This window comes from Microplitis demolitor, chromosome 3, assembly GCF_026212275.2.
Source record: "Microplitis demolitor isolate Queensland-Clemson2020A chromosome 3, iyMicDemo2.1a, whole genome shotgun sequence".
NCBI lineage: Eukaryota > Metazoa > Arthropoda > Insecta > Hymenoptera > Braconidae > Microplitis > Microplitis demolitor.
Window position 1 is genome coordinate 14,524,164 of NC_068547.1, and position 72,089 is coordinate 14,596,252.

Here is a 72,089-nt window from a genome sequence, read left to right on the forward strand (position 1 = left end):
TCTTACAACTAGTTCAGATAATGTACGAAAAAACAGTTTTTAGAACCAATTATGAACGTTTTCTGACTGTTTATAGAACTTTTTGAAAAGTTTGTGTTTTTATCATATTTTAAACAAATTCGAAAACTATTCCAAAAAAATAGTGATTGGGACATATTATAAATAGGAAAAGAGAGAAAGGGGGCAAAATAGGCCCCTCAAAATTTTTAATATGAAAAGTGTTTGGGGCGGGGGGCGCAAAATGGGCCACTGAGGCAAAATGGTTCCCCCAAAATTTTTAACATAAAAAGTGTTGGGCGGGGGTAGGGGGGCAAAATCAGCCATTGAGGCAAAATGGTCCCCCCCAAATTTTTTAACATAAAAAGTGTTGGCGGGGGAAGGGGGGTGAAGTGTTCTGCCTAGACTTTGAAAACCTTTGAATATTTTCTAGCCAAACGGGTTCCTAGAATTTTTTTAACAGAAATTATTAAAGCGTTATACAAAGGGCTAACTCGGTCACAAGTTCAACAGCATTACTAACTATAATTTTTTTCAAAAACAATAAGCATGTGCAGTTTATTCGAAACATTCTATGTTTTAGCGCGAAAATTCAATTTTTTCGAATTAATCGAATAGCAAAAAATTTAACCGAAAACTTTGGATTTAGTTATTTTAAGGTCCAAATCTTCACTGGCAACTTATGTTTATACTAGATACATAGTAGAAAGTTTTAAATCCTAAAACAAACAAGAAACATACATTGAGTTTTGTTGGGGGCCTGTTATACCCAATTTTTCAGGTTTTTTTAATTTTGATAGACACAGCAAATTAACACCAAGAACTTAGCAGAAGAAAAAACAAGTGGAACAAGCTAAAAAACTCACATTGTTAAAATTTTTAAAGACGACCCATTTTGCCCCACGTTTAAAAATTTTTTATTTTCAACGGATAGAACAAGTTGAGGTCAAAGACTTGAAAAGGGAGTACAGAAAAGTAAAATAAGTAAAAAAAACTGAGGATTTGAAAATTTTTTCTTCAGGGACCCATTTCGCCCTCCCTTCCCCTATTAAGGGGTGAGGGGGGGCGGGCTAAATTATAAATAAAACGCCTTTTTTATGATTTTTTTTAGTCGTATGGATTGAGCTAATTTATTAAAGCCTTTTTGACATTATTAAGTATATATTCAACAACATTAGAAATTTTTTTTTGTAAAAGTATCCGCAAAAAAGCCCGTGACGGAGCTTTTCCCGAAACGTCTTTAAAAAAAAATGATTTGCGGTGAGCAGTGTATCTCAGCTGGAAATTATCTGAAATAAAAAACCATTGGAATTTAGTCAAAGTATTATTAAAACCTTGCCCTAACGTTCCCTGATAATTTTGTTTTTCATTTTTTAATGGTCATTTAAGGTAAAAACGGCTATTTTTTACGAAAATTTGCGCCGTTTCGGAGGTGAAAAACCACCTTAATGAAAAAATAATTCTAAAACTCAACGTTGGGGGCAGGTATATTATACGTAGAAAGTGTGTACCAAGTTTGAAATAAATCGGCAATGTTGTCGCGGACAGTGCTCACTGCTATTTAAAAACAACATTGCCGATTTATTTCAAACTTGGTACACACTTTCTACGTATAATATACCTGCCCCCAACGTTGAGTTTTAGAATTTTTTTTACATTAAGGTGGTTTTTCACTTCCAAAACTGCACAAATTTCCGTAAAAACTAGCAGTTTTTACTTTAAATGACCATTAAAAAATGAAAAAATTAAAAAAAAAGAATAATCGGGGAACGTTGTGGGAGGTTTTAATAATGCTTTGACTAAATTCCAATGGTTTTTTATCTCAGATAATTTCCAGCTGAGATACACTACCCAAATTTGCCAGAAACATTCAATAAGAGTCAGAAAATGTTCATAATTGGTTCAAAGAACTTTTTTTCTGAACATTTTTTGAATTAGTAGGAAGATAATTCAGAACCCAGAATTTTTCAGGAAGTTCTAATAAGAGTTAGAAAATGTTTATGATTGGTTCCAAAAACTTTTTTTCCGAACATTTTCTGAACAAGTAGTAAGATACTACAAAACCCCAAACTTTCCAAAAAGTTCTAATAAGAGTCAGAATACGTTTGTAATTGGTTCAAAAAACTTTTTTTCTGAACATTTTCTAAACTAGCAGTAAGATAATTCAAAACCCAGAATTTGCTAGGGAGGTCTAATACGAGTAAAAAAATGTTCATGATTAGTTCCAATCATTAATTTCTTGAACTATTTTTTAAAAAGACAGAATATCTCGAACAGATTTCATTTTGATAAGATATCGGTAAAAATTAGAAAACGTTCATAGTAACTCTCCAATCTTTAATTTTTAAACAACTAAAAAAATACAAAAACAAAAATTTTTCAAACTCAGATCTAAAAAATTCCGGTATGATTCAATATATTGACATTCTTATCTTTATAATCCTTAAGTAAGTATATTTTTTTTTTTATGTTTGTTAAACCCATAAAATTGAGAATCTAAATTATTTTCGCTTAAAAAATATAAAAATCCTGGAAGAAAAATACGACGTTATTCAAAATTTGTCACACCTCGAATTTTTTTAATGTTAAAAAAATGTTCTTTGTGAAGTTCCCAAATGCCTTAGTTTCTGAACGATCAGTATCATGAAAGTTTTTAGAACAAATGTTATGTAGACGGGTAATGTTTAATTCGGAAGACCCTAAACTCCCCTCGCCTAGTCAGATACAGTTGAACTCAGTCAACATCGTCGATAATAATACTAATAACACTAATAATACTAATGTTGATAATAATACTAATAACACTAATAATACTAATGTTGATAATAATATTAGTGACACTGATACTAATAATATTGTCGATAATAATACTGTTAACTTTAATAATAATAACGCCAGTAACAGTCAAACAAGCTATCAATAAATAGCCTCCGTTGGCCATCAACAATATACTATAGGACCTCCTGTGCGCCAATCAGGACCTTCAACCTATCGCGCTCCTAATTTTCAACCCTCAAATCAACTCTTCCTACCTACTATTACTCTGCCCACCTTCAGCAGCTCCTTTGACTCGTGGCTCGGATTCTATGATCTCTTCAACTCTCTTATACCCGAGGACGAGTCCATCTCTCCAATCCGTAAACTTTTCTACTTAAAAGGCTGTCGAACGGGTGCGGCAGCTGACGTAGTCGCGTCTATTGAATCTTCCAGTCAAAATTACCACGTAGCTTGGAAATTGCTACAAGGGCGGTATGATGACCGTAAGTTCATACGCGAAAGCTATATACAATCCTTGATCGAATTTTCTACACGTTCATTCGTGGATCATGTGCAAAAGCACTTGTGTGCTTTCCAAACTCTGGGAGAGCCTATTGAGGCATGGGACTCATTCTCAGTTGTTGTGCATCGCAATGAACTGAATAATTTTCTTCGCGAGTGATGGGAGGAATATAGTAGTAGCGCTGGTAAGCCTACTACTGAGCAATTATTAGCATTTTTGGCGAAAAAGGCCCTATTCTAGAGCAAGCGCTCTCAATTGCAGAGTCGAAACCTGAAAATGACAAACAAAATTATAATACTCGATCAAATTCACAAGCCAAACAATCTTTTGCAGTATCCGTATTACAACACCGTTGTCTTCACTGCTCTAGTAATGACCATTACGTTAGTTCTTGTAATACATTCAAAGAGCTAAGCCCATTTACCCATTACGACACGGCAAAAAAGAGTCGATGGTACACAAATTGCCTACGCGATAACCAACACGTGGCTCAATGCACGTTTGGTAAATGTCAAAAGTGTAGCCAAAAGCATCATACATTGCTACACTTTGACAAGTCCAACGGTTTCTAAACAGAAAGAAGGTCTACTGAGACCCCTTTTTCAGTATCTAGCTCTCAAGTTAGCTTGCATGCTACCGTTTCTTATGAAGCATTATTGGCAACTGCCATTGTTGATATCAAAAACTCACAGGATAAGGTAAAATTCTGTCGGGTCTTTCTAGATTCTAGTTTTCAGGCTAACTTCATTACTGAGTCCACAGCTCAATTCTTGAAGTGGGACCAAATAACCGTCAACGTGGCCATCAGCGGAATCGATGATTTAAGTACAAATCTAAAGCATGCAGCTAGAGCCACACTCAAGTCGCATGTAAATAAATTTCAGAAAAATATTGAGTTTCTTATAATACCTCGAATCAGCAAATCAATGCCTTCTGCTCCTATCGATCCAACTAATCTTGAAATTCCTAAAAACCTGGTACTAGCAGATCAAGAATTTTACAAGCCATCCGAGGTAGATGCACTCATCGGCGTCAATCTCTTTTATAAGCTTCTCAGCGTTGGTCAAATTAAGCTCAAAAGTCATCCTGACGCTATTCTTCAAAAAATCCGAACTAGGTTGGGTGGTTGCTGGCAAATTATCCCAGTTATTTAAAAAACCTCATCTATCTTGCCACCTGGTTCTAAATAATCAGGCTTCAGAGCTCAATCTCACTAGATTTTGGCAGATGGAAGAGCTCCCAGTGACGAAACACTTATCACAAGAAGAAACGCTGTGCGAGGAGAATTACCAACGTCATACTGAACGGGACTCGACAGGGCGATATATCGTTCGCCTACCGTTTAACAATAAAAAGGATCGGTTCGGTGACTCATATTCCACAGCGTTGAGGCTTTTAATCTCTGAAAAAACGTCTTATTAAAGACAGCTCGATTTGCAATGATTACGTTGCTTTTCTCCGGGAGAACCTGGACTTGAAACACATGTCTCTTGTAGACAACTCAAACGAGAACTCCGTCGGTTTCTATCTCCCTCACTATGCTGTTATAAAACAAGCCAGCGTTACGACTAAAACTCGTGTCATGTTCGACGGTTCTTCTAAAACGTCCACTAGAATCTCACTTAATGAGACTTTGATGGTCGGTGCTAAACTGCAAGAGGATCTCTTCACTATCCTCCTTCGCCATCGGTCTCATTTATTTGTTCTCACTACCGATATTGAGAAAATGTATCGGTAAATTTTGGTGCATCCGGAAGATGCACAATTTCAGAAGATATTGTTTCGCGATAACCCCGCAAGGCCCATATTAACATATACATTAAACACTGTTACATATGGCACTGCCACTGCTTCTTATCTGGCCGTTCGAACGCTACAGAAACTCGTTAATAACGAAGGTCAGTCCTACCCTCTTGTGGCTATAGCCTTAAAACGTGATTTTTACGTTGATGATGTCCTTGCCGGTGCAGACACGCATGATAAAGCCCTGGCTTTACAAGATAAGCTCGAAAAATTGACTCGTAAAGGCGGCTTTTATCTGAGGAAATAGGCATCAAACGATCCCACTCTCATCAGTAATTGCGACCAGCATCCAAATGCACCCAATATGTCGTTAGATCCAGATGCCGGTATTAAAACCCTAGGTATACATTGGAATACCAGGGAAGATAGCATATTTTATAGTGTAAATACAACCAAAACCAAAGCAATTACTAAGCGATCTATTTTATCGAAAATAGCTCAATTGTTCGATCCTCTTGGATTACTTGGACTTGTAATTTTATATTCCAAGCTCATCATACAATTGCTAAGGAAAGCTGGTATTGATTGGGACGAATCTGTTTCTCTTGATGTGCACACCTTGTGTGTCACTTATCTAGAGCAACTTTCATTAATTGAATCGGTGCGGTTCAACAGGTGTATTACTATATCTGGCGCCAATAATATTCAGCTACATGGTTACTGCCATGGCAGCGAAAAGACCTACGGGGCTTGCTTGTATCTCCGTTCAATTTCTTCTGACGGAAATGTGCACACGCAGCTAATCTGCTCTAAGTCTCGTGTAGCACCAGTTAGCTCTATCTCGTTGCCACGTTTAGAGCTTTGCGGAGCTCTTCTGCTTGGCAGGTTTTACCAAACAGTTCAGCAAGTTCTTCTGATAAACATCAACGATTGTTTTCTTTGGTCTGACTCTACTATTACACTTCACTGGATAAATACCAGTCCACACCTTATAAAAATACTTGTCTCAAATCGAGTCGAAGAAATTCAGTGACTGACTGAACCTTGTCATTGGCGGCACGTGGTGTCACTTGACAATCCTGCAGACCTTGTATCTCGTGGTCAACTTCCTGTCGACTTCATACAAAGTAACTTGTGGCAACAGAGTCCAGCTTGGTTACGGCGCAATCAAGGAGAATGGCTCCAGATGATATTATCAGCCACGAACTTGCCAGATCTCTTGCCATTATCGTCTGCATGCTTCAAATCTGAAGTTCGGGGTCACGATTTGACCGAGAAATATAGTTCTCTCAGTAAAATCACACGCTTTTTCGCATATTTGTTACGCTTCATAAATAATTTGAGGCGCAAAGAGCACTGAATCAGTTACAGCAGTCCGAGTTGGATTCTGCTTTACTTATGATTTTCAAAATCGTACAAAGGTTTACTCTCACTGCAGACATTGATCACCTAAAGACTCATCATATGGTCCGGGAGAACAGCCAATTAATACCACTGAATCCATTCCTTGATGAAGAAAGTCTCCTTCGTGTAGGAGGTAGACTATCTCATGCTGAACTACCTCCGGGGCAGCGCCATCCTATTTCGCTACCTGCACATCATATTTCTCGTGTGATCATCCGAGAAGAGCATGAACGACTACATCATGCTAGTGCTCAAACGACGTTAAACTCTGTACGCCAAAAATATAGGCCCTTAGACAGCCGCAACACCACGCGAAAGATAATACACCTGTAACAAGCGATATATACGTATCGCGAATTAACCATTTATTCTTTTTGCAAGGTTTACCAACCTACACCCCAACCCTTCTTGTTGAGATTCTTTCACCTTTCGCAGGTACCTATGTAAGTGCGTGCACGACGAGTAAGAATAGACAAAGATCGGCAGACATGATAATATACCTGTCTCTCTCTCTCTCTCTCTCTCTCCATCAAAAGGGACAAAGTCTATATTCAAACCCAACAACGTCACTTAGCTGTATACTCATCTTGCATCCAAACTTACCTGAGTACATCTATTTACAATACAGTTATAAAAGAGAGTGTATATGTGTGTGTGTACGGGCGTAGTACCGAAAAACAAGTTTAGCTGCGACTCAGCGGGACACCTGCACGTGTGCACCGGACTTCTAATTAAAATTCAAATATATACAAAGATTCTATGACCATCTCATTTCCATATTCCGAGTCACCTATAACATTTCGAAAGTCATACCCGGATCTATGTACTTCCAATAGAGCATTTACTTATCCGTTGTTGTTTACACAAAAATGATATGATTCAATTTCCATAAATGGACTTTTCTAATTTTTAGAAAACTATACCCGGAACTGCGTACTTAGTCATTTGTTTGTCGAAGACGATGAGCTGGACCTAACGATTGCATCAGAAAACACATGACTTTCCCATCAAAACTAGAGTATATAAACTGCCGAAAATCTAACGACGGCAGTTAATCGCTAATCTGAACTAACCTCTGTCGGATCTCGAGTCACTCGCTCCGACGTTCTATAAGTTAAAATCTCCGATTAGTTCTATCGGCCCAAGTCCGATTAGTACCGCGAATCAGAGATAAAATCTTAATCGTTGTCCACGTGACGGTCCACCGCCTAGGCAATCGGGCTCCTTGGCCAAATACCTAGATTTTAATCTTGCAAAAATCGCGGTCGATTCGACTCATCAGGATCATCGGTCTCGTGACGGTCTATAGCCTAGGAAACCAGACTCCTAGATCGAAATCCTAAATAAAAATTAAATACTCATACTCGTACTCGACAGATAGGGGAGTGTATCCGCTTGGCACCCCAGTAGCTCCGAGTCCGAAAAGTGCATCAAATTCCGCTAAGTAAAATCCCTAAGCCACGGGCAGGGTCCCAGCGAATCAAACAAAAACAATTCCGCGATCATAAATTCAAAGTGGTGAATTGTGAGAGAGTGTGATCAGCGAGATTGTAAACCACCTCAAGCTGAGTGGTAAGTTAATCATAATTGTTAATTTTAGTACACATATGTAAATAACATTATAATTTTATAAGAATATACAGATTCTTTTTCTTTTTTTAAAATCATCTTTCTCTTATTTATACCTCTTACTCTAACATTCCTAAGTTAACGGGTACAGAAAGAGACAGACGTAAAAGAACAGGGACTTCTCGAGGGCCCATATTCACCTACCTGCTTCCCTCTCGCTTTAAAATCCCTGACCTACCCTAAAGCCACGCAGGTCAACGATCGGGATTGTCTATCGTACTTCCGCTCGGTACGAAATAGACTTATTTAGTAATCAAAACTTGCCAAATATTAAACATTCTCACACTAGCCACGTGACGGTCCTATTAGGCTCCTTGGTTGAGTAATAGAATAAATATTGTGGGTAATTTTACTAAATAATTAATTAATAATAACCCTTCGCCCGTCGCCTTCACTCTCTCCGATCGTGACACACCAATGCACCACCTGCTTTCGAGTCAAGTATTATGCACAGTTGGTAATACTTTATTAACTTTTGAACAGTTAGAAACCTATATAACTGAAATAGAGGCAATTTTAAACTCTCGTCCAATCTCACCTTTATCCTCTGATCCAAATAACCTTCTACCTTTGACTCCTGGCCACTTCCTCATTGGTGGATCACTGACAAGCTTCCCACAAGTAGATTTCACAGATACCAACTCCAATCGCCTATCAGCTTGGCAACATGCTCAGCAATTAAAGCAGCATTTTTGGAAGCCATGGTGTAAGGAATACCTTCATCAATTGATTTCAACAGTTTCTGACAACAAGAATCCTGGCAATATTCAACTTGGGTCATTGGTTCTTATCTTTGAGGACAAACGCTACGTAAAGCGATTGTGTCCATTACCTGTCGACTAGCTGTGACTTCACTTACATTTCTTTGAACCTTGATGGGTTCAAGACAGGCGGCATGTTCCGTTGCAACCGTAGATTTAATTATTTAATTTTATTTTCATAATTATTTTTATTCAACAATTTTATTATTTTAAAATAGTTTCTTCAAATTACTTTCAAGACGAAATATCATATTTTTAAAACCTTTTTTTTCTTTTTTTTTTATATATATATTTTACTGAAAGACATCTGTTTATGCTTAAGTTATAAATTTTATTTTTATTTCGTTTTTTCTAACATTTACTGTTTAAATGCAGTACTCAAAGTAGCTTCATTGTCTAGGGATTAAGTTCAAATTTTTTAAATTCGTAAAATTTCTCAATCTCCTTATTTACGACCACTCTATTTCATATTTTGAACATTTTTTAACCCTTCAGAACTATCGTGTAGAGAGATTCTCTCACACTTTTTTTAAAACTTTTTTTTCTTTCTAAATTCAAATGGCATGACTTCTTGAAATTTTTTTTACCTTTCTAAAATTTGAAGCTCTAAATGATACTAAAAAAACAAAATTTTTTAAACTTGAAAAATAAAGAAAAAAAATCGGTCTGTCGGTTAACCCTGCGGGCCAGCCCCAAAACTTCTCACCTATTTCGAGCTCCTTGAGCTCAGAAAATTGTTGTAGATACATTTTCTCTTCGAGCTCGAAAACACTTTTGTATGCCTTTGTTTTCGAAAGAAAACGTTTTTTACGATTTTTATTCAAACGATATCTCTCGAACAAATAAACCGATTAAGACGTTCAAGGCGACAATCGACATGTTTTATTGAGTTCTATAACTGATCAGATTTTTGAATTGATTCATCAAGTCGTTTTTGAAATACTTTCATAATACTAAAAAAAAAAAAATTTGGAATTAATCGGGTCAGTCATTTCGAAAATATTTGGAAAAAACCATTTTTTACCATTTCTTTCTCCCGCGATAACTCTCGAACGAATTATCCGATTTTGATGTTTGAGGTGGCAATCGAGGCGTTTTATTGAGTACTAGAGCTGATTAGATTTTGAAGTCGATCGTATGAGTCGTTTCTGAGAAATCAATAAAAAACTAAAAAAAAAATTTTTTTTTTCGTAATTCGCAAATATTTTCGAGTCTATTTGATCAAATGATCTGAAATTTTTTAGGAAAGTTGACGGCCAACAAGCTCTTTCGATTGCCATCTCAACCATCCAAATCGATTTATTAGTTAAAAAGTTTCAAAGAGTTTACATACACACACACACACACACACACACACACACACACACACACACACACACACACACACACACACACACACACACACACACACATATATATATATATACACGCACACATACATACACACACTCGGACATCATTCTGAAAATAGTCAGAATAGCTTCCTAGGACCTCAAAACGTCGACATCTGATGAAAACTCGATTTTCGAAAATCGGGGTGAAAACAATAACTTCCCAAAATTTTTGAAAATCGTCGATTTTCTTAGCGGGAAGTGAAAAAATTATTTGTTCATTAACTGTGAGAGTTTCTCTCATCGCGTAAGTTTAGTCAGGCACAAGAAAAATTGCTTTTCGTATGACTTCATTTTATTTCGGCTGTCTCTGTGGTTAGATATACAAATATTGATATACAAATAAACAGTATTATAAAAGTTTTTCACAAGTGTACCTGTATACCAGTATTTTGATTAAAATAAAAAATGTAATACTTTTCAAATAATTAGTTTTAATATTATCCTAGTTTATAAGTTCTATTATTCATTAAGTAAATAATCACAGTAAGTAAATCATAAATAATAGTGGTTCTGTGACGTTAATTTAATTGATGGAAAAAATATATCTTGTTAACTATTAAAAAGCAAAGTGATTTTTAATTAAAATAAGTTAATTTAAGTCATGTGAAAGGTTTTATTACGCGAAATGATTGTAGACTAATCATCATAGATAATTTCAAAATATGTACTTTTAATTTGTCAAGTTTAACTTCAATAAATTATTTGTTTAAATGAATTATTTCATATTTATTGCACCATCGTCCGAAATTGAATATTCTTTAGTTTAATTAATATTACTATTTAATTCTTAGTATTTAAATAAATAATATTTGATATTGTACTTTACTTGATATATAACCTAAAATTAGTTAATTATTTTCAAAATTTCGAGCTTGGCGCTTGCGCAATAGGCGTGAGTTTCTCTCTCATCGCGATAGCAATGACTGTGGTACAGGAGACGTATGTTCTGAAGGGTTAATCCCTGCAATAAAATTAGTCTGACACATGGTCCCACGTCCTTGTCCTTGACCGGTCTCATCATGCCCCTTCCTCTCATTAAGTTCCCACGCTGGGTCAGCCCTTTTTCCACTTTTTTGGATCCAACCCATGCCCGTAGCCTCCAATCACAACTCCCGCTTTCCCGCTTTCTCATTTGTCTTACTCCCACTCACATGGGCCTTAAGCATTTTTGTAAATTGTTAACTCTGAGAAATTATTTTTAAGTTTTTACAATTATCAGCTTGTAACAGGCATCTTCACCGAACAGCAAATTGGCACTCGGCTAAAATAAATCAACTTGCAATCAGCAAATTTTTATACTTAAACATTTTGTTAATTTTTATTTTAAATAGTTACAACTCATTCCCGGCAAATTAGTCGCGGAATCATTCATTCATCGTTTTCCTATTTTTTATTTACTATCACTTTTCATTTGCAATATAATTATGGAGTAACTCTAATAAACCATATATTAACGTACCTCTACATAAATTGGAGTGTTTAAATGATTTTCTTCTATAGAATTTGTGAATTTAAAGCAATTAAACTAAAAGCTAAACGTCATTACATTTTAAATTCATTCGTTTAATAATCTGAAGCCATGTGTGAGCAACCTGAAAGGACTTCATGTCATGTGAGTCTAACCTCTCGATGTAGTGTTTACTCTACAAACTTCATTATTGTTAAATTGTTCAGCAAAAATACTATTGAATATAATTTAAAAAAAAAAAAATTAAAAAAAAAAAAGATTACTATAAGTTTGAGAAATCCAATGTTTCTTTTGAGAGAACCACTTGAAACAATCAGTCGTAATAAATTACCAACTAACAAACAAGTACTAAAATTGTTATTTTATTAAACAAGAGTAGCAAAACAAATACTTTCAGCAAGCTGCCGATTTGTTATAGAATAAGCTATTAAATTCTGGAATAGAGCTGGAATTCAAGTACAAATTGTTTCAAGATGTGTGAAAAAAGTAGAAAAACTTTATAACAAGTATAGAAGTTACGGGCCCGGAGTTTTCTCGAGGTAAAAATTATAATTAATTAAGGCCTCTAATTTAAATATAAGAGGGCCGGATTAAGTATAATTAATTTACTTAACATCTTTCTGCTGGTTGCGTTAAATAGATTGGTAATTCAAGGCCCGTCGGCTAGTTTAATCACGCGTCTCGTGTTCTCGAAGTTTCCGTAAATTCTTTGCCGGGTACTCGCCATTATGTCTGAACTCTAAATTTATTTTATTCGAAGCCTCTCAGTTGGAATAAAATAATGTTCCGCGTAAATTGTCTAATGAATAAATTTGATTAAATCCAGTATCAATTACAAAAGTATCACAGGCCTGTCGGCCGCTCAAGATAAATAGTCCGTGTTGTAAAATCGTAATTTCAGGCCTTGTGACGCCAAATCACCGGCCGAATGTTCTAGTCAATCTTAACGTAATTCTAGTCGTAAATTTAGTCATAAAATATTTTTAAAATAATTCTAATTAAAATAATAAAATCGGAAAATCAGAATTTTAAGACGCTAGGAAATTTACGGTAAAATTATGTCGAATAAAATTTAAGAACGGAATATTTTGTCAGTAAATTGAGTTGAGTATTAAAGTACGTAGTAAGGATATTTATCAGGAAAATATGAGTAAATTAACTATATAATTTTTGGAAGCAAATGTTAAGGAAAATTTATCAGTGAAAAATTAATTAATTAATAATTAAATCAACACCAAAATTAATTAATCAATGAATATAAGGTGAATTTAATAAATCAGTGGAAATAAGGGGGAATTAAATATTGGTGAAATTTTTTTACTGGAAATTTTATTAGTGAAATTTTTATATTGGAAATATAGAGTCTATTAATTGAGTATAAGAGAGTGATGTCATGAAATTAAATAAAGTAAAGTAGAGTCAATTAGAGTAAAGGAAAACTGTGTCTGTGATTTAGGTCTGGTGGATAGGTTAAGTTTATTTTAAATAATTATACATCCAGCGGATGATTTTTAAATTAAAATTAAGGTTTACCGTCCAGGGGACGAGTTATTAATTTAGCTAAGGTTAATGTCTAGGGGACAATATTAAGGTTTACCGTCCAGGGGACGAGATATATTTTATTGTGGGTGTGTGGGTGTGGAAAAACGTCCAGGGAACGAAAATTTAGTTTGTCATAAGTTACCGTCCGGGAGACGACAAAATATTAGTTTGTCATAAGTAACCGTCCGGGAGACGAGATAATCATTAGTTTGTCATAAGGAAATTTAGTTTGTCATAAGTATCTTAGTATGTCATAAGAAATAATTATTGTCAGAAGGTTGATAAAATAAAGTGTCACGATTGGAGAGAGTGAAGGCGACGGGCGAAGGGTTATTATTGATTAATTATTTAGTAAAACTACCCACAATATTTATTCTATTACTCAACCAAGGAGCCTAATAGGACCGTCACGTGGCTAGTGTGAGAATGTTTAATATTTGGCAAGTTTTGATTACTAAATAAGTCTATTTCGTACCTAGCGGAAGTACGATAGACAATCCCGATCGTTGACCTGCGTGGCTTTAGGGTAGATCAGGGATTTTAAAACGAGAGGAAAGCGTGTAGGTGAATACGGGCCCTCGAGAAGTCCCTGTTCTTTTACGTCTGTCTCTTTCTGTACCCGTTGACTTAGGAATGTTAAAGTAAGATGTATAAATAAGAGAAAGATGATTTTTAAAAAAAAGAGAAAAGAATCTGTATATTCTTATAAAATTATAATGTTGTTCACATGTGTGTACTAAAATTAAAAATTATGATTAACTTACCACTCAGCTTGAGGTGGTTGACAATCTCGCTGATCACACTCTCTCACAATTCACCACTTTGAATTTATGATCGCGGAATTGTTTTTGTTTGATTCGCTGGGACCCTGCCCGTGGCTTAGGGATTTTACTTAGCGGAATTTGATGCACTTTTCGGACTCGGAGCTACTGGGGTGCCAAGCGGATACACTCCCCTATCTGTCGAGTACGAGTATGAGTATTTAATTTTTATTTAGGATTTCGATCTAGGAGTCTGGTTTCCTAGGCTATAGACCGTCACGAGACCGATGATCCTGATGAGTCGAATCGACCGCAATTTTTGCAAGATTAAAATCTAGGTATTTGGCCAAGGAGCCCGATTGCCTAGGCGGTGGACCGTCACTTGGACAACGATTAAGATTTTATCTCTGATTCGCGGTACTAGTCGGACTTGGGCCGATAGAACTAATCGGAGATTTTAAACTTATAGAACTTCGGAGCGAGTGACTCGAGATCCGACAGAGGTTAGTTCAGATTAGCGATTGACTGCTTTCGTTAGGTTTTCGGCAGTTTATATACTCTAGTTTTGATGGGAAAGTCATGTGTTTTCTGATGCAATCGTTAGGTCCAGCTCATCGTCTTCGACAAACAAATGACTAAGTACGCAGTTCCGGGTATAGTTTTCTAAAAATTTAGAAAAGTCCATATATGGAAATTGGATGATATCGTTTTTGTAAACAACAAAGAATGTGTAAGTGCTCTAATACAAAACGAATGATCATGTACATAGGTCCGAGTTTAGTCATATCATTAGAAAATACGCGGTGATTTCGAAATATGGAAATTGGATGGTCGTAAAATTTTTATGACCGTTGAGTTAATTAGAGGTCCGGTGCACACGTGCAGGTGTCTCGCTAAGTCACAGCTATACATATTTTTCGGTACTACGACCGTACACGCATACACATTCTCTTATGAATGTATTGTAAATAGATGTACGCAGGTAATGTGGATGCAAGATGAGTATACAGCTAGATGACGTAGTTGGGTTTGAGAAAGGGGCTCTGCCCTTTTTGATGGGGAGAGAGTGAGACAGGTATATTGTCTTATCTATCGATCTTTGTCTATTCTTACTCATCGTGCATGCACTTACATAGGTACCTGCAAAAGGTGAGAGGATCTTAATACGAAGATTTTGGGTGTGGCTAGTATATCCTTTCATAAAAGAAAATTAAAAAAAAGAATAATGTTATTTCAGAAGTTAAATCGCAATTCGTATGTATCAATCGGTACAAAAGCAAGGTGCTTAAATTAATTAAAATTTGGAGTAACATTATTTCAGCCTATTCTACGATTCCTTTCCTCTCTCACAAAATATTACAAACGACCCTGAGTAATAAATAAATTTAATTTAATTAAAATAAAATCATACAACATCCGGTTCTGGAAGGCCGAGTCTATCTTCCAGTGGCGCCCTATTATTCGACTATAATACTAGGTGTGACCAGACTTGGCAAGAATAATCTCTCAGTCATAATCCAATGGATACCGATCGAAATTTCGAAGAAAAGCTGCAGAACGAATAAAAAAATAATTGGGCGAGATTCAAATTTGTCCAGGAGTAGTACATTGGGATGGAAAATTGATACCTAATGGTTTTTTGTGCAAAAAGGTTGATCGAGTACCAATCATAGTTAGAAGTAATGCCATTGAAAAAATATTAAGTGTACCAGCATTACCAAATGGTAAAGTAATTACACAGGCACAAGAAATTTTTGATGCGGTTCAAGCATGATAATTAACTGATAATATCAAAGCAGTTTGCCGCGATACAACTAACTCAAATCTGGGTTCTTGAAATGGAGCAGCGATCAATTTGGATCAAATATTACAAACGGAGCTTTTGTACTTACCTTGCAGACATCACATTTACGAACTAGTTTTGAATTGTGTTTTTATTACGAAAATACCAGGTACTGATGGACCAAAGAAAAGGTTGGAGAAACAAATGCCCAAGTTCAAGAGTTTTTGAACTCAATCTTACCACGTAATGACTACAAGGGGCTCTTAAAATTATGTCAAATTTTCCTTGGTACCATGGATGATGAAAAAATTAAATTTTACAAACCAGGAGCCTTTCATCATGCTCGCTGGATGTCTAAGGCGATTTACACAATTAAAATTTACATATTTCGAGATATTTATAAACTAGATACAGAACTGAAAAAAAAATCTATTAGATATTTGTTTATTTATGTGCCTTTCTGGCTTACGGTGCCTCGTGCAGCACTATCTCCGAATTTAGATTTATAATTTTTAAAAGTTGTTTATCAATACAAAACAATTGATAGAAACATTTCAAAAGCTGTTCTGCATCAATTTAAAAATCACTTATGGTATTTAAATTCTGAAAAAGCTGCTCTTGCATTTTTTAACCCAAACGTATCAGTGAACATTATTAATAAAATAATTACATCATTAAAAAATTGTGATGAAAAAAGTACAATAACTATTTTGATGCTGTTATCCATAACAAATAATATATCTTATTTTGGATCCAACTTTCCTATTTAATTATTTTATTACCTATCTGTATGCATTTAGTTTGATATAAATAAAAATCATGGTGGAAATTAAAAAAAATGATAAATTTGACTGTGAATACAACTTTACCGTTGAATAACTTTTAAACGGTGAAGTTTATCGAAAAAAGAATTTAAATCTTTTTTGTAGAGCGTTGAATTTTCTACAAGAAAAAGCTGTTCAAATATTTTTAGCTACATTTGTTTCGCTGAAAAAAAATTAACCGCAAAAAGTGCTAAATACCGTGTTATTTAAATCGATAATATATTACGATTTAGGCACGGGTTAATGTGAATATTAAGGCCTGGTCTGGGTCTGATATTTTTTTTTAGGTTATAACCGAAAAATTTGGGGGGGTGTTTGAAAATAAAACCCAGTTTGGGAAATAACGGATACCCTACTATATATACAGTATACTGTTAGTTAAGTCAACTATTTAAATTATTTCAGTCAACTATTCAATATTAAATAAGTCAAATCAGCTGCTAGTACTTTTGTTTGTTCAATAACAGTAAGACAGTTGGACCTTATTTAAATACAAATATATAGTCAGGATAACTACATACTTATAGTATTCATAACTATATTCTCCTTTGATTTCTTTTTTACATTTAATTGTTAGTCAGCAGAAATATTCTAAAAATGTTAAATTAACTAGAAATCGATTGTTTAGGGAACTAAGATGAAATAGTACGGTTGATAATTTAGTCAGCAGTGAAAGGAACTAAATAAATGCAGTCATATGAGACGACAACTATACTCTTATTTGAGTCAACTATTAAAATTATTTCTACCAGCTATCATACAGTCACTAAGCTAACATAGTTTCTGTATCTATTTTATGTTAATTGAGGCAATAATAAAGGTAATATTGAGTTCACTACTAAGCCTTGATTTAAAACGATTAATGTTTTGTAGTAATCATAATAAGGCAAAAATAGTTCCTTCAGGGAGAGGGGGGGGAAGTGGCGAAAAATCAATTTTTTTTATTTTCTTATAGCTACACATTTTAAGAATGTAGCCTCCAAATTTGAAGTTGATCAGAGCGGAACTCTCGAAGTTATTAAATAGGTGGTCTTCTTTTAGACTGTAGCTTCGATAGCTGCGAGCGGTCGGAAACAGAGTGCAGGTGTACAGTTTATTCACTTGGTGATCGTTGTAACCTATATTGTTCTGTTTTGAAAAATTTTTGTGCAATTTGAAAAAAAAAAAATTTTTTTTTTTTTTCATTTTTAACTTCTAAAACTTTAAACGCATTTTCCTCGAAACTAATTTTTCAAAATCCGTGAGCAACGCTTTTTAAAAACATTACCGATTTATTCCAAACTTGGCACACACTTTCTTCTCATAAAAAAGCTCCCCCAAACGGTAAGTTTTAGAATTTTTTTTCATATCAATGGGGTTCCCCACCTCCAAAATAGCGCAAATTTTTGTAAAAAATAACAGTTTTTATTTGAAGTGACCACAAAAAATTAAAAACTGAAAAAAGAAATAATCAGGGGGGGGGGGAGGTTTTTAATAATGCTTTGACTAAATTTCAATGGTTTTGTATTTCAGATAATTTCCAGCTGATATAAATATTTTTTTATGCTAAGATAACTTTTTTTTTCATGGTGGTTGACACTAGTACATAGTTCCAGTAATAATTAAAATTGTTTAGGAAGACTATATTCTTATACCTGTCACTGAATAGTTCAGGTAACTATGCGCTTTTCTCTCAGTGTATTTTTCTAACGGAAACTTCTATTCTTATTATTTATACAGAATGTCAAAGCTGAGTAAAAAAAGCCATTATTTTCCTGTTTATACTTTATGTTTCAGGATAATTTTTTAAATTTCGATAAAGGTTTCGTTACATGATTGAGTACTGTTTTATGGTTTGAATTCTAATGTTCTATCTTTGACGGTTTCCGACCTCAAAATTCGACCAAAATGTCAACAAAAAATTTATTTATACTTTAATTTTATCTTAGAACTTAAAAACAAAAGAAAAATGAGAAATTTACTTCCATTTCGGATACCGAATGACTTTTTTTTTAATTACATCAGTATTTTATTTCCTTTAATCATTATTTTTCTTTCTATTTCTTTTCTTTCTATTATTATTATAAGTATTATCATTTTTATTATTAATATTATTATTATATTATTTTAAATGTTATTATTACTGTTATTATTATTTTCAAAATTTTTTATTTACTCCGAAATTAATGAATAAACTGCTGGATGGGCACTGTAGATCACGTGGTCTTGCGAAAGCCAATCACGTCATAGTGGTCTTGAGCAAGAGGCACAGCCGATATACGCTCTCTCTTGCACCTCAAGCGTTAAATAGCGCTATTCACACGCACTTCCGGATACTTTCACGATGATCTGGCAGATCGAGTTCCATCAAAATGATCTGACTTTTCGGGATTATATATCTTTAATTACCGACATTACCCTTCCAAAATTTCAGAGTGCCTCAAAAACATTTTTTGATTTGTTTTACAAACCATTTTTCACTAGTCTGGCTAACATTAAGTGCTGACTAATTGGTCTCGGTTTTAAATGTGTAAATTCTTTCCATATCTGACTTAAATATGTATAAAAATCAAAATGCCTTAAAAACATTTTTTGAATAAGGAAATTTCCTTTTTTTAAAAATTCAAGGGTTGCCGGGGGGCCGCTACCCTTTAGCCAGACCTTGACTATCTTTTTTAAGGGTCTTTCGGGGGTATTTACAAAATTTTGCTGTGCCTCAAGAACCTACCCGAAATTGCTCATCAGCTCTCGGAGTATTTGTAAAATTTTTTAAAACTAATTCATAGTTGGATATAAAAATTTAATATGGGAATAATGCATTAGACGCACAGTTGAACTGTAATTTTTAAACTAGTTCCGTAGCACAATGGTATTGTGGTTGGTCTCCCGCGCGTCTAGTATGTTAGATGTTAGATTCGAATCCTCCGTAGGGTAGTGGCGACAATCCAATTCTCAGAGAGAAGAGCGAGCATGTAGATATGATATAAATATGCTAATGGAGTATAAAAGTAATGACTCTTTTACTTTACTTGAATTGTCCCGAGTGGATCTATCGCCGCTATCCGTGTGTCTTAAAACATCAATGGCGTCATCAAAAAGCTCGGATATAAGTGAACACTAGGTGACAAATGAGGGCAAATGTGTATTATGGCTTGTCTCAAATCCTTAGTGCTTATAAGTGGAGAAAACCCGTATGGGTATGGGGAGAACTTGCATCCTACCACTAATTCTATGCAAGCATGTTGACCAAAGCTGGGAATTTGGTACGACGGGGGGCCTTTCCAAGCCCACTGTGACCAGAGTCTCTCTATTTCCTGAGACGGGAGCAGTGTTAGCCCAAAAGAGGGAGGACTCGTGGTGGCTGTGGTTAGATACCACGCGCAAAGAGGATTTTTGATTATACCTCCGGTTAACCCCACTTCTGGTCAATTTTCGACTAAGAGTATCGTCTGGGTGGAAAGTGAGGGCACCCGCAACGCGAGTGTTTCCAAAAGGGTGAGGTATCGGCCTCCCGTCAAACGGAGGTGGACTTAACTGTCCCGTTACATTAATTAATTTACTTGAATTGAAAAAAAAATAACTGAATACAATAAAATAAAAAATAATTTTTTGAATTTATCCATTTTTTCAATAATTAAAGGTGCTAAACTCATATAGTAGCTAAAACTATAAATTCTTAACAGTGGTTACTATTTTTATATTGCAATGGTATTTATATCAAATTAGGCTTGCTCACTATCACAGTATGGTTGTCAACAATTTTTTTTTCGCCGGCTAAATCAGAAACTGTTAAATTAACTACTAAATGGTTACCGTAATAATACTTTTCTGTTACTGTTAACTTATATCATATCTGTTAACGAAACTACATTTAATTGTGGAGGTCTAATTCAACAATTTTTTTTTTATAGTTCTGATTTATAGGGGCTTAAAATTAACTTAGATAAATAAATAATAGTTCAAAATAACATACTTCCTTCTATTGATTTTATTTTTCGTTATCTATCATCTAAATCTTTCAAGCTTAAATTTTCATTATTTTTTAGAAGAATCGAGAGAATGTGTGAACAAATTTTTTTCTTGAAGCTTTTGCTTTTTACTTTCCAGATTTTCAACGTTGTTGCTTTTTTGTCGTTGATTCATTGTTCGTTTTATTTCTTTTGTCAATGATTCTTACTTCTTAGATGTCATCATCTATTTGGGAAAAACTATCATCCATAAATATAAAGAAATTTTATAATTTTTTTATAAAGTCCGATACCATACGCAACAACGGAATTATATTAAAATTAAACATACCAATTTTTCTCATAGCTACTTGACGGTTACCTTGAGTATCTTTGTCATTGTCATCAGAATCTTCAGAAGGATAGTGCAAAAGATCTGTATGGAGTTCATTTTTTTGAAAAATTGATCCAATATTGCTATTGACTTTGTCACAATCGAAGTGAGTGAAGGCGACGGGCGAAAGGGTAATTTTAAATTTATTATTTAATATCAGAATGTTAATTTTCCCCGTTCTATAACTCAGCCAAGGAGTTTGATTGAACCTCACGTGGTTAGTGTGAGAATATAGGGATTTGAGCACCGATTATTAATTAATAGATTAATGTATGAAATTATTTTTATTCTGTCATCCAACCAAGGATCTGCAATCACGTGGCTGATATAAGAATGTTATAATTTCGTGTTGCTTTACAACTTATTTGTCTGTTTGTACCGAACGGATGTACTATAGACGGTCCCGTTCAATGACCTGCGTGGCGTCAGGGTAGGTCAAGGATTTTTCTAAGCGAGAGGGATATTGGGTCGATGAATATGAGCCTTCGAGAAGACCGTGTTCTTTTTCTGTCTTACTTTAAAGTTACTATGACTTAAATTACCAGCACTCGAATGCCAGAGAAAAGGACAGTAAATGAAGAGACAAATGCATACAAAAACATGTGTAGTATATTGACAGATTAAATTTTACAAAATATTATAATAATGAACTTACCCCAATAGGTTAATATACCTGCACATACACTCACTTCAGATTCATCAATTTGAATCTGTGTACACAGGAGTTTACAATGTTTTTATAGTTTTTATCGAGATTTACAGATTTAATCTTTTCACGAGAATGCTATGCACGCTGAACTGATAGGCCGGCTTTGCCTTCAAGTGAATTTATAATAATTTTTAGGATTTTTATTAACAGGATTAACTATTCCCGAACAAGGACTCCGGTTGCCTAGGCGGTGGACGTCTCGTGAAAGAGTTTGGTTAATTCTTTTGCGAACTCAAATGATTTTACTCTATAGTAGGGGAGCCCACGAGGCTAAATGGGGATTTACTCGAGCGTCGTAGAGACCTATTGGGATGCAAAGCTTAGATGATAAGAAGAAAAAAATGTTATATGATATATACCTTTACATCGGTGGGGGAAGTGGCTATAGATTTTTAAATATGTAAAAAAAAACTGTTGCATGGACATCCTCGAGCGCATCAGATATTGATAGCATCAATGCCCTACGTATTTTTAATAATGTACGTATGTTTATCTGATCGTTTGCATGATGCGGGTGGTTGTATTTGAGGGTTGAAAATGAAAAAAAAAAAAATTTAATCGAGCGCGTCAGATTTTCTAAGGGAGTGTTAAGTACAATTAATTAATGTAACGGGACGGTTAGGTCCACCTCCGTTTGACGGGAGGCCGATACCACGCCCAATAGGGCATACTCGCGCTGCGCAAATCGCCTATCTTCCACCGTAATATTATAAAAGCGAAATGTGAGCATAAGCTCACATTAGCTTACCCATTAGGCATGCAGTGCATGTGGGTGCCTCACCAGCAACCACCACGAGACCGTCCTCACTTGGACCCAAACACTCCTCCCATCTCAGGAAATAGAGAGACTCTGGTCGAAGTGGGGCTTGGATTTGGGTCCCCCATGGTACCAATTCCATGTATTGGTGGACATGCTGCAGAATAAGTGCTGAGCCACAGCCTGCACTCAGTGACCCCAAAAAGGGTTTCTTTCACTTATACTCACTCGGGTTTCTGACAGCAGTCAAATAAACTTGCCCTCGATTATTATTGCCGAGTGATTATCACTATATGCTAGTGATAGTATTTTGTACGAGCTAGTGTCCCTTAAAATTTTTAGATAGTCTGAAGAGTTGGCCTTACTTGCGAGTGTTAAGTACACCAAAAAAAAGCTCTCATTCACTAATTTGACGATTTTGATGGGACGCAAACTCGCGGCCATTTTCATAATGGGCAAAAAAAATCGCCATTTTGAAATACTCAAGCGTGTCAGATTAAGATATATATGGTTCATCTTTATGTTCTAAACGTACTGTCTCATAATCTGACGATTATCTAGAGGGATTCGCCTGATCTGACAAAAAAAAATTAGAAAAACGGTTCACTTTAAAGGCCATCCCTGCAACTTCCCGCTAATTCCATTCCTGGGCGCTTGAAATTACACTTATGACATTTTTGAGCTCAAAATATAATTTATGTGATATTTTGAGCTCGCTAAGTTCACAGAAATAATATTTCTATGCATTTGAGCTCTCCCAGCTCTAAAGTCTGATAGAAGTTTCATAGAACACTATTTTTGGAATTTTCAAACCGCAATAACTTTTGAATGGATCAACCAATTTTCACGCGGTTGGCACTATTCGACGCAATTTTATCATCCTCATAAGTAATTTTGCAATTTTAATTGATCGAACCACAAATTTCGGAGTAATCCCGAAAAAACAATTTTTCGGGTTTCTTTCGTTCACGATATCTCTCGAACGAATCAACTGATTTTGACTAGCTTGGTGGTGATCGACGTGGTTTTTCAAGCTCAAAGGCGGATTAGTTTTTGAATTTAATCGATAAAGCCAGTTAAAAGTTATTCCAAAAAAACCACTTTCAAAAAATTTTTTTTTCTTATTTTTTTAAATCATTGAACTTAATTAATTAAAAAGCTCAGGAAATAGCATGCAAATAAATAAGTGTATGCTTTTTTAGTAGATTACATGTATTTATAAAAAATTTTTATTTTTTATAGATACAAGTTAAATTTTTTTTTTATTTTTTTGTAATCATTTTTTCAATAAAAAAAAATTCTAAAAATTTTTTTATGTCAGCTAACTTAATTCTCATATTAATTAAAATATTTAATAATTATCGATTGTAAACTATTGATACTTTGCAGCTCCAAAATTAGTTGATTTAGAAAAATCTTAAATAATATTGAATTAAATTCATATGATAATTAATAATTTTGTATGTGCCAATATTTTATTATGTGCGAAAGAAGTACAACTTCTAACGCGTGTACATGAGTACACACACCATTTTTTTTGTATAAAAGTTTAACTAAATAATTTTTTTTAATGAAAAAAATTTTCTATAAATACTTATGAGAATGAAGTTAACAGACACTTGACAATTGTTAGATTTTTCTTTAAAAATAAACTAGACATAGAAAATTATTTATAAAAATCTCATTTATAATTTTTCAGAGCTTCTAAAAATGAAGTTTTTAAATAAAATTATCTTCCTAAAACGTTGGAAACACGTTGTAAACAGTATGCCACGAACGAGTCTTTATGATCAGCTGTGATGGCGTCATGGCAACAGAAACCAGAGTGGGGACGAAGTGAGAGAGTAATAGATAGAGAAAGAGTGAGAGAGGAATAGAAATCCGGAGAAGGAAATGTAGGCATCACGCAGCTGCACGCATTTAACTTTGTCGACGAATTTTTGTTATTTCGGCTTGCGGAAATCATCAGATTATGTATTTTTCATTATTCTTGAATTATTTCCTTCAAAATAAAAAAAAATTTAGCTATGCTCGAGAATGTCGAGATGACGTTTTTTTTTTACAACTTAGTTGCCCTGCCCTTTTTTTACGTCACTCTCAAATTATCAGATTAGTGGAATATACACTTTTTAGGATGTAATTAACTCACCCTACTTTAATCTGACGCGCTCGAGAATTTCTGATGGTCAATTTTTTTTTACTAATCTGATCCTGTATCCTTCACGGGCGGCCTTATATATGGGCCTCATGTTTTGTGGAGGTACTTAACCGGGTACAAGGTATCCCCCTGTATATTAATCTGCCGCGCTTTAGTAAATCCCGAAATCCCCGCTTGGGCTCCCCTACTACTGGGTATCCAACCTAGGAGTCCAGATGCCTAGGCGTAGGACCTCACGAGGAAAGATTTTAAGAATAAAATTTAAGTCGCGTAATTTATATTTTAAGTAAAAGAATTGAGTTGTGATTATCGATCTAGGACCCCCGATTGCCTAGGCGTGGAGCGTCACGAGAACGAATGTTGGATTCTTACTCGCGGATAGATCCGACAAGGGTTTTAGTTGCGGTGGTAATGACTGACTTTGATTATTTTTCCGGGGTGTTTATATGAAAAGATTTGAAAGAAAAGTGGGGCCGAAAATGCGTCTTGCATGATACAGAGGATGGGTTAAAGACAAAGAGGACAATAATACAGAAGGGTTTGATTTCTTTTAGACGGCTGAGAATGACATTTTTATTACGGGAGTTCTTGGGATTTTGTAGTAAACAGGATGTAAGTAGAAAAATCAGTCCGTGGTGGACTGCTTAAAAATAAAGTAATAAATATATGATGACATTTATGGTCGATATATTACATACTCTAGGAAAATATAATTTTAAAAATAATACAAAATTGAGATGAAAAATCTTCAGTGATAGGAGAAGAAACGGAGAAGTTTTGTGGGGGACCATGTAATTTTTGGAAGACTGCATTTCTATGATGACATTTATTACTAATATTTTAGGTGATTCCGAGAAATGTAATTAAAATTTAAAATAGAAGAGCTTTCTGTGATGGAAAAGGGAAAAGTAAGAATCTGCGGGAGACCGTGAGATTCTGTAAAAACAATGTTTCTCCAGAATATATAGTGACATTTACTACCGATATTTTAGATACTTCTGAAAAATGCAATTAAAAATTAAAAATAAAATAAAATTAGTGAAAGATTTCTACGTTAGAAAAGAAATAGTAAGGATCCGCGGGAGACGTGGGGCTCATTGGTAACAGATAGTTTAAATAGAAAAGTCGTAAAAATTTGAGTCGAACTAGAACAAGGAAATGTTTTGACAAATTCATTGGGACTTTAACGATGACTTTTATGATGACGAGGGACTCGCGGCCGCGGAAGACTCAGAGAAATCTTTTCGTGGGACATCTGGAAGACATTGAGTCGGTGAATTCTTGCTTGTTCTTATCTACGTTTCTCCCTCTTGTAACTTGACCGTTCATACTAGCATACTTTTCTGTGGGAATGCAGAGCAAGCCCAAAATGCGTCATAGATATCCATACATGGTCAACGTACACATATAATTAACACACACATATGTACAAACTCATGCACATCTTTGGTGAGTGTGCTCCAAATTCTCCAGGTTAATTCTTATGAAATATATAAAAAGAAAAAAATAAGGGAAAAATTACTGAACTTAAGGTTCAGTTGAGTGGTGACTCAGGTGTACCAATTGTTACAACTTCAAGGAAAACTTTTCTGCTGTTGATTCGTATATCTTCACATTTACTGTCCTCATCGCTTGTCAAACCTTATGATCTGTTAGTGTTCGTTTTAGTCGATAGAGTAGAAAGTTTTATTAGATCAGTTCTATTTATTTTGAAGTGTTTGAAAGTTAACGGTAATGATATTTGTAAATCAGTATTGAATTTAGGTCTACTGTTTTGTAGCACGACTGTTTTGCCGTGTGAATATTGACAAAAATTGCAATAATATAATGACAAGAAAAGTACAAAGTTTTGCAGTAAAACTTGAGTTGATGTTACTTAATGCATCGAGACCGAGCTGTCTCGTACAGAAATCGATGTATATCTGACTTAAAATACTAACTTCAAAGTCTAGGTACAAATTTCACAAGAGCAAAGAGTGGGAAAAAAGGGTGTACATTTTAGCGGTAGTAACGAAAAACTTCGGAAGTGATTGGTAATTCGGAAGGAAGAGAAGGGATAAGGGGTATTACGGAAAATGGGCATGAGCGTGGGTATAGCGTAAGCAGGACTAAAAAGAAAGGGAATGACGTCACTAGACGTAGAAAATTTGGGAATAAGAGTGCCAGGCTCAAAGGTCGCCAAGTATAGTAGGTATTTAGAGAACAATAAAGCAATAAAATTAAGAGGGTGAGCTTAAAAATGCGAGAACAATATTTTCAAATAACTAAAATACTATTTATAAAAAAAAAAGTCTACGAGAGGCTTAGGATAAAATACTTTGTAACTCACAATCAAATATGTAAAAAAAAATGAATATATAAAATAAACCTAAGGCTTGTGAAAGATTTCTCTGCCTTGAACATCTGCTAGCAACGTGTTAAAAAACAAATAATTCTTAAGAATAAAATTAAGCATTTAGAAATATAACTAAAATATTTAAGTGTAAAATTCCCAAGGGGTCATTTAACGATGGGCAATAAATTTAAGAATTCAAATCTAGCACTAAAAATCGTATGTTTAAATTAAAGTAAATTTAAAAATAAATTAAAAATAAAAGTTTATTAATTAGCGCTTGAATATCTACTAAATTGTAATAAAGGTGGCATCGGGCCAGTGTTTTTTTTACTACTACTATACTTAAATGGATTCACTGAAAAAATAGACCGGAATAAATAGATTCGGAAAAAATAGACCTGGAAATAATAGACCCGGAAAATTTAGACGCACATAAAAATAGACCCGGAAAAAATAGTCTTTCGAAAAAATAGACCTGGAAAAAAAAAATTTACAATATGTAAATACTATAAAGTTTACATCTGATTGGCTAATAAAGACAAGAGTCAGAACTAAAAGTGTATACATAAAACAGGGTAAAAGTATGTGAAATACTAAAGTAGCAAAATAAACCGAATAATTTATTTTTCATTTATTTTAATATCTAGAGATAATATAATTTAAATACAAATTTAAAATAGTTTACTTTATTTAATATTATTTTACTTAATTTTTTTTTTTTTAAATAAATCTGTATATTAAAGCTAGTTTAACTATCAACGTATCAGCGTAAAGTACATGACTTGTAACGTCATCTGTATTAATTTTACGAACTAATCTACAAATAATCATAGATCGAAAAATATATCCACAATTCCATATATACATAAAATTGATCCACCATCAAGATTTTCTTCTAACCTAAAATATTATATTTTCACTATTCAATACTTTATTGATAATTAATAAATTAAAAATGTCCAAGTCGTTAGATAACGAAAAACTAGTTATTGTTAAAACAAACAAAGGTAACACAAAAATTGGCTACAAAGGTTTTATGCATGTTAAAAAAAAAAATTGCAAAGAACATATTTCATGGAGATGCTGCAAATTTGGAAAACCAAATTGGGTGAGTTATTATATTTAACTTAAATTGATTTTCATCAATTTTATATAATAAAAAGTTATCAAACATGTTGTAAACTCAAAAACAACTGTTTTCAGTGTCCAACAACACTCACAACTACATTGACAATTAAACACCCAAAACTTAACGCTATTGAACACAACCACGTAGCTGATTCAAATAATGTTGATGCTAGTAAAGCATATTCAAGAATGAAAAAAAAGCCTCGGCTTCAACAACCAAACCATCACAAATATTCAGTAGTTTATCCGCTAAATTATCAAGTCCAGTACAACAACAACTATCTCAAGAAGAATCTGTTAAAAGAACCCTCCGAAATCATCGAAATAAAAATAATGTTATACCTAATAACGACATAAAAAATCTAACATTGACAGGTACACGACATAAATATTACTATTTATAAATTAACCAACTAATTACTGTACTGTACATAACTTCTACGATTACAACACGAATTTTATTATAGGACCTTGGATAACAACACAAGAACCGGGCAAGAATGCCAATAGACGTTTTTTATTACATGATAACAATGATAATACTGACAGGATTATAATATTTGCAACTGACCAAGGTTTACAGCACTTGAGCAATTCTGACGAATGGTATATGGACGGAAACTTCAAACTAGCACCACCTCAATTCATGCAATTATATGTAATTCGTGTAATAGTTAATGACATTGCAATCACTCCAGCCTTCATAATTCTACAGAAAAAAACTAGAGCAACCTACGAAGAAATGTTTACTATATTAAAAGATGAATGCACTTCACGTGATATTGAATTAGCACCAAGTAGTATTCATCTAGATTTTGAACAAGCAGTAATTACGGCTATTCGTAATTTTTTCTTCATGACATTACAATTCTTGGATGCTTATATCACTTATGCCAATCAACCCATCGTAAAATTCAAAACTTAGGTCTAGAAACAGAATATATAAATAATGAAGACTTTAATAAATTTTGTGGTCAAATCGATAGTTTGGCATATCTTCCGATTAATGATGTTAAAGATGGTCTAGATCATTTAAAAACCATAGCTCCTGAAAACGCTCGTAAACTTCTACAATTTTTCGAAGAAACATATGTTAGTGGTAGATTAGTTTCCCGTAAAAAATCAAAAAAAGAAAACTTATACTAAACCATTGTTTCCACCTGATACTTGGAATGCTCATGAATCAGTAATAAATGGCGGTAGTGATACAAATAACTTAGTTAAGGGATGGAATAACAGGTTTTCAAATATTGTAGGACTAAATCACCCAAGTTTGTTTACATTAATTACAAAGATGCGTGAAGAAAATGCGACAGACAAAGTGAAATTATCTCAGCGTAAAACAGGCATTATACCTACTAAAAAAAAAATGTACCTTAGCTGAGAAAAGACGTAAACAAATATATATTTTATGTAAAGATTATTCAGAGAATAAGTTAAGCATAGCTGAATTTTTAAAATCTATGTCTCTAGTTATTCGAAGTAGATCGATTTAGGAATTAAGATTTCAGATTTACAATTTATAAAATATTGAATTTACATGTACAAGGTTAATAACATTTTTTTTTGCCCAACTAAGGAATCTATCTGATAATTTATAATATAGTTTTTTTTTTATTCGTTGACGACACAAGTATTACTTAATTTAATAATAATAAAATCATTTAATTTAATAAAAAAAATAAAATAACTTATGATAAACAACGTTGTATATTCAATAAAATAAGAAAAATGTTGAAATTTACTACATATTTTACTTGATCTAAGTCTAATTTTTCTGAATTAATTTTTTCTGGGTCTATTTTTTCCGGAGTTGATTTTTTCTCGGTCTATTTTTTCCAGAGTCGATTTTTTCTGGGTCTATTTTTTCTAAATCTATTTATTCCGGTCTATTTTTTCCGCTTACCACTTAAATGACTATTACTTAAATTTATTTCTTATTACTATGACTTAATTACTAGAGTGATTATTACTACTTATTACTATTTGTGATATATTATTATTTCTACGACTTATTGTTTATGATTACGTTTTATTTACTTATGACAAAACCTAAAAACTATGGTACTTATCTAATTACTATTGTACTTAAAAACTATTTTCCTTATACTAGATTAATTATGTTACTACATGCTATCGTGATTTACTATTACTTAACTACTATTTATCTCTATAAAATACTACTGTGATTCCTGTTTAATATACAAAAACTATAACTATGCTGATTTATTATTTACTATGGCTGCGTTGTATTATTACTAAGATTTTGTTTGTACGAGTGCATAGTATGATAGTATGGATCCGCGCCGAGTGAAATCATTCTAAGTCCCGAGCCGGCAGTATCAAGGGGAAAAGAAAAAAAACGCAAAAAATGATTCCATATGAATCTCTTAAAAAATTCAAGAAATTGAAAGAAATGTAGGATAAGATAAAATATGAGCAATGATATGTGAGAATTTAAATTGACTTAGAGTTTTAATCGCTTATTCTCTCATCTTCTTTCCATTCGCTCGACTCACCGTCGCGAGTGTGTAAGCCGCACGGCTAATTTCTCTGTATTCGGTATTTGCTTTAACTCTTAAACACATTCTTTTTCGTTCAAATCACTCTTATATTTCATTTAAAATTATTTTCTTTCAATTCCCGTTGACTTTATCGCCCAGAACTTAGAAGAATTTAAGTCTCTTGAATATTATTTTGTCGTTTTCTGTTTTCCGTTGATTTTTGTCGGCTTGGACTTAGAATAATTTTGATCTCACCGCACTTACGCGAGCGACACTAGAGGGCGATAATACGAAAACTTTTCGTGCATGCGGCGGACAGGCCAGGTAATAAGACCGCTCGGGAAAGCCCGTGAAGGCAACTCATTCTCTGGGTGATCTACTCGACGGGAGACTTCTAGCCGAGTAAATCCTAGGAAGCTGCAGTTATCTGTCGTCCGACTGAGACCCTGTTAAGTGATAGCTGGTAACCCACGAGAAAGTGGACTTCCCCACTCTGAGGCCTTCTGCCAAGGGGTGGCAGGTAACAATAGTCGAGTAAGTGGGAGTCTATCTGCTCATTCCTTGGGAAGGGGGTTGAGCTAGGGACTAGGGGTGACGACTAGTTACCCTCGTGGCAACCTGGGGGAACCAGTAACCGGGGTAATAGATCGCGTATTCTTATTGGGATAGATTTATATAACACGCCGCGTAATTAACAGATTAAAAATTGTAACTAGGCAATAAAGAGGTTATTCGTGTCTAAATACATAATCGTCAATTAAATACTTGTTTTATCGAAACAAATACTTGTTGTTGTTAATTAACTAAATAAATTAGATTAAATATTTGTTAGATAAATTAGATTAAATATTTGTTATTTTTAACCAAAGTTTTGTTTTAAATTTCCGTTTGAAATACCCTGGACTCCGGCGAGTATATCTGGGCCGGGAATTAGCCGTTACAAAATAAAATGTTTTTATTATTCACTGTTAAATCATGTTGTCTGTCTTTCTTGGCTGTTATATTTTTCTTTTTTAAACTTGGACTCACAAAATGAACGTCAACTATCTCTATTGATTTTTTAACATCTGAAAAAATTAAAATTAACATAATAATTTTTCAATTAATTTTTTCAATAAATATTAAAAAATAAATGTTACATTTCACATTAGATAACTCTTGACATTCCTTGGTATAACTCCAGTTTTATTTGTGTTCTTATCTTCATCATTAAATTTAAATATTGGATTACTAGCTTCCTGTGTGACGGTTAACAAAGATGGTTTGCTACGATCAGGTCTAAAATAGGTTCTGGAAAGAGCTACCTTCTCATAATTTATTACCAGATCAACCTTTCTTCCTGTTTTGATTTCATTTTTGCCAGTCTTGAGTTTTGATGTTACTTGGTTGAAGGCCATTTCTTTATTTTCATCCACGCTAACTCTCTTCGAAGTTTTATTATCTGTAACAGATAAAATAATGATAAGATTTTTTCGATTCACCCTAACATAGAAAACTCAAGATAAATTTACCATCCTGATCAACTATCGCTTTATGAGAGTAATTATTTTCATCACTAGATGTAACTAACAAATCGCTAGATTTCAACTTGACGGTTAAGGAAGATACTTTCTCAGAATAAACCTTAAATAGGATCTGAAGAATGTAATTTTTTCAAGATCTATTAGTGGGTTAACGTACCTGCTTGTATCGAGTCTTCTGTTTTCTTTTTTTGAGACTCGGTCTGACCTTGTAAACAAGTTTTTCATTTTTACTGACATCGACTATCTCTAAAGATTTTTCATGATCTAAAAAAAAAGAATGAAATAATTTTAAGAATTTCTTAAGACAGAGTAAAAATTAGAAATTAAACATACCATCTCTCATCCAGTATTTTTTGGTAAAACTCTCACTTCATCCGAATCACTGTCTTTTTCACTTGAAGTGATCATTGGAACGCCAGCACTGCGTTTGCTGGTTAATGAAGATATTTTATGGAAATTAGCTCCAAAATAGGACCTAGAAAATGAATTTTTGGTCAAAATTTATTAGCCGATCAGCGTTTCTGCCTATTTTGGTTCTTCCAGTTTCTTCGACGAAACTCGGTCTTACGTTGGTTACAATTTCTTCATTTTAACTGACATCAACCATCACTGATGATTTGTAATAATCTGAAATAATATTGTCACGATAAGAATTTGTCAACTTGTTTCACAGAATAAGAAATTAATAAACTCGCAACTGACTTCAAGGTCAGAATAGTGTTGGGTCACTCGCTATTTGGGCCCCTTACATACAATTTCTAGCGGCTACCAGCCGACCAATCGGAGAAATTGGTCGGTAACTATTACCTGTTGGCGCGCTTTTAAGCCAATGGGAAAATTCGCTGGGACAGCCATGCTGTCCACGTCATCACCGAGCGGCATTGAACGAAAAAGACGCCGCGATGATTTACATACTACATCGTGCAGTCTTACGTACTTCCACGTGCTATGAAACCGCTTTGCTTATAATTGAATTATTACCAATCGCTCTTATGTTGAAATTCCGCTGAATCCATCAAAATATCCTCAATAATTAGCTAGTACATCAATGCTTCTATTTATTGAGTACGCGTAAAAAATAAAACATATATGGCCATGCATGACCGTATATATATCATACATCGGTATATGCGGATTATATATTGAACATATATAGGTATATATTATACATATATCGGCATATATGGAGCATTTATGGCCATACATGGGCATATCAACGTTTTAATAAAGTTATGCATTACCATATATAAATCATGTAAGGCCATATATAGTTCATGCATTGGTACATATGGATCATTTAGGGTATATATGGCCATGCATGTGCATAGCAACTTTTTAATAAAGTTATTCATGTCCATCCATGGCCATACATAGTTATGTATGACTCTACATGATCATTTATGCGCTTCATTAATGAATTATACATGGTCATATATGACTGTATATAGTTTATAAATAGACATGTATGAACTATATACAAAAATTTTTTTTTTATTTGTTACATAAAACTAATGAATTTTAAATTTTCGGCAATTTTATGCCAATTACAATTCAGGCTAACCTTTCAAGCTCTGTAACTCAAGTATCATTGATCGTAACCACTTGGCTCTCAAAAACTTTTTTGTAGCAAAGTTCATGCCCTACAAATGCGTTACAGTGCTTTTTTTTAAATTTTTTAGCATAAAAAAAATCAAGTTGAAACCGAAAAAAAAATTTCCCATGGTATTGTTACGTTCTGGCTCTAATTAAATTTAAATAAAAATTGTAGAAATTTTTTTTTTTAATTCTCGAATTATTTATTCGCCGCGGTGGGCGAATAAACGGTTCGACACTTCTTAGAATCATAAATAAATAATAAATTAACAAATCGTTACTTTGTTGGCGAAATTATTTTTTTTTTCACCGCCAATAATGTAACGGAAATCTCTTGCGATAAGAGAGTCGCCGTCGCTCACGGATAGTCTAAACAGATGACGATCCATGAGACCCGGGCCACGACGATTCTCTCATAGGAAACCTAATATGCAACGTTAACATTTTGATAATGTATTATACCACGGAGCGACAGAATCAAGGCAGTCGATCACGAGATCTAGTAGAGCCAAGAACTCTGCACAAACCTGCTGGCTTGATCCTGTCACTTGGACTTTAAGGCAAAATATATATCCGTATTTTATTAAAATACATACTCCTTATTTAACTTTGGGCGCTGCTACCGGCATCCTAATACTCTCGACTGTTTTGGGCGCTGATCCTGGAAGCCTGAACGCTTCCTTTCCGAATCCAAAATTCACGTCGAGAAGCACGAGGTCAGGATGGGCAGTACAGCTTGATCGCGGGATTCAAGGTGTCATCAAGCTCATGTGTTGTTGAGCTTCCGATCTCATGTGTTATTGAGCCGTCAAGCTCTTGTGTCCGACCGTCCAATTGGGACTACTTTCTTCTACGAAGGAACCGAGTCTTCGGGGCTCGTCTTGTTCGCACTCGGATGAGGCATCAAGGAATTATTGGGCCGAGTTATGGGGCTAATCGTCACCATGGTAAGTTATTACAACATTTTTGCATAAAATAAAAGAAGGTCAATAGCTAACGCACCTGGGGTCTATCGACACCCTAACGACGTCAACCTGGTCAGTTTAAAAATATTCTGTCTAATAAATACATAAGTCAGAATGTAACAATATATTAATCGGAAATTAAATTGCTAAAATTTAAAGTCAAAATATAAATTTTTAAAGGTCGCTCATTATCTTTAAAAGTTCACGAAAGAGGTATGAGCTGATCTCGGTTTAAATAAAATGTGGCAATTACTAATAACAATAATTTTAAAAAATTTTAAGTTGCACATAACATCTAGAAGTTTTAAATGATTTTAATATATGAATGTCTTGATTCGATGCAAAATAAATAACTCGTAAGTTCGAATTATTCGCATATACCTAATGCGTCACTATGTATTATCCTATATGATAGCGCTCTATCTGTTTTTATACCTTCTTATATACCATATGTGGCAATATATGGACATATATGGTCGTATGTAGACATACAGATTTTTTAAATAAATTTGAGCTGACTATCACAATTACTTGAATACAGGATGTTGTAGTGCAACAAAAAATCAGAAATTTTTTTGATATTACTAATAGCAGATTGATGATTACATTCTGATCTTTGAAAAGTGGATATATTCTTTTAATCTTAAGTAGATAAACTAAACTTAGTTGTCACTATCGGTTGCGTAGCCTAGTCGCTTAAGCGTCGGTCTTTCGTAAGTACCATCTCGGGTTTGAATCCTGCTAAAACGCGTGTGGTCATTAATAACCCCTGAAAAAGGCATCGTACATAGCCATATATGAATGCTCCATACATGGCCATGTATAAAAATTAGCCAGACATAGCCATACATGACCAGATATGCTCATATATGATCATATATGACCATGGATGGCCATGTATGTAAATTGTGCAGTTATGATCATGTATGGCCATTAGGGTGACTCAAAAAACCGACTATTTTTTTTTTTTCGAGTCTTTCATAAAAGTTTATTGGTTTAAGATGTTTTGAAAAGCGTCTCAAAAAATCAGCTCGATAAAAAATTTTGAAGAGGTCGCTCACGAATTTCGAAAATATAAAAAATGATTGAATTTCGGATTTTTTAATCTAAATTTATTCTATCTCGTGGCAACTACAATTTATATTTGTAAAATCTTGTCTACACTGAAAATTTCAGCCTAAGATTTTAATAATTAAACGTCGCTCAAGAATTTTGAATGTGTCCAAGTACTGTCTTTTGGACGTTTTCGAGCGACCCTTGAATATTAATAATAAAGCTTCTTGATTTTTCCACCATCAAATTGTATCATAATGAATAATAATACAACCCAAGAAATAAAAATAATAAGTTACTTGCATACTTTTTTATTTTTTAATTTAATTATTAGGTTTTTTTGCTTATTGTTCAAATAATTAATAATAATTAATTATAAGGATGAGAAGATCTGGGGTGTGTGAATTGGCGGGTAGTTACTAATTTTATTTAACACTCAAAACTTAGTAAATAATAAATACAGATATTTATTTCCAATATCTACACTTGATGAGAATTATTTGTTATGAGATTTACACTAAAAGCGTCTTTTTCAATTTATTTATTGCAATTTCACTCGCGTACGATACGTGGCCAAGATGGTGACTAGGCGCGTACAATGTCGGTACACGCGGTGATGCTAATTATATTGAGAATGCACTGAGATATTTAAATGAGAGCAAAAATATTATGCAAAATAATTAATATGAATTAATTAAAGCAAAATGAGATAATTGATTGAATGAGAAAGCAACTGTTTAATAAAAAGCACTGAGATTATACAATGCACGAGGCGTCAGCCATGAGAATACTTTCAGCAATATGTATAAGAGAGAGCGCAAACGTGTGAAAGAGACAGAACTTCCGTCTTCTTCATGCCCACTCGAGCGGTCTTTGCGATGAGAATGCGACTAGCGGAGCCGCCTATGATTGATTGATGATCGACTGTAGTATCGACTATAGTATCGATCACTCATCCGCTGTGAGAATGATGATGAGAGCGCGGGAGATTTGAACACTTATTCAAATCTTACCCAATTTTATTGTTTAAGACTGTCCTGTACATTTATAGTTATGCTATAACAGGGTATATTGGTACTCTAGTCGTCCTTACCAAGGGCACCACTGGAAGTAATGTGGTATCCCAGAACCGGACCTTAATACATCAGGGTCGGTGTAGTTTGATAATCGTAAGAGATGAAAGTGGAAGGATAATTTATGCATAAATCACGATTAATACAATCTGACAATTTTTAACCTTTTTAAATATTTAACCTTATACAACCTTTTATTTTAACCTAATAACCTTTATGAACCTCAAACCTTAACTTTGCCAGTTACCTTTGACTCATAAACCAATTACAATAACTAATCGGCCTTATTAAGTCAACTAAGTTTGACTATTTAGTTAAACTTTATTAACTCACGTCAACTACCTTTGAGGATTTCCTTATAATTAACGTCAACTACCCTTGACGATTGAAAACAAATAACTATCCATTAATGAGCCAACTTTGGCATTTTCTTTAAAACCTTATAATTTTACTTCGTTTTATAATCGTCTTATCTCAACGAAAACCTTAAAATATTACAATATTTCCTGCCATTAAAACTGATCAACTTGATCTATTTACACACACATACTTACGCTAGTCCCCTGGACTTTATTTTACACAAGCGCACTGTTAAAAAACGCTTTTTTGGACCAAGACAATTCGACCCCGACAAGTCATCCCGGATAATTTATCCTCCGTGACAACTGATCCCCACGACAAATACTCTCAATAATATAATTGTATCCTCAAAATAGTAAAATGAAGAGAAACGCAAACAATTGATTTTTTTTAATTATACATTTCTTTTTTTTCACATAAAAATCAAATACTTCTAATAATTATTATTATTAAATACAAATTTTGTGTGTGTGCAATTAAAGAAATGTCTGCACACATAAAAAGGTGTGAAAAATAACGCTGTTTTTTCACGAATTTTGTGTGTGGGAAATTAAATCAATGTGCCCACACAGAAAAGGGTGTGAAACATAACGCCCTCTTTTCATGAATTTTGTGTGTGCAATTGCGAAAAATTGAATTAAAAAAAAATTCTCAATGTATCACGTTTTTAAAACGGACTAAAAAGTATAAAATAATTTCTCTAAACTACATTCAGATTCCGAACTTCTTACAGATAGTCCTGAAATTTCATGGTTGTGATTTTTTAATAACTATGAAAATACTTCTAAGATTTAAAACGAAAAATGTGGGGTACGTGCTTTACATAACTGTGAAAAGTGTAGATAGGAGCTATCAGCGAGAAAATATGCATTTGAATCAATGTATGAAAGAAGAATTTCTCTGGTGGGAAAATAATATTTTGACTGTAAATAATCCTATTCGTCAGTCTAATTATCAAATAACGATTTTTTCGTATGCTTCCTTGACTGGCTGGGGTGCATCGTGTGATGATGAAGTTGTATTTGGACAATGGACTTCTGAAGAAAAAGCTTTGCATATTAATTGTTTAGAATTAATTGCTGCTTTCAATGGTTTAAAGTCGTTTGCGAATAATTTATCAAACTGTGAGATTCTCTTGAAGATTGATATTTATCAATTATCGATAATTGTTGATAATTATAATTCGACTGCAATCGCGTATATTGATAAAATGGGTGGTACTAAGTACACAAATTTAAATAATATTACACGTAAGATTTCGTCATGGTGTGAAGAGCGTAATCTTTGGTTATATGCCACGTACATTCCTTCACAAGAAAATATTATTGCTGATGCAGCTTCGAGAAGTAATCTTATCGATACAGAATGGGAATTAGCTCTCGGGGCTTTTAAACAAATTATTTTTCATATTGATCAGTCTCAAGTCGATTTGTTTGCGTCTATCGAAAACAGGAAGTGTGAATATTATTGTTCCTGGCACAGAGATTCAGATGCGTTCCATATTGATGAATTTACTATGAAGTGGGACACTTTTTATTTTTACGTGTTTCGTCCTTTTTCTTTAATTTTAAAAACTCTGAGAAAAATTCAAACGGACCAAGCTTGTGGTATTGTTGTGGTTCCAGAGTGGTGTACTCAACCCTGGTATCCTCTTCGGTTATCCTTGTTGAAGGAACCTCTGATTGTTTTCCAACCTTCTAATAATTTATTGCTTATTTCTTCTAGCAGAATAAATCACCCTGATGAAATTATCCGGGAGTCTTTTAAAAGTCGCGGCATAAAAGAGAATTGTATTGAATTATTAATGTCCTCAATCACTCCATCAACTGTAAAACAATATGAGAAACCAATAGTGGATTGAGTTTCTTTTTGCAATAAAAATAAGTATAATATTTTTAGCCCTGACGAACAATGGGTTATGGAATGGTTGATGGAAAAATTTTACGAAGAATTATCATACAGTTTTGAATAAATTATAAAAAATGTATCCTTTGGATAATTTAAATTTGTAACAACTAACAATTAAATTGCTTATGATTTTAGCTTTAGTTACTGCCCATCGGAAATAGACTTTTAGTCTTATTAAAAGATCTAACATTAAGAGAACCAATACTGGTTATGAAATTGAAATTTCTGATGCGATAAAAACTTCTAGATCAGGAGTTTGTCACCCTTTATTAATTTTACCTAAATTTATCGAAAATCTATAATTGTGTGTGGTATTAGTATTAGAAAAATATCTTGATGGTACGAAAATGTTAGTTACCACAGATTCTTCGTTTATTACAACTAAAAAACCCTATCGAGAAGCTTCTAAGGACACTATAAGTCGTTGGATTAGGATTTTTTTGGGGGAATGTGGTATTAATCTTAAATATGCGCCTCATAGTGTCAGGCATGCAGCAACATCATCAGCTTTGGCTAAAGGTGTTGATGTTGAAATTATCAAAAAATTAGCTGGGTGGTCTTAAAAGTCGAACGTTTTTAATACTTTTTATAATAGACCTATTGTTAAAAATAATAATGTTTTTGCTAAAGCAATTCTTTCATAAATTTGAGGCTTAATAGTTTATTATTTTCAATAATGGTAATTTTACTGTTCTATAAAAAAGAAAAAAAAAAACTTGTATCAAGCTTTATTAATGAATAAATATGTGTTCTAAATGAAATTCCATTTCAGTACACTCTAAACATCCTATAAGTATGATCTTTCGAACAAAATATGAATTATAATTGTATGATCGTAATTATGACGATTATTTTGTTCGAAAGATCACTTCCCAACCCTTTTAAAGGAAAAGCAATAGTAAGTATCACGTACATTTATTAATAGTGATAGCAACCGGCCCGTGATCTTTTAAGAATTCTATCAACGCTAAACTATATGAACAGGTGAGTATCGAAGTGACGAGAGTGAGGTTCATTTTTTATTTTTAATAAATAATCTGAATTTGGTGAAAAATATAAGCGTACTAAAACGTTACTACAAGTATGATCTTTCGAACAAAATAATCGTCATAATTGTGATCGAGCTTTGCTCGCCTTCGGCGTGCTCGCTCGATCATACAATTTTCTTTATTTGTTAAAAAGCGAGCTAGGTTATTTGTGTCACCAAATTTATTGCGTATTGGTGTCTGAGTTTCCCGCAGTTCTCCAAAATCTTCGTCCCATTGCATCCATTTACCATCAATGCAGATTTTGTTTCTGTAAAGTTTAACCTTAGACCCTTTGGATTTATGTTCTTTCATAGCAAGTCTCAGAATGTGCATTTCTGAGGCTTGCAGTTCAGTGAGATCATTCTCAATAAAGATTTTAGTGCCTTCTAGAACGCGACTTTTATTAATCATGATTTGTTTTTTAACTTCGAGATTTATTAGTGTTACCTTATAAATATTGTGATCTTTACCCATAATTTTTAAGTTGTTAAAGAAATTGGTAAGGTTTAACGTTCAGGAAATCATTTATATGTCTTGCTGCTGCTTCGATATTATCCGAGGCTTTTATGACTCTGATAATTATGTTTGTTTTTTTCCCCTTCTATCTTTATTTTCCAGGTTTTGTACGAACTTAAGGAGGTTATTCAACTCCGCGTGATTAAGACCATTACTTGAGCTTGCAGGAACACCTGATTCGAGCTTTTTGTTAGTCTTCTTTAGGCTGAGGGCTAAGCTATCATATTTCACCTTAACGTCTTCAATCTCAGCTTTTTGTTTTATTTCTATTGAATCAATGCGCTTGGTGATTTTATTTTCCAGTGAGGAGAATTTATTTTCGTTACTAGTCTTGAGACTGTCGATTTTTTCGTTCAAATCGTCTCTTAGGTTGTTAATATCATTAAAGATAGTATTACAATCGGCCATTGCTACAGGTGAAGAGGATGCAACTGAATTTTAAGGCATACCGCTGTTAGAAGATGGACAGGAATATTCCTTCCTAGATTGTTTCTTTTTTGAATAGGCGAGTATTTTATCTGCCGTATCCTGGAAGGATTCTCGAGACTCTCGTCCAGGTCTCTTTTTCTTTTGAAGTAATCTTTTGTTGAGCAGGTTGAGCTAGATCGATGAGAGTTTAGCCTTTCAACATTTGTGCGACGTCCACGTCTGAATTTAGTGCTAGGATAATCAGCCGAGTTGTTTTGACAGTCAGTGTCTTGCTCGTAGTATTGGTTTGCATGCGCAGACGCTGTCGCGTCTATGCAGGTTTTAGTAGCTGTACTATAGTCTTTCTCTGTCTGAGGTTGATCCACGCACATGTGCACTACCGAGTTATCGCCGGTGTTCGTAAATGTACTACCCTCACTGAAAAAATCACTCATAACCCCAAAATTTAACACATTATTATCATTCATAAGTATTAGTTAATGAGGAGTAATTTCACAGAGATTCACTCAAATCATTATACCCGATTAGAGAGCACCTTTAAAACCACGGTTAAGACACAGATCAATGAAGCTGGAAGAAGATGGATTCTGAGAATTCTTATGAAACTCAGGAGCGAATTCTAACGCGTCTACTCAGTTATACAGTTGAATGTAACCCCCCGCATATTTTACCATGTAAAATCATTAGACTGCCAAAAACGTATGTAAGTAAGCTATTATTTTCGTTTCAATTGACGATTATTTTGATTTAATATTTAAAAGACGATTTGTATTTTATGAAAAATAACGATTGATACATAAATAACAAAAATGTAAAAAATACCCTGAAATATTTGTCCAAATTAGTTTAAGAACCCATTTTATTTCGAATTTATTCCAAAAATAGATTGTAAATACTTATTTTTGAATGTCTTAAAAATTTTAATTTTTTTTTTTTTTTTTTTTGTTAAGTAATAGATAAAATAAAACGAAAAACTACTACAAATATGAATATTGTCTAATTATAAAACAATTAATTTCGAAATTTTACTAAAATTTAGAATTTTAATAACTTTAAGTTTATATATTTTATATAATAATAGCCTTACAGCTATAGCTCATAAAACTTGTTTATAGAAAACTTAATTTGCTAAAAAAAGGTCACACACTTTTTTCTCTAAACTCGACCGTTCATGAGTTAACAGAAAAAAACCATCAATTTGATACAAAATTTGACATTAAAGACTCACAGGAGAGGTAAAGTTGAACTCAGAACTAAGCAGATGCTGGCTTTTTTGAAGAGCATACGATTCTCTTTAAGAAAAACTTAGGGCTGACACGACACATAAATGTAGGGTTGAGTTTTATTCATTGAAAAGGAAAAAAATTAAATTTACATGCTATTAGCATGGAAAAACTTCAACGACGTTGTTTCAGTGGTAAATATTAAGAACTCAAATTTAGTCTAAGTTTTCATTTTTACATATAAAACAAGATTTTTGATGGGGAGTGAAAAAAAAACTGTTCGTTTTCAACGGAGCATCCGAATATATATATATATATATATATATATATATATATATATATATATATATATATATATATATATATATATATATATATATATACTAGCAGATCCCGCCTACTTCGTGGGCAGTAAAAATGTATTACTAACATAAATTGTCCTACCCGGAAAAAAAAATTATATATAATTAGATATAATCATATATAATTACATAAAATTCTATATAATTTTATATAATTATATATGATTATATCTCATTTTAAAAAAAATTGTATGTTTAGTTGTACATAAAAATATATAAATATATATAGTTAAATAAATTCATATATAGTCTCATATAACTATATATATTTATATCTATATAAATAAAAATCAATTGCTGTTCGTTGGTCTCGCTAAAACTCGAGAACGGCTGAACCGTTTTGGCTAATTTTAATCGTGAATTATTTGTGAAAGTCCAAAAAAGGTTAGAAAGATGAATAAATATGAGTTTAGTATAGTGCTGGATAGATTAACTGGTAGAGCACTTGACGCGATACCGACATGGTCTGGGTTCGATTCTCAGTCTGGGCTATCTATATTTTTCTCCACATAGATTGTCTTATTGAGAAGGTTTGCATGCTTAGGTTTCCACTATATTAAATTGGTTTTTTATATAGTGGAAACCAATTTAATATAGTGGAAACCTAAACATGCAATCTTTCTCAATGAGACAATCTATAGATAGATTGAGAAAAATATAGATAGCCCGAACTGGGAATCGAACCTAGACCATGTCGGTTTCGTGCCGAGTGCTCTACCAGTTGAGCTATCTACTATACACGGAGAAAAAAATTAATTATTCTATCTACAATACAAAAATTGTAATTTTAACTATGTAAAATGGTAATAACATTTTTCATTGGTTACAATAATTAGTATTACTAATCATGAAAATGATAAGACTTATAAATGATAATGGTAACGTTTACTGTCGCAGATGCTAATTGTAATTATTAAAAGTTATAATTGTTACACTCAAAGATGGTAACTCTTACTGTTAAAAATTGTAAAAATTCTTAACTAAGAATGTGTGTGTGCATGAGTGTGCTCGCGCGTGTGTGTGTGCATGTGTACGTGTGTGGGTATATGTGTGCGCGTGTGTGTACATGTGTTCGCGCGGGTGTTTGTGCATGTGTGCGGGCAGTGTGCGCGGGTAAGTGTGCGTGTGTGTGGACACGTGCTTGTGTGTAGGTAAGTGTGCGCACATGTGTACATGTATATGCATGTGCGTGCGCACCCGTGTGTTCATGAGTATGTGCGTAGGCATATGTGTGCATGTGCGCACGCATGTGTGTGTGTGTGTGAAATTAGTTCCATCCCCGGTTAAACAAATCACACATAGACAAACGTCAGATTATAACGTTTATATTTTATTTTTAACTACCCGCTAAGAAAATCGACGATTTTCGAAAAATTTAGGAAGTTATTGTTTTCACTCCGATTGAAAACATCGAAATTTCATCAGATGTCAACGTTTTGAGGTCCTAGGAAGCTATTCTGACTATTTTCAGAATGATGTCCAAGTGTGTGTGTGTGTGTGTGTGTGTGTGTGTGTGTGTGTGTGTGTGTGTGTGTGTGTGTGTGTGTGTGTGTGTGTGTGTGTGTGTGTGTGTATGTATGAATGTAAACTCTTTATATTTTTTTAACTATTAAGCTAATTTAGATGGTTAACGCGGCAATCGAAAGAGCTTTTTGGCCATCAACTTTTCTGAAAATTTCAGATCATTTAATCAAGTAGACTCGACGATATTTGCCAATTACGAAAAAAAAAAAATTTTTTTTTAGTTTTTTATTGATTTCTCAGAAACGACTAATACGATCAATATCAAAATCTAATCAGCTCTAGAACTGAAGAAAACGCGTCGATTGCCACCTCAAACATCAAAATCGTATAATTCGTTCGAGAATTATTGCGGGAGAAAGAAATGGTAAGAAACGATTTTTTATGATTATCTTTGAAGTGACTCATCAGATTAATTTCAGAATCTAATAAGCTCTAGAACTCAATAAAACGCGTCGATTGCCACCTTAACCGTCTCAATCGGTTGATGCGTTCGAGAAATATCGTGGGAGAAAGCAATGCTAAAAACAGTTTTTTTCGAAACTAAAGGTATACAAAAGTATTTTCGAGCTCGAAGAGCTCGAAACAGTATTTACAACGATGTTTTCAAGCTCAAGGAGCTCGAAAACAGCGGGAAGTTTTGGGGCTGGCTCGCAGGGTCAACCGATAGACCGATATTTTATTAGCTTAGATGGTCATCATTATTTAAGCTGATGTTTATTTAATAATTTAAATGATATTATCAATCATATAATTCAGTTCAAAAATTGTACTACAACTTGATGGTAACTTTAACCAGAAAATTCTCTCCGTCTACTATATTCCGTTCAATTTGATCTATAACTTATTGAGCTACACCGTCTATCGTACGGTAATACACCAATTTTATTTAGTGGAAACCTAAACAGAGAGTTGATTTTTCTATTTGCTCTACAATCGATTGAGGCAGTACGGAGTCTGCCGGGTCAGCTAGTTAATTATAAGTAGAGACAAGATTTTTGACTTAATTTTGAAATGAATGCTTCAAATGTTGGATATTACGGCGAAAATATTGTTCTTATAAAAAAAATTCTTCGACAAAAATTGTAGGAAATTTAATTTTCTAAAACAAATGCCTCTTACGTTTTTTTATATGACCAATAGTTTCACTGTATTTCACAAATTAAGATTCATAATGAATGATTCAAATTATTGTTAATTATGAAAATCTTCATTTTCAAATTACGGCTTTGTTATTAGTCCTAAGAAAAACTTATATGAGACATTTTTTTTGTAAAATTAAATTTTTAACAACTTTTATTTAAAAAATTTTTTATACGACCAGTATTTTCGCCGCAATATCCAAAATTTGACATCATTAATTATTAATCGTTATTTTTGAAGTAAGGCAAAACTCTTGGCCCGAATTATAAATATAATATTTACAAGTTATCAACGGTATTGAATTCATTGCTGCAATCAAAATTCTTATTTACAAATTTAAAATCCAACACAGTTTTCACTGTACCATGTTACAAGACAATAATAGTTCCCATCTCATTTTCATATGTCTTGAAAGTTTTAGGATCCATTGATGGCATATTAGCAGAGACTAACAATTTATTGACGTGAGTCGCTCTAATCCCAGAGTGAAATGCACCTGAAAAAATATCATACGTAAATACACTTGAATTTCATTTATTTAATTATTGAAAATTGACAACCCTATTGCAATCTTAGAATTTATGTTGAAACGTTGTCTTTTAGACGTTGCATCTAGATGTTGCTTGTCAGTAGTAACTTCACTTAAAACATTGCAAGTGTACACAATACGTGCCAAATCGAACCCAAGCCACGTCGTTCTTCTCGTTTGATATTTGATAATTCCAGCAATGCCTTGCACTGTACGCATTTTAATTGTTTAGCTAAATGAGTATTATTGTCCTTCCTGGTACGACGTCAGCCAGAGGAGAGGTTAGATCACATGATTTCTTTTTTTTCTGTCTCTTCTTGCATTGAGAAATACGTTGATTGTAAATTTTTGCGTTTACTCGCCTTCCTTTCCAAATGTAACGTTTTTGTTATACCTGCTCCATAGGTTCAACTTTTGAGCGCTGGGTGGCGTCCGTAAAGGGACTCTTTTTTAGAGACTCTACTATACCGTCTTTTGTTCACGGCCTAGGTCGTGAAGTTTCACCCCCTCCTTTTTTTTAACGAATTTTTCGCGTACACCCAGACGAAATTTAGAGAAATCGTAAAAAAAAGTCGCATTCTAGTGTACCGACCAATGAATTTGAGTAAAATTCAAACTTAGTTACTATTGAAGTGGCGCTAATTATTTCTCTGCTACAAATGATTGATTGAAAAAAGAAGTAAATTTTTATGTTAATCAACAACATAGAAAAAGAAATATAAAAAGTTTGTATAAAAAATATATTTTTATACGTATTTTATATATATTTATAAATTTTTTATTTATCTTTAATATATATTTTATACATGAAAAAAATATTTTTTTTTTTTTTTTGTAAACTTTTTCCATGAGGGATAAAAAACCTAACTTCACTGTGTATTAGTAATTTTTTTATAATTAATATATTCTAAAGCTCCCCTTCGGAATGAAATTCACTCCGAGAGATTAAAGAAATGGAAAATGATTCACTCCACGTTCACTTCGTATTCATTTGGCGTTTACTCCACAAAGTTTTTACAGTGTAAGCATAGTAGTTAATCATATAGGGAAAACGAGTTACATATGACCATACATGGCCATATATATAGAGCCTATATACTTTTTAAAAAATTTTATACATAACTATATAACCAAAATCATACATATCAAAATAACTTGTATAAGCGTTAACTTTCATCAAATTATAAAACACTAGTTTTACATTTGTTTTATTAAAGCACTTATTTATTTGATTCGAGATTGGGTTGATAAATGAAAACCTAATAAACTTTTTTATTTCAAGTCTATTATCAGGTATGCTTTTATCTCTATTGTAATTATTAAATATCCCGTGAATTAAGCCTGATGGATAGTTGTTATTCCTTAACAAACTTTCTACTTTCTTAAAATTTTCTGCATGAAACTGTTCAGTACTCAACGTTAAAGTTCTGAAAATAAACCCCTTAATCATACTTATTTTTTGGCTTAGAGGATGGTTAGACTAGTAATTAAGACATCTTCCTGAGTTAGTCGGTTTGACATACCAATTAGTTAATAACAAACCTTCATCATTTCTTATGACCATCGCATCTAAGAACGGTAACTGGTTGTTATTCTCTACTTCTATCGTATACTGAATCTTGTTGCTGATGCTATTAAAGATGTTTAAAACTGTATTCACCTTATCCTTTGGGACTGCAGTGATTGTGTCATCAACATATATCTTCAGAAATGGAACCGGAAATGGTAGAACTTCTGTTATCTTCTTCCATACGTGATTCATAACTATATTAGCCAATATTGGGCTAGATGGATTGCTCATACTTGAGCCATCTAGTTGTTGGTAAAAAATCCATTAAATTGGAGATAACTCGAATCAAAACAAAATTGTATTAACTCCAAAAGTATGTTTTTCGGAACTTTTATTAGTCTTGAGAGTTCATGCCAGTCTTCATTAATTACGTCATTTACTAACTGTTTTGGAATATTAGTAAGTAATGAGATAACATCAAGTGAATAGTAGTAAATAACAACCAGTTACCGTTCTTAGATGTGATGGTCATAAGAAATGATGAAGGTTTGTTATCAACTAATTGGTATGTCAAATCGACTAACTCAGGAAGATGTCTTAATTACCAGTCTAACCATCCTCTAAGTCAAAAAATAAGTATTATTAAGGGGTTTATTTTCAGAACTTTAACGTTGAGTACTGAACAGTTTCATGCAGAAAATTTTAAGAAAGTAGAAAGTTTGTTAAGGAATAACAACTATCCATCAGGCTTAATTCACGGGATATTTAATAATTACAATAGAGATAAAAGCATACCTGATAATAGACTTGAAATAAAAAAGTTTATTAGGTTTTCATTTATCGACCCAATCTCGAATCAAATAAATAAGTGCTTTAATAAAACAAATGTAAAACTAGTGTTTTATAATTTGATTAAAGTTAACTCTATTTATACAAGATTAAAAGATAAGATGGATAAATTGGACCAGTCTATAGTAATATACAAAATACCATGTGAATGCAATACGAGCTATATAGGACAAACTAAGCAGAAACTGAAAAAAAGACTAAGCCAACATAAAAATGATTGCATACTTATTAATATACTAAAAACGAACTCTACTGCATTAGCTGAACACCATTTCAAGACTGGACACAATTTTAAATTCAATTTAGCAACGACTTTAGATATAGAAGAAAATTGGTATAAGAGGAACATTAGTGAAATGATTCATATTAAAATAAATAACACTGTTAACTTAAGAACAGATACTAATAATTTAAGAAGTATTTATAATGATATTTTAAATGTAACCGCCAAAATCTAAAAATTTAAATAGACTGAGAGACCTTAGAGGGCACTGTAATATTATTAGAACTTAGCTATTATACACTAACTAAGTATAGTATAGTATTACAGTTGATGTCGTTGATGTTTACATTTGGTAAAATTTATCAACAATTTATTTGTAAAAGTATATTAAGATGTTAATGAACATTAATTTCCTTAAGAACAATATACCAGTACTTCATATGTTTTTAACAATAATATTCAATTTAATGTGAACTAGAATGATTAAGGTATAAGTATACTAAGTTAAACATACATAAATATTATGGTACATAAAGGTTATAATTTATTTATTTTTGCAGTTGCTGAGGAAGTCCAAATAAATGGACGAAACGTTTAACTTAAATCCAAACTGAGTTTGAATTTTATATGTCCCAAATTTCTGTGATCTATTGTTATTTAAGGTTTACTTTTTTCTGGACGTGATAATCAATTTTAAATAATAATAATAATTTAAATCCTCGTCTCTGACGTCAGCAATTTTTAAGCTTCATTGTCAGCTTTTTTTGGCCTACCGAGTTTCGGCCTCGTGTTCACTACCTAGGACTTTTTCGGCCATCTCACATGATGCATGGCTCCCGGAAGTTTATATTTCATTCCGTTAGGTGGAGCACCACCTAAAAATATGTATGCTAACTCCAGCAGTTCTTGATTATCATCTCTGGGATGGAACATCTGAGAAAAAAAATATAAAATTAATATTATAATTAGGATCTGTGTGTGTGTGTAGAAAAATAATTGCAACACTTTTCTTAAACTCGGTAATTTTCGTTGACTTAATTTTTTACATGAAAAACCAAGCAATTAAATTTTTCTTTTAGTAAAAATTTCTTCTTAGATTCTATCAGAAAATAATAATTTTAATTTTCGATTATTTTCCGATTGAATCTCAATAAATCCGATTGAAATATCTCAATCAGTTTCAATCAGATTCAATCGGAAAATAATAATTTTTTAAAAATTACTTTCCAAATGAAACCGATTAAATCTGATTCAGAAAAATTCAATCAGATTCAATCGGAAAATAATAATTTTTGTAAAATTACTGTCCGATTGACACCGATTAATACTGATTGAGAAAAATTAAATCAGTTTCAATCAGATTCAATCGGAAAATAATAATTTATTTCTAGATTTTATCCCGTTTGATCAATTTTTTATTTCTCCGTGTAGAATGTTCTAATTGATTTTGAACTATCTTCCTGATGAGCTAGATATATAGCTAAAGTCCTTAGTAAAAATGAAACGAGGCACTGGCTAGCGTCTCGCTAGCGTCGCTAGAATCAATGCTAACGGTAGATGACAAACGAGGCGGCCCTCGTTTATTTTTAATAGGGGTGTGCGTATTATCTATGAGATACAAGTAGTTTAACATTAGACAGTATAAAAATTGTAAGCTTAATATAGTATAAATCCTTTTTACTGCAGAATGTTCTACTGATTGTATCTTATAAACAGTGCACTTTAGCAATATCACCCTGTTTAAAAAATCTCATAGATTCTCATACATTCCCATAGAGATTTTATGAGAATGAATGAGTTTTATGAGAAGTGATATATGGTTAAGTATAGGGCCTTATACATACAGCTATAAGAATCTCTCGGATTTTTTTAGCAGGGAAGTATAATAAACAATTCCGTAAAGGACGAAGTTTTCTAAAAGATGGGTGCTATGCATCTTTTTCGTACGATGAGCCGTTTTATATCACTATTAACAAAATTACATAAAACAAGTGAAATATAGACTTTCGGAGCAGATAAAATCGACATAGATCAAGTTAGAGCAATTTGTTTTATAGACTTTCAAATTCAACAAATTCTCTGCAAATTAAAACTGGTTTCGAAACGATAGCTTAAAATTTGGCTAAGTTATAGCAATTTTAAAAAAATGTTATTAAATTAACATACTCTTTAAATGGAAAAATTTGATACTCGAGAGATAGTACTTTAAATTAAATTTAAGAGCTGAAATTTTCAGGAAATTTTTTTCTCAATATAATCAACAGAATTTTCTTGTGTCGGCTAGAAAAAAAATTTCTTTTCAAATGAAGCGGATTCAATTAGAAAATAATAATTCATTTATCGATTATTTTCCGATTAAATCCGACAGAAAATTCTCAATCAGTTTTAATCAGATTCAATCAGAAAATAATAATTCATTTATTGAATATTTTTTGCTTTAATTTGACAAACAATTTTCAATCAGTTTCAATAGGGTAGTTACTTATGGATCATTATTATTATTTCCATTTTCAGTAGTTTTTATGATAAATCTTATTTTATTAGTCATTGTCATCATAATCTGTTTACGGTCAGGGATTTTCCAATTTTTCTCTCTTCCTCGTCTTATAGCATGATCTGTAAAGTTAGAAAAATATTATTAATAATAATTATTATTAATATTTGAATTATTATAATAAAAAATCTTAATATCTTTAATTGGGACTTATTCTCTTTCGTTAAAAAAATTATTTTCTATAATATTTTATAAATTTTAAGGCAAAACCGTGAAATTCAAAATGTTTATCAGCATAATCTTTTAAAAGAAGTAAATGTAACGTCTGCAAAAGGAATTTTTGTTCTCAGGTGTATCATTGTTAGAGATGTAATACTTACTTATGATTAATTCAACGGCAACAGGATCTAAACAATCATACCGCTGTTGTTGACGCTCTTTTCCCTGAGCTCGAAGATCTTGTTCTGTTAACGTACAGATAAAATATTTAGAGGATTAAAAATGCCATCCATCAGTCTGCGCGCGAGTCCCGTGACTGTTTTACTGGAAGCTATTGTTCTGAGATAAAAGTCAGCGATACCATAGATTTCATAGGCCTTGCTTAAACATATCATCTAAAACAGTAACTATGCTTAATTTAAGAGTGTAATTTCAATCAGCAAAATTGTGAATAATTACATTTAATAACGAAAATAGATTTCTACCTGCTTTCCACAATCTTTTCCAAAAACCTGAAGAGGAAACCGTGCTTCTGGCAACGGGTCGTGGTCATCTGGAATTTGAAGTATCGTGGCGTTGAGAAGGCTTTGTTCTTTGTCATGTTCTCCATCTTCTTCTTCATCTTGTTCTCTATCTTGATCTTCATCTTGTTCTCCATCTTGTTCTTCATCTTGTTCTTTATCGCATTCTTCGTCTTCATCTTCAAATTCATGGCGGTTTAATTTTCAGCATCTGACCTATTATGCTCGCGGGTCACATTTTTATTCTTGTACTGGTCATCTGTCTTAGGATCTTCAATCAACGGATTAATCTCTTCGTCTTCATCTTCTATGTCATTGGACTTCATAGAACTAACGCTGTCTGTGTCATCTGATTTTGTATCAGCAACGACGGTGTGATTATTTTGAGTAATCGTGTTATTATGATTCCGGGAAGATGAATGAAAATCAAAATTCTTGCCAGCTAAAATAGTGTTCTGAATTTGCTTCAAGCACTTCAAATCATTCTGTTGGTCAGAGTCACGCTTCTGAAAAATTAATTAATCGTGAAGATTGGATTAACAATATGGAAATAATGATAGTAAGTTGTGGATAGGTAACTGATAAGAACAATAGTTAAATAATAGTAGTTCTATTATTGAAAATGTTTTTTTAAATTACCTGCATCATTTTCATTTTATTGTTATTGTCATTTTCTGTTTTGGTTATTTTCAGCTTTTTTGCAGCGACTTTATTTTTAATGACAGCGACTAAGACCATTTCTCTTAACTGGAATTTTTGTATCGTTATTGGCCTACAATTTTGCAATATAAAAAGTTACTTATTTATATACATTTCAAATTCATGAAAATTATAAACAAAGAATAAAATTCATTACTCTTACTTTTTTTTTGTGCTGCACGATCCAAAATCAGTAATAACAGATGATGAAAATTGTTTAGGCTTTTTTAGCCTTTTACCTTCTTCTACCCTTTAGCCGGCAACTTCATTTTTTTTTCCTTCAAATTCCAACATCACAGCTTTTTTACTTTTCAACTGTTCTAAATTATCTGAGAATAATTAGAAAAATAATTAAAATGACTGAATGTTTCTGCGACTAGTTTGCCGGGAATGAGTTGTAACTAATTTAAAAATAAAAAATGAACAAAAATGGTTAAGTACAAAAATTTGCTGATTGCAAATTGATTTATTTTATCCGAGAGCCAAGCTGCTGCTCGGTGAAGATTCTAGTTACAAACTGATAATTGTAAAACTTACAAAAATTGCTTAGAGTTAAACATTTACAAAATGCTTAAGGCCCAAGTGAGTGGGAGTAAGAAAAATGAGAAAGCGGGAAAGCGGGAGTTGTGATTGGAGGCTATGGACATAGGGTGTATCCGGAAAAGTGGAAAGAGGGCTGACTCAGCGTAGGAATGTGGTAAGAGGAAGGGGCACGATGAGACCGGTCAAAGAAGACAAGGACGTGGGACCATGTGTCTAGACTGATTTTATTGCAGGGGTTGAAAAACGTTCAAAATATGAAATAGAGTGGTTGTAAAGAAGGAGATTGGGAAATTTAAGAATTTTAAAATTTTAACTTAATTCCTAGACAATGAAGCTACTTCGAGTACTGCATTAAAACAGTAAATATTAGGACAAACAAAATAAAAATAAAGTTTATAACTTAAACCTGAACAGATGTCTTTTAATACAATATATAAAAAAAAAAAAAAAGAAAGTTTAAAAATATGATATTCCGTCTTTAAAATAACTTGAGGAAAAAATATTTAAAAATAATAAAATAGTTGAATAAAATAATTATGCAAAATAAATTTTATAATTAAAATCTACTTTCGCGACGGAACATGCCACCTGCCTTGAACCCATCTAGGTTCAAAGAAATGTAGGTGAAGTCGCAGCTAGTCGACGGGTAAAGGACACAATCGCTTCACGCAGCGTTTATAGTCTCCGGATGCCGTCTTCAGAGTGGCTACACGCACCACTCTATCTGCTCCTGGATAAACGGATTTGACACAGCCCAGTGTCCACTTGAGAGGTGGAAGATTGTCCTCAGAGATGAGAACCAGAGAACCAACTTGAATATTGTCAGGATTCTTGTTGTCAGAAACTCTGGTAATCAATTGATGAAGGTACTCCTTATACCATCGCTTCCAAAAGTGCTGCTTTAATTGCTGAGCTTGTTGCCAAGCTGATAGGCGATTGGAGTTGGTATCCGTAAAATCTACTTGTGGGAGACTTGTCAGTGGTCCACTAATGAGGAAGTGGTCAGGATTCAAGGGTAGAAGGTCATTTGAATCAGAGGATAAAGGTGAAATTGGACGAGAATTTAATATTGCCTCTCGCGTCTCGAAAAAAAGCTTTTCATGCTAGCTAGAAAGGCTTCAGTAGTAAGATCAGAGACTAATTCAAGGTGTACAGGCTTGGTGGACATAGAGACGTAAACGGCTACATAAACCTTTAATTTTTGGCGATTGCAAAATCGCTTTTCTTTAATAAATAGCGGACTACAATAATCGACTCCCACGCGAAGAAAAGGTCGAGCTTGCTCGACACGATAAGATGGAAGATCACCCATGATATGACTGGCAGGTCGCCGCTTGACTCGAAAGCAGATGGTACATTGGTGTATTATCTTTCGCGTGGTGTTGCGGCTGTCTAAGGGCCAGTATTTTAGGCGTACGGAGTATAAGGTAGTTTGAGCACCAGCATGATGTAGCCGTTCATGCTCTTCCCGGATGACTAAACGAGTAATATGATGTGCAGGTAGTAAAATAGGGTGGCGCTGCCTCGGAGGTAGTTCAGCATGAGATAGTCTACCTCCTATACGAAAGAGACCTTCGTCATCAAGGAACGGACTCAGTGGTATTAATCGGCTGTTCTCCCGGACCATATGATGAGTCTTTAGGTGATCAATGTCTGCAGCGAGAGCAAACCTTTGTATGACTTTGAAAATTATAAGTAAAGCAGAATCCAACTCGGACTGCTGTAACTGATTCAGTGCGCTTTGAGGCTCTTTGCGCCTCAAATTATCTATGAAGCGTAACAAATATGCGAACAAGCGTGTGATTTTACTGAGAGAACTATATTTCTCGGTCAGATCGTGACCCCGAACTTCAGATTTGAGGCATGCAGACGATAATGGCAAGAGATCTGGCAATTTCGTGGCTGATAATATCTTCTGGAGCCATTCTCCTTGATTGCGCCGTAACCAAGCTGGACCCTGTTGCCACAAGTAACTTTGTATGAAGTCGACAGGAAGTTGACCACGAGATACAAGGTCTGCAGGATTGTCTAGTGACACCATGTGCCGCCAATGACATGATTCAGTCAGTCGCTGAATTTCTGCGACTCGATGTGAAACAAAAGTTTTTAAAAGGTGTGGACTGGTATTTATCCAGTAAAGCTCCGCAAAGCTCCAAACGTGGCAACGAGATAGAGCTAACTGGTGCTACACGAGACTCAGAGCAGATTAGTTGCGTGTACACATTTCCGTCAGAAGAAATTGAACGAAGATACAAGCAAGCCCCGTAGGTCTTTTCGCTGGCATCGCAGTAACCATGTAGCTAAATATTATTGGCGCTAGCTATGGTAATACATCTGTTGAATCGCACCGATTCAATTAATGAAAGTTGCTCTATATAAGTGACCCACAAGGTGTGCACATCAAGAGGAACGGTTTCGTCTCAATCAATACCAGCTTTCCTTAGCAATTGTATGATGAGTTTAGAATATAAAATTACAGATCCAAGTAATCCAAGAGGATCAAATAATTGAGCTATTTTAGATAAAATAGATCGCTTAGTAATTGCTTTGGTTTTGGTTGTATTTACACTATAAAATATGCTATCTTTCCTGGCATTCCAATGTATACCTAGAGTTTTAATGCCAGCATTTGGATCTAACGACATATTGGTGACGTTTGGATGCTGGTCGCAATTACTGATGAGAGTGGGATCGTTTGATGCCCATTTTCTCAGATAGAAGCAGTCTTTACGAGTCAATTTGTCAAGCTCATCTCGTAGAGCCAGGGCTTTATCATGCGTGTCTGCGCCGGTGAGGACATCATCAACGTAAAAATCACGTTTTAAGGCTATAGCCGCAAGAGGGTAGGACTGACCTTCGTCATCAGCGAGTTGCTGTAGCATTTAAATGGCCAGATAAGAAGCAGAGGCAGTGCCATTTGTAACAGTGTTCAATGTATATGTTAATATGGGCCCTGTAGGGTTATCACGAAATAATATCTTTTGAAATGCGCATCTTCCGGATGCACCAAAACTTGCCGATACATTTTCTCAATATCGGCAGTGAGAACAAATAAATGAGACCGATGGTGAACGAGGATAGCGAAGAGATCCTCTTGCAGTTTAGCACCGACCATCAAAGTCTCATTAAGTGAGATTCCAGTGGACGTTTTAGAAGAACCATCGAACACGACACGAGTTTTAGTCGTAACGCTGTCTTGTTTCATAACAGCATGGTGAGGAAGATAGAAACCGATAGAGTTCTCGTTTGAGTTATCTACAAGAGACATGTGTTTCAAATTATAAAAGAGATTGACGCCTATAAGTGCATCGACCTCAGATGGTTTATAAAATTCTGGATCAGCTAGTAACAGATTTTTGGGAATTTCAAGATTAGTTGGATCAATAGGAGCAGAAGGCATTAATTTACTGATTTGAGGTATTATAAGAAATTCAATATTTTGCTGAAATTTATTTACCCGCGACTTGAGTGTGGCTTTAGCTGCATACTTTACATTTGTACTTAAATCGTCAATTCCGCTGATCGCCACGTTGACGGTTATTCGGTCCAACTTCAAGAATTTAGATGTGGACTCAGTGGTGACATTAGCTTTAGAACCAACATCCAAAAAGACTCGACAGGATTTTACCTTACCCTGTGGGTTTTTGATATCGACAAGGGCAGTTGCCAATAATGCTTCAGAAAAAACAGCAGCATGCAAGCTAACTTGAGCGCTAGATGCTGAAGAAAGGGTCTCAGTTGCCTCCCCTTCTGTTGAGGAACCGTTGGACTTGTCAAAGTGCAGCAATGTATGATGCTTTTGACTACACTTTCGACATTTATTAAATGTGCATTGAGTCACGTGATGGTTATTGCGCAGGCAATTTATGCACCATCGATTCTTTTTTGCCGTATCGTAACGGACTAATGAGCTGAGCTCCTTGAATTCATTGCAAGAGCTAACGTAATGGTCATTACTAGAGCAGTGAAGACAATGGCGTTGAAATACCGCTGCTGAAAAAGATTGTTTGGATTGTGAATTTGACCGAGTATTATATTTTTGCTTGTCATTTTCAGGTTTCGAACTCTGCAATTGAGAACGCTTGCTCTCGAATTGGGCCCGTTTCACCAAAAATGTTAGAAATTGCTCAGTAGTAGCTTACGAGCGCTACTACTACATTCCTCCCATCGCCCACGAAGAAAATTATTTAGTTTATTGCGAAGCAGAACAACTAAGAATGAGTCCCATGACTCAATAGGTTCTCCCAGAATTTGGAGAGCACGTAAGTGCTTTTGCATGTGATCCACGAATGAACGCGTAGAGAATTCCTTGGATATTACCGGAGTATCGATCAAGGATTGTATATAGCTTTCACGTATAATTTTACGATCATCATACCGCTCTTGTAGCAATTTCCACGCTACTTGGTAATTTTGACTGGAAGACTCAATAGAAGCTACCACGTCAGTAGCCTCACCCGTTAAACAGCCCTTTAAATAAAATAATTTACGTATTGGAGAGATAGACTCGTCCTCGTGTATTAGAGAATTGAAGAGATTATAGAATCCGAGCCATGAATCAAAGGAGCCGCTGAAGGTTGGCAGAGTTATAGTAGGTAGATAGAGTTGATTTAAGGGTTGAAAATTAGGAGCGTGATAGGTTGAAGGTTCTGATTGGCGCACAAGAGGTCCTGTGGAATATTGTTGATTGCCAACGGAGGCTATTCCTTGATAGCTTATTTGATTGTTTCTGGAATTATTATTATTAAGGTTACCAGCATTATTATCGATATTATTATTATTGATGTTACTAGTATTATTATCAACATTATTATTATTAGAGTTCTCAATACTATCATCGCAATTATTATTATTATTAGAATTACTAGTATTATTATCGACGGAGTTGATTGAGTGTAACTGCATCTGACTAGGCGAGGGGAATGTAGGGTCTTCAGAATTAAACGCCACATTAGCACCCGCGATGGAAGCCGATGATTGCGATGAATTTACTGTTTTTGGAGCTAAAAAACTGGTCGCGATACCGTATGTCTCGAAGTACTGCTCCTCAAACTCTTCCCGATACTTATAAAGAATTTCTACTTCTTCATCTTTTTCAGCGAAGGCTTCAAGTTTGGATTGACAAGCTTCAAACGATTCTCTAGCCTTTTCTATTTCCTGATACCTTTTTTCAAGAATCGCAAAACCTTTTTCCGGGTTATACCGCTTAAAAAAATTTTCATACAGGAAACTGCCGCAACGATGATGATGAAATACTGCTGGTGCAGGATGTCGATTTTCTATGGTGTCGATGATGCTGATTGACCACTGCTGATCCTCACAGTGGAGCTGCCTTGCCTTTAGACCGCTTGATGCTTGACGATAGTGTTGTTGACAAGTTAATATGCAATATCAATTTATTGCATATATATTGTAATTGGATAATTAATTTACACTGAATTTAAGTATACAATATTCACTTCACTTTTGTAAACTTTTCACAAATAAGAAATATACTAATTTCGATATTTAGATATAAAGATGACTGTGCAATTACAGTATAATAAAATAAACTTGATAATATTTTATGAAAAATTAAAAATAATGACTGTGCAATTACAATCAAAGTAATTATAATTCCGAAAATAATTGAAAGACTTTTCAATTAATCCGGCTCGAAGGACCATGAATGTTTCCGCGACTAGTTTGCCAGGAATGAGATGTAACTAATATAAAAATAAAAAATGAACAAAAATGTTTAAGTACAAAAATTTGCTGATTGCAAATTGATTTATTTTATCCGAGAGCCAAGCTGCTGCTCGGTGAAGATTCTAGTTACAAACTGATAATTGTAAAACTTACAAAAATTGCTTAGAGTTAAACATTTACAAAATGCTTAAGGCCCAAGTGAGTGGGAGTAAGAAAAATGAGAAAGCGGGAAAGCGGGAGTTGTGATTGGAGGCTATGGACATAGGGTGTATCCGGAAAAGTGGAAAAAGGGCTGACCCAGCGTAGGAATGTGGTAAGAGGAAGGGGCACGATGAGACCGGTCAAAGAGGACAAGGACGTGGGACCATGTGTCTAGACTGATTTTATTGCAGGGGTTGAAAAACGTTCAAAATATGAAATAGAGTGGTTGTAAAGAAGGAGATTGGGAAATTTTACGAATTTTAAAATTTTAACTTAATTCCTAGACAATGAAGCTACTTCGAGTACTGCATTAAAACAGTAAATATTAGGACAAACAAAATAAAAATAAAATTCATAACTTAAACCTGAACAGATGTCTTTTAATACAATATATAAAAAAAAAAGAAAGTTTAAAAACATAATATTCCGTCTTTAAAATAACTTGAGAAAAAAATATTTAAAAATAATAAAATAGTTGAATAAAATAATTATGCAAAATAAATTTTATAATTAAAATCTACTTTCGCGACGGAACAATGACAAACTGCAAATGGTTCTGAAAATAATTAAACATTTATGCTTACCTGATATCATAATAATAATGCCATTCATTGTCTTACTGTTCACTAAAAAAGTCACTTCATCATTTTTTTTTATTTTACTAGGATCACAACAAACATTATCGTTTGAGACGATATGCAACGTTTTCTCTTTCAAACTTTTCAATAAATACATTTTATATTTCTTGTTTTTGAAATTAACACTTAAAAGAAAATATTCATCTTAAGCTTATAAATATATAAAATGTAAATACATCTATATCATGTATGTAAATATAAGTTCATATATTCAAGTATCGATACTGCCATACTATCGATCGCGGTTATAAACGTATAGACAGTGACATTATCAATGAAGCATATAGAGTTAATGCATTATATATGTACAACATAGAATGCACATACGTAAAAGCATCCATATAACCTAGTTTATCGATAAAATTTTTTACAAAATTATATTAAGAAAAAAGTAAATTGACATTGTTACCTCTTATAAAAATTTCCATTTTCGAATAATTTTTACACGCAGAATTTCATTAATACAGGTTAAAACAAACATCAATTAATTGTTCGAATGACTGCTGTGTTATTATTCCATTAGTTTGGAGTTCAATCATCATGTCATTGATAGAAAAAAAGAAAAATGATCAAAATCTTAGAGTGACCCGAAAAAAATATAAAATTTGGAAGAATAATGCTTAAGCACAGATAAACAGTTTCATTTAGTTTTATAATCAATACTTGAATTACCGACTTACTTTCATTCTCTTATTATATTTCTCGTGCAAGTTCTGTATTATATTTTTGTTCATTATTGTTAAATACAAATATTATTAAAATAGTGATATATTTTATATTTGCTTATCAATAAAATAATTCTTTTTTCTATAAATCATAAACTTAAAATTTTCATTTTGCATTACAAAGTTTACTGAATATTATTTTTCGAATAGTTTTTACAATTAAATTTTGTCTAATCATTTTTCGATTTGTTTTCAACTTAATGTCTTACTTCATCTATAGATTCCTCAAAGTACGTTACAGCGATGGGCGAGAAATCTTGGAGTAGCAGCAAATCTAGATGCGATTGCGAGTTCGATTGATTCCGAAGACGTATTTTTTTATTCTCCAAGTAATATTTGCAGTGAAGATATAATACGTGTAAGTAATGAAAGTCATGAAGAAAGTGAAATTGAGTGGGAAGGAAATTTCGAGTCATCGAATATTGATGAAAATCCAAACTTCGTTCATGATACTGTTCAAGGGAACACGAGTGATTTACTACCTGAAACAATACTTGAAAAAAGTGGAGATGAAAGAACTATAATAACTGCTGATAACCTGTTTGAAGAACTTATGAATATTTCGCTACATCATGATAGTAATTTGTCCATTCCTCATAGTATAGCACTTATCATGACGTTTTACATAAAACATCGGCTTTCGAAATCTGCTTTGAAAGATTTATTACATTTATTTCAGCATTTTTTTGGTACGAATAAAGCTCATGGCTTTCGGGATAAAAATGAACGTCATAATCCAATCAACCTACTGGAATTACAGGCTGCATTGTTTGGTTTAAAATGTTTTGCCAGTAATTTAAAAAATTGTGATATTCTTTTGCGTATTGATAATACTACAGCTATAACTTATATCAATCGGATGGGTGGAATTCAATTCAAAAATCTTAACCATGTTTCAAAATTGATTTGGCGGTGGTGTGAGAAAAGAAACATTTTCATTTATGCTTCTTACATCAGTTCAAAAGAAAATGAAATCGCTAATTATGAATCGCGTCGGTTAGAACCAGAAACCGAGTACAGTTTATCTTATTGTGCTTTTAATCGGTTATGTAATAAGTTTGGTTACCCGGAATTTGATTTGTTTGCTATTCGCATTAATGCTAAATGTGATCATTATGTTTCGTGGAAAAAAGACCCAGGTTCTTTTGCAATTGATGCTTTTACTTTAGACTGGAGCAAATTTTTTTTTTATGCTTTTCCGCCTTTTTCATCAATTCCAAAAGTACTAAAGAAAATTGAAAATGATAACGCAAGAGGTTTATTAATAGTTCCTTATAGGCCATCACAACCATGGTTCTCTCGGTGTATGTTATTGTTTGAAATGTCGCCAATAATTTTCAAGCCAAGCTTAAATCTTCTTTCTTCTTCTGATAGACAGCCTCATCCTCTTCACTCCCAACTTTCCCTGGTGGGAGGGCTCTTATCAAGCAAGCATTGGCTTCAAGAGGACTTTCTTCTGATACTAATGATATAAGTTTAGCTTCTTTATCTGATTCAAGTTTACGGCAATACAACACAGCTTTTAAAAAATGGTGGAATTTTTGTCATCTCACAGAAACACCAATTTTTACCACTAAAACTCCAGATATTTTAAGGTTTCTGATAAGTGAAGTTGATAAAGGTGCATCTTATGGTTCTATAAATTCACTCAGATCAGCTGTTGCTTTAATTTGGGGTTCAGAGTTAAGTGAAAATTCGGATGTTAAACGATTTTGCAAAGGAGTTGCTAAAACTCGACCACCTCGTCCTAAATATGATTCAACTTGGGACCTAAAAATCGTCCTCGATTTTATTTCAAAATGGATTCCAAATAACGAAATTTACCTAAAAAGTTTAACTCTCAAAGTTGCGACACTATTGGCGCTCACAACTGGTCAAAGAATTCAAACTTTGGCTGCAATTAATGTGTCTAATATTGAAAATTTGAATGATCATATAGATATAAAAATTCCTAAAACTTTAAAAACTTCGGGACTCAATAGGGTTCAACCCAATTTAGTCCTTCCTCTCTTCAATGAAGATACTTCCATCTGTGTAGCTTCATCACTTTTAGAGTATGTCAATCGCACTAAAATTATCAGAGGAAATGAAACGACATTATTCATTTCTCGGAAAAACCTCATAAAGCAGTTTCTGAACAATCACTGAGTAGATGGATTGAAGAAGTACTCCAATTAAGTAGTATAGATACTTCCAAATTTTCTGCATACAGCACAAGACATTCCTCTTCGTCTACTGCTAACAAGAATGGGGTTTCCATTGATTTAATTCGAAAAACTGCAGGCCGGACGCAGTCTTCAAATGTTTTTGCAAAATTTTATAACTGCAAAATTGTTGAAGACCTTACTCTTTTTGCTAAGACTATTTTAAGTAAAAAAACATCTTAACTATATTATTTGATTCTCATATCTTCGTATTTCCGTTAATAAAATATTAATTTCTTTTCCTTAAAAAGAATTTATTTTCTATTTCTCCCGATACTTGTCTTTAAACATCTACGTTTGGTGATCTTGAGGAGGAGGCGTGGAATACAATTTGACGATTAAACGAACTTACCTAAGTGAAGTTCTATCGTAATTGTGTAAAGCGCCTCCTCCGAAAAGATCAGTCCCACCTTATAATAACTCTTACTAAAAATAATTTTAGTCCCTTACAGACGTATCGGTAGATCTTTAAATAATGAAGATCGTGACAACTAAATGCAGTACTAGTGTTAAGTAAGCAACTTGTATATTTTAAGTTTCTTACTTTAAATATTGTGGCATTCTGAGCTGAAGTCAGGGTACTACGTTTGGTGATCTTTTCGGAGGAGGCGCTTCATACAATTACGATAGAACTTTACTTAGGTAAGTTCGTATAATCGTCAAATTATCTCTCCTTAGATCAGAAATAAGAATGACGAAACAGGCCGAAGAAACATTGGAAAAAAAATGCGCTTACGTCAATGGTATTAAAGGGAAATCAGTAATTTCATCTCTTCCTTTTCTTGATTTAGGAACATGTGTGGTACCTGAATATATGTATTCTGTTCTCTTTGGGGTCGCAAAACAGTTTTTATCTCTTTGATGAATCCTGGTGGTAAATGCAGCATCAAAAATAAAGTTAATGATATTGACGCTATTCTACTTAATATTCGACCTTCTCAATTTTTTAACCAAATGCCTCGAACAATTATGGAATATGCACGCTATAAAGCTTCAGAGTTCTATAATTTTCTGTCATTTTATTCAGTGCCAATTTTGATTGATTTTTTACCAAAAGTATACTTCCAACATTTGTTACTATTGTCCGGTTATGGACAGTTTAGTGAGTACTTGTATCGCATGGGGATCCGAACTGATCCTTACTGCCAATACTGTCCGAACGTTGTCGACTCTGCCGAGCACACTTTCTTTTTCTGTCAGCGTTGGTCTGAAATACGGCTGCGTTTTCAGAACGAGAAAGAAGTGCCAAATGTCGCTGACCTGGTGATACCTTGGATGTTGGCGACGGCAGACAATTATTCGACGATGACAATGTTTGTAAGAGAGGTCCTGATGGAGAAGAAGAGGAAAGAAAAGACGGAGAAGTAGCTGCGAGAGCAGCGGGGGAATGCCTAGTACTGTGAAGTAATGCTCACGCGGTTTCGCAGTGCTAGGTATGGGAGAGAAAGAGAGTGAGGTTTTTAGCCGGTAGGGCCCCCAAAGATACAGTCAGTACTTACTGTCATGGTAAGTAATACATCTTTGGGGGAGGAGCCCGGCACACGGAGAACAACGCGCATATGGAGGGCAGTTTATGCTTTCCGTATGGGTATTGTCTTCTACGGTGCATAATAGCATTTTTCCCTCACTCCTCTTTCTAGAAAAAAAAAACATTGGTTACTATTGGTTATCTCAAATTTCAATTTATTAAAACAACCAATCACTATTTTTCCTGACTTATCAATCACAGAAATTCTCCTGAAATTATCTGTTAGGGATATTGGAACTCTGTACACTGATGCAGCCTACACATACAATGTTCATCAGCTATTACATCTGGTCTTGTGTGTAATGCGATGAGGCCCTTTGGACGCTTCGTCAGCGTTTTCTTTTGAAAATTACAATAATTTCTTAGCTAATTGTGTACATGGCACTAAACAGTTAGGTATTGAAATGGTAAATAATTTGAGACTAGCACAAGCTGTATAAAATTTGGAAAAACAATGTGAGCTTTCTATTGATTTTTTAAATACTGCCGGGAATAACAAATTTTTCAACGAGATAAAATCAGATGATCCTATAATTGTTAGTGAAAAGTTATTTTTAATGTCAAAAGGTTTACATGTACAAAACTTAACTATTTTTCGGAGATCTAAAATGAATAACGAAATTTATACGTCTTTAATTTATAAAGATGTGAAAACTAATAGTTTTACAGTAGAAATTCAAACAAATGATGGAGGAAATATCAAATATTACCTCAAAGATGATAATTAGTTATCAATAGTGTTAGCTTTGTTCACAGTTCTACATAATAAAATGTTTATTCATGAAGAAACGAACACAGTAGTATCACATATTATACCAGTTCAGGAAGAGAATAGATATATTTTAATTAAGTTGACGGAAATAAATTTTATTTTTCGTTTAATAAAAGTTAGAAATTTCGAATGCAAACGTCCACATTTTATAAAAAAAAGTCAACTAATCTTCATACTGCACAATTATTTATTAGTAGATAAAATCACATCTTGTCTTTTGTTTAAATTTTTGTATTAAATATATGATAAAAGCATTCAAATATTTATTTTATTATTTTATTTCCTTTAGTTTTATTTATAATTCCGACATTAAAATAACTACAATATTCATTTGAAAACATGCTGAAACTATAATAATAATAATAATAATAATAATAACACGAATTTTTTATTATCGAAGTATTTTTATATCTTCCCAAATCTATGGTGATTTAGGTACATCTACGATAATCTGTAAGTCAATAGACTAAATAAACTTCGGAAATCTCTTGATATCTCCTGAGATATATGCTACATTCGCTTTCCATCGTCGGTAAATGTCATTTCTTTATTACCGAATGTGTGGAGATCTCCGTATATCTTCTGTGATTTGCATACACCGAGGTTGATCTTCACACATCTCAATTGATCTCAAGAATATAAAGGTTAATTTTATCGACAGAGACGTACGGAGATCTACGCAGATCAAATTAGATATCATTGCACCGAAAATTACATCATCGGAGATCTAGGAAGACCTGCGTAGATATATTTTATTTTTTCCCGGGTATCTACTCTATACTAGTATTTTTTATTTTATCTACTGAATTTTACAGAATAGATACATATAAAAAAAAGTTTTACAGTAATTTATTGTTAATGAATTGTAATATTTAACTTCTACGCTTACAAATCTTTTTAACTCAGAATTGTATTGTTATCAAAGAGATTTTGGAATATTGTTATATCCAGAATGATCGTTATGAAATAATTATGGATTATTACCATTTTTTATTCAATTTTCGCGAATCTGGATTCGAATTTTTACAAATCGTAAAATTTACAATACTGATTGTAAGAATCAACAGAAAAATGGAACTTTCCATTATTAATAGTAATTTTTGGTTTGGATTGTAAATTTCTCTTCGGAAAGTAATTTTCATTTGAAGACTATAAATATTAGCTAATTTTGAGCTCCGTTTTTTTCCGTGTATATAATTGAAAGATCAAGCAAGCCCGCCGAAGGCGGGTGAAGCTCGATCGAGGTTGCACGTAGCGTCTTGTTCTTCGATGATGAATTGATTTGAATACATGGGTAGTACTGTCAAGTACGTGTCGACTACACAACTTTTAGAGTTTAAATTTGAAACCCTTTCCCGCTCCAAGTCTTCACTGCTTAGCGCGCGCCCTTGTGGACTCCAATTTAATATAGTGGAAACCTAAAACATGCAAACCTTCTCAATAAGACAATTTATAGATAAATTGAGAAAAATATAGATAGCCCGAACTGGGAATCGAACCCAGACCATGTCGGTATTGCGCCGAGTGCTCTACCAGTTGAGCTATCCGGCACTAAGTACCAAGATGATTACTGGGTTACAGATAAAAATTATTTGGGTAAAATATTGGGGTCGGGGGGGGGGGGGGTAGTAATCATCTTCGAACGAGACGCTACATATAATCTCGATCGAGCTTCGCCCGCCTTCGGCGGGCTCGCTTGATCTTTCAATTATACTACGCGTCTCGTTCTTCGATGATTAATTGATTTGAATACATGTAGAGGTTTAGTGTTAGTGATAACATTGATTTATTGTTAAGAGTAAATGCTGGATTACTTCTTACCCGCTAAGGAATATGTAAAAGTCTCATTAGATTCTATAATTAGTCGGTTATAAAAACTAGCAAATACTATAGACCTCTTGGACCAACCTGCAGTTCTTCGAATGGTATCAACATTTACGCCCTTGCTGTAAGCTTTTGATACAGCCGCATGCTTAGCCTTATATGCAGTGAATATATCAGTGTCCACTCCTGCTTTCTTCAGTAAGTCGTTAATCCAGTGTCCAATCGTCTGGACACTAGCTGGTTTATGAAGCTTAATTGTCACTATAAACAACCTATCTTATTTTGACCTCAACTTTTCTGTGCGCTTAAGATAATACTGGATGATGGGTGCTACGCAAATACTCTTCCTCTTGAAGAAAGGGATTGAAAGTATTGGTTGCTTACCCCCTGGTCTAGACGTTTTGATCAGATCAGATATTTTAATCTTCAATCCAACAGTTGATTCTATTATATTTCCCGTTTTGATTAAGGCTAAAGTTTGCAATCTATGAACTGTCATGAGGATTAACAGTGTTGCTGTAATCTCTGATAGCTCTTTCAGTTTCAACTTATCCAGATTTGTCATCGTTTTAATATATGTGAGCACTATGTCCGTGTCCCAGGTTTCTGAGTATTTAGGATGCGCTGGCCTTATCTTGTAAGTTCCTCGAATGAATCTCGATATTAGAGGATCATTTGAGAGACTGTTCTTCGATATAAGAGAGATGGCTGCTCTCGATGAGTTGAGCGTCCCGTATTTCGCACCTTCGTTGAACCACGATGCCAAGAAACTAATGACTTCGGTGCTTGCTGCTTCAAAAGCATCAATATTATTCTCTTGTGCAAATACGAGCCATCTTATTAAAGGTCTTTCGTATTGTTTTACCGTTGACTCCGTCAACGAACTCAACATTATGCTTATTGACTCTTCCTTGATGCCTTTGATGACGAAGGCTTCCCTGATAATTTCCCGACCACAAGTGAGAGTTTCGTTGCCAGTGGATGAAGCTCCTGTCTAGAAGGAGATAAAAGTAGTGATAAGGACGGTTTAAACATCAATGGAGATTCACTGAGCAGAGAAGTAAATAACGGATACCATGGTTGAGCTTTCCACAATGGAGCTACCACAATACCCACTGCTTCATCATTGATTATTTTCCTCAAAGTTGGTAAGACCAAGACAAATGGAGGGAAGGCATAAAAATATTCCTTACCCCAAGACACCGTAAACGCGTCAACCGACTCTGCGTCTGGATCTGGATAGCGAGAGCAGAATCTTACACATTTTTTATTAATGCGTGAGGCGAAAAGGTCAATAGACGGTGAGCCCAAAACTTTTAGAATTTTTTGGAAAGCTACTGGGGATAGTTCCCACTCAGTATCTAAGTTTCTTACTCTCGAAGCAGCGTCTGCGTCCACATTCCAAGCTGAAGGAATATACGTTGCAACCGGCCAAATCCTTCTAACCTCACACCATTGCCAAATCTTCCTTGCAAGCTCTGAGAGTACTGGGTACCTAATACCACCAGCCTTATTAATGCAGGCAATAGCTGTCGTATTGTCTATACGCAGAAGAATTTCACAGTCATAAAGCTTTGATGCGAAGCATTTTAACGCAAAGAAGACCGCTAACAGCTGTAGATAGTTAATATGAAATTTCCAGTCCTCTAGACTCCAGAAACCCTGTATAACTACACCGCTAGACTTCGCACCCCATCCTGTTCTGGAGGCATTCGAAGTTACCACCAACTTATAATTGTGGGACTTTATTCTACTGTTCGCCGACATAATGTAATCTTTCCACCATCTAATGTCTTCAAAAACATCCTTCTTTAATAACATAAAGCCTTCAAAATTTTTATTGTTTATCATCAAAGCTAACCACTTTGCTCTCGCTAAGCTTTTACTATATGTCCTTCCATATCCTACTCCCGGAATACATGCTATCAAAACTCCAATCAATTGAGCTATAATCCTTATTCTGTAACTACTACCTAAGTCAATGGAATCAAGCATCTTCTTAACTTGAGTTCTTTTTTCATTAGTAATCTCTACCTGATATTTCTCGCAGTCTAATACGAAGCCCAGATATTTAAATCTTCTGGTAGGAGTCGTCGAACTTTTGTTACAATTTATAATAAATCCCAGACTCTCCATCAATTTAATTGTTGTCTGTATATTACTCTTACAACTCTTATAACTATTACCTATGCATAAAAAATCGTCTAGGTAAACGACAGACAAAAGTCCTCTTGATCTGAGCATGTTGACTACCGGCTTCATTATCTTAGTAAAAGAAAAAGGACTGGAGCACAGGTCGAACGGTAGACAAGTAAACTGATAAAGTTGACCCTTCAACCTGAACCTAAGATATTTCCTACTAACGTTATTCACGCGTACTAAGAAGTACGCGTCCTCTAAGTCTAAATTAGCCATAAATGCTCCCCTATCAATAAGATGTCTCGCCGATCTCAGGTCTTCCATTTTGAAGTGCTCTGTCTCTATATAGTCATTCAATTTCTTTAAATTAATAATAAAACGATCCGACCCGTCCGGTTTTGGAATTAAAAAATAGGTCGATACGAATTGGTCATCGGCATCTGTACAGACTTCAATAGCTTTTTTCTGTAAAAGCTTATCGACCGCCCCTTGAACTCTTAAAGCATCACTAGAGGACCATGTAGGCTCTCTAGGATCAATAAGTTGAATAGGACGGGTCTTGAAAGGAATATCGTAACCTCTGATCCAGTCAATGATGAATTTGTCATCGGAAATACTTTCCCACTGCTCAGTGAAAAAACTAAGTCTTCCTGCTAATGTATTTACCTCCTGTGGCTCCTTTTTAGAAACCAGAATTACTTCGCATTCTTTTCCGTGGTCACCTTCTGGGCTGTTCTCGACGATCCTGCTGTGTGTCTCTGCCTGTATCTCGGGTTCATAACAAATCTCCTCTGGTAAGCGCCCACCTGCCTGGATCTCGCAGGTGGACCTCTGAAGTTTCCTTGGGAGAGGTTCCTAAGCGTTTGTTTTTTAGCTGCTGGTTTTTCTGCGGTCTTTGACGTTGATGCACCCTTTACTATTGCCTTCACATCCTTAACTTTCTCATTAAGCTTCTAATCATAAAGCCATTCATCCGGGACACTAGTCTCTAGTGTTGGTTTTATATCCTTGTCTAAAGTCGGCGTAATACACGTCTTCCTAGCAACTGACTACTGATGAAAGACATCACATAATATCTTCCCGATATCCCAAAGGCTTTTAACCAGACTTATCTGATCTATAGACTCTGGTGAGCTATCAGATAATAGCGATACATCCTAGCTCAGTGACGAAATAGCTGCTCCTACACAACCTTGTGTCTCAGCAAAGTGATCGTCGCGTTTCTTTGCTATGTCAAATAAGTGACGCTGCACCTTAAGGTTAACTTTGGGAGCCTCAGAACTTAAATTTTCATTTTTTGGTTGCTTTTTGAGCAGAGATTCTCTCACCTCCTCAATCAAGCCTTTTGACATCCACTCTTGCCACCATTTCTTTAGATTATCATTAATCTTGACTGGGGTCTCTGTCACAGGAATCTCTTCCCCCAAGACCTCTCGAAGCTCATCATCTAGGTCGTAATCCTCATCACCAAGCTCTCCTTCCTCCATAGACTCAGTGACTTTCCTAGCCTGATCCTGAGTTTTCACATTAACCCCATCTGGTGATTTCTCTTCCTCAGCCTCTTCGGCTGGTATAACCTCTTGAGCCTTATTGGCTAGGATGTTCTTCTTATTACAGCTAGAGTCTGTAATAACAAGACACATGTCATATAAAAAAAGAAAAAACAATCTACTAGCAATTTAGTATCAAGAATTATTTATTCATGTGTGATAAGCATATCTTTCGTGTGGAAAGGAAATGCCTCAGTACACCTATTTATGTCCATACAGGACAGGGTTATGTTCGTGTGGAAATAACCCGTGTGATACTTTGTATGGAAGACACACACATTAATCTACCATGAATAAAAATTCAACCAATTCTTTGTACTCACCTTTATCAGGCTGATTAGAATTAATTAATGCATTCTGAGATGCATTCTGCTGTTTTATTAACTCTTGTACGCTCTTTGCCAGCATGTCAAGCTGCTCTTGCATACGTTTCCTTTCTCTTGCACCTGAACGATCTCGGGAATGAGATCTAGAGCGTGATCTAGAATGTTTTTTTGGATTTTCCCATGACTAATGATTTTTATTTTTCTTAAATAATCAAAAAAAAAATTTTTAACAAATTTTTCCCACATCTGTTGTCGTCGATACAACAAAACAATATGAGTTCGCAAAGGCGCGCGCCAAGCAGTGAAGGCTTGGAGCGAGAAAGGATTTCAAATTTAAACTCTAAAAGTTGTGTAGTCGACACGTCCTTGACAGTACTACATGTATTCAAATCAATTAATCATTGAAGAACGAGACGCGTAGTATAATCGTATTTTTAGAATTAAAAAGTATTCAGAATAATTAACAATACTTAATACTTTCAAATCATTTCTAATTTTATTTTTAAGATTAAAAAGTATTCGGAACGACCAAAGATTTTTAATACTGGCCAAATCATTTCATATCATTATCAACTTTATTGTTTCAAACAATTTGCGAGCTAATCAATCTTACCTAAGCATTACAGTTATTTTTTAGAAAAGTACTTTCCACGATAAATTATTTTTCTGAATCATAAAATATTAAATCGTTTGATACCGACATTATAGGAACGTTTGTATTTTTAATGTGTTAACTAATTTTTCATAAGCAATCAAGTTTTTAATACTGGCCAAATCATTTCATATCATAACTGGTGACAAAAATTTAAATATTATATCAGGATTAAAAAGTATTTAGAATAATTTCAAATTGTTAATCGTTTTAAATCATTTTGTATTCTTACGCTTTTACAATATTAAGAATAATTTGATTTCATTTATCGTGAAATTTTAAAAATGAATCATATGATTTGAAAGGATTAACAATTATTGAAAAATTAATCTTTTTTAATCCTATCAAATCAGTTTCATTTCTTAGGGTAATAAGAAAATTTCAATGTTTCTTTATAAAGAGAAACAAACGATAATTATAGAAATCCTTTCTTTGTTAATAGTATTTCTTTCATAAGTAATATGTTCATTCAGCTTGACGTTTTTATTCATCAAAATTATTTGAGTATCATTTAAGGCTCTTTAAAAATATCTAATTCAACTTAAACTTGCCTAGTTTAATTTGATGTCTAACCAAAACATCATTCCTTAAGCACATTATCCTGACAATTCCATTTGTAATTTCTTGCTAAGCGAAAACCAGTGAAATACATGCGGGTAGGTTGAAAGTTTAAGTTGGTGAACTTATATAACTTCTATTTTCTCCAATTTTCCGCGAGCGTTGTTAAAGGTAAAGGGTGTTAAGCATACTATCATACCAGTGTTTCCGCCGCTAAAGCATTGTACTCTTTTACTCACAGGAAACAAAAAAACCTGAAAAATCATGAGACTTGTACTATTTGTAATAGCACTGGGTTATATATATATCATAAGATTTTTTTTGTTTTTGTAAAACTTTTTATTACCTCTCCTTGATATTCCCTATTGTGTGGTAGTTCAAGATGATTTGTAGAAAATTCGAAAATACTTAAAAACAGTAAAATATTTGAAAAAGCATTATTTAGAGCTTGAAATATATCTATGATGATTTCTCTTTTTTTTTAATTACTTAAATTGTTGGTT

The 72,089-nt window shown here is 33.8% G+C and overlaps 2 protein-coding genes across 2 annotated transcripts; both read right to left on the reverse strand.

Annotated features, from left to right (window-relative positions):
* Window positions 1-31,465: 31,465 nt before the first annotated feature.
* LOC103572814 (uncharacterized) lies at window positions 31,466-32,439 on the reverse strand. Its single transcript, XM_008551596.1, has 5 exons — window positions 32,354-32,439; window positions 32,178-32,284; window positions 32,009-32,120; window positions 31,637-31,938; window positions 31,466-31,564 (listed from the first exon to the last, which is right to left on the reverse strand). The coding sequence occupies exons 1-4, from the start codon at window positions 32,361-32,363 to the stop codon at window positions 31,640-31,642; spliced, it is 528 nt and encodes a 175-aa protein (XP_008549818.1). The 5' UTR covers window positions 32,364-32,439; the 3' UTR covers window positions 31,466-31,564; window positions 31,637-31,639.
* Window positions 32,440-66,347: 33,908 nt separating this feature from the next.
* On the reverse strand, window positions 66,348-70,476 carry LOC103579263 (uncharacterized). The gene is made up of 7 exons (XM_053737404.1): window positions 70,374-70,476; window positions 69,688-70,124; window positions 69,307-69,453; window positions 67,466-69,262; window positions 66,746-67,355; window positions 66,446-66,598; window positions 66,348-66,361 (listed from the first exon to the last, which is right to left on the reverse strand). Exons 1-7 carry the CDS (start codon window positions 70,474-70,476, stop codon window positions 66,348-66,350), a joined length of 3,261 nt encoding a protein of 1,086 aa, XP_053593379.1.
* Window positions 70,477-72,089: the final 1,613 nt, after the last annotated feature.

Excerpts from the sequence above, each read along its gene's own strand:
- LOC103579263 (XM_053737404.1), bottom strand. The coding sequence starts at position 70,476 with ATGCAAGAGCAGCTTGACATGCTGGCAAAGAGCGTACAAGAGTTAATA. Across the intron at positions 69,263-69,306 it reads CACCTGCGAGATCCAGGCAG|GCAGAGACACACAGCAGGAT; the intron begins GTGGGCGCTTAC and ends CCCGAGATACAG. Across the intron at positions 67,356-67,465 it reads ATGAAGCAGTGGGTATTGTG|ACAGGAGCTTCATCCACTGG; the intron begins GTAGCTCCATTG and ends ATCTCCTTCTAG.
- LOC103572814 (XM_008551596.1), bottom strand. Across the intron at positions 32,121-32,177 it reads AGAAGACTCGATACAAGCAG|GTTTATTCTGAGAAAGTATC; the intron begins GTACGTTAACCC and ends ATCCTATTTAAG. Across the intron at positions 31,939-32,008 it reads AGCGATAGTTGATCAGGATG|ATAATAAAACTTCGAAGAGA; the intron begins GTAAATTTATCT and ends TATCTGTTACAG.